This window comes from Electrona antarctica (genome assembly GCF_951216825.1).
Source record: "Electrona antarctica genome assembly, chromosome: 24".
Lineage (NCBI taxonomy): Eukaryota > Metazoa > Chordata > Actinopteri > Myctophiformes > Myctophidae > Electrona > Electrona antarctica.
The window spans coordinates 33,549,488-33,621,576 of record NC_136803.1 but is presented as its reverse complement, the minus strand read 5'-3'; positions in this window follow the sequence as shown (position 1 = coordinate 33,621,576).

Below are 72,089 nucleotides of genomic sequence, written 5' to 3'. Positions count from 1 at the left end.
AGGAAGGGGGTGTGGCTAGAGACAGGAAGTGGTGTGACTAGAGAAAGGAAGTGAGAGAGAGGAAGTGAGTGTGGATAGAGAGGAAGGGGTGTGACTACAGAGAGGAAGTGAGAGAGAGGAAGTGAGTGTGGATAGAGAGGAAGGGGTGTGACTACAGAGAGGAAGTGAGTGTGGATCAAAGATGGTCTATGTATGAAGATGGGCCATCTTCATTGGATCCACTAGAGGCTAAATGGTCTCCTAAATATAGTAGGCGTGGTTTGCTTCTCCCCGACCTCCACTCACCCCCCCCCCTGACAACAACACTGTTTACACACTCATCTAGTAGGTGGCGGTAATGCACCATTTAGGTTTGCCAACCGCCATGAAACCCGATAGAAGAAGAAGACAACAACACTGACAAGTCATTTAACAAAGTACATTGAAAACAACTGACAAGGTGTACTTTTGAAATAGTCGTTTTAGTTTCTCGAAGACCTCCAACCATATAAATTCACGATTCATTAAAAAGTCTCTCCCTAATAGAGTTGTAGAATGGACAATAAAAAACTAAATGCTTTTCATTTTCAATTTCCTTTAGATCACACAGACTACACATAATCTATCCTCCTCAACCGTGCCTACATATCTGCCTGTCTCAATATGCAGACCAAGTATGCCAGCTCTAATTTGGGCACATAAGGATCATTTCTAATCGTTTTAAATATGTCCATTCATTTCACATTATAATATTCACATATTATCATCTTAAATATGGGGTCAGAGCCCCCTATGTGTTGTCCGTGAAATTGCAGATGGACAGAGAGAGGCTTCCGGACTCATCTCAAATCTCGCGAGAGTTTGTTACTGGGATAAAGAAATCTCATTAACAAAGTAGATTTTCTCCTGATTTGTCTCGCTAAAAGAAGCCATTTTACTATGAATATCTTGTAAATATTGTGTGCCTTGTGATGATTTGGTCCAGTATTTAGTTCAGTGACCATGGAGTTAAGGAATGGTTCAGAAGCTGTGTTCACGTTCACTCTCCCATTGGAAATGAATAGACTCCAACATTCTTCCTGTCTCCTAATAATGTTACCGCCCACCTCACGCAGATACGGGAAGTAAGCAAAGTTGGCCTCTCTTGCTAATTCTCCTCTTGGGTGTGGATAGAGAGGAAGGGGTGTGACTACAGAGAGGAAGTGAGAGAGAGGAAGGGGGTGTGGCTAGAGAAAGGAAATGAGAGAGAGGAAGGGGGTGTGACTAGAGAGAGGAAGGGGGTGTGGCTAGAGAAAGGAAGTGAGAGAGAGAGGAAGGGGTGTGGCAGAGGAAAGGGGTGTGGCTAGAGAGAGGAAGGGGGTGTGGCTAGATAAAGGAAGTGAGAGAGAGGAAGGGGTGTGGCTAGAGAGAGGAAGGGGGTGTGGCTAGAGAGAGAGAGAGAGAGAGAGAGAGAGAGACTATGACACAGAACTAACATACTAGAGAAGAACGACACTAGAGAAGGAAGACACTAACATTCTAGAGAGAAGAAAGACACTAACATTCATAGAAAGTGTTTCATGTTCACTCATAGAAAGTGAGTTTCATAGTAAGTTAGAAATGTGTGTCGTAGACAGGTTTTTTGTATTTTTTTATACAGATTTACAGTTCAGCAAAAACAGTTAAATAGTACTTTAAGTGTATCCTTATACCAGGGTGACATATTTTTACATTTTTGTTTTTTGTATGCATAGCTTATCTCAACACATAACTTTTATTCCAGGGATAAGGTAGCATATCACAAGATCTACCATCAGTGTAGTAATCCTTCATGATTTTCATCATTTAAAAAAACCCAATACTATAGTTTGTCGTTTTGGAGGTGAAGACATACTATAGTATGTTGTTTATAACTTTTTAAATCCTCCAAAATCATGAAAAACAACATAGTATAATCATATCATCATGCTATAATTCACTCAATGTCTGAAAGAAAGAATGTAGCTCTTATAACTCTTGAACCGTAGGTCGATCGAATCAAAAATTCACTTTCCCTGCATTCCGTATGACCTGATCGAATCAAAAATTCACTTTCCCTGCATTCCGTATGACCTATCCGATTAAAACACACCACAGGCAGAAGTCTGTATATCTGTATATCGTTCAGCAGCATCCAAAGTTAGTGGGCCTGTATCACACAAATGTCCAATCCACCCCAAATTTCATTCACATGGTGGTTTAAACAATTCCATCCGTAGGGGGCGCCTATTGCAAAAGTCAACCCAGGAAAAAAAAAAGCAAAAGATTTAGTTACATAGACATAACAATTAACATCCCTAGCTGGAATACTGTAATTGTGAAAAAACATAGCAGTGGATTTAGGCATAATGCAGTTGTGTCTAGGTCTCCCTGTCTACTAATCCAATAGTTATGAAATAATCACTAAGAAAATGAGCTATTGCAGCCCTAGTTTCGCTTAATGTTCTCTCCTGCGTCACGACTATGTTGTGAAGTCCTCCAGGACCTCCAGAACTTTGAGTAGAACTCAGCTGTATGACACCTTCTTCCAGCTGCCGCCAGCACTATGAGTAGAACTTCCACTGTATGACACGCTAAGTCGATGACCGTGGCGCCGCCAGCACTATGAGTAGAACTTCCACTGTATGACAACTTGGTGCGGTACCTTGGTACTACACAGCATAGTGACTCTGTCAGTGACACGGACAGAACATTGGAGCAAAACTAGGTCTAGAATAGCTCATTTTCTTAGTGATTATTCCATAACTATTGGATTAGTAGACAGGGAGTCCCATGCTCGGCCTCAACACAACTACATTATGCCAGCTATAGACTCTGTCCACTGCTATGTGGTTCACAACTACATTATAACAGTAACTCTGTGAGGAGGACAGAACTCAGCTGTATGGCACCTTCAGGACTTTGGTAACTTACAGTCATGTCTCTAATGGCACCACCATTCCACAGCTGGTGTAGATGTCAGAGGCAACCCAGAAAAAATAAATAAAAGCAAAAGATACAGAAGTTACACAGACATAAGAATTAACATCCTTCAGGACTTTGGTAATTTACAGTATATAGGTCTCAGTGTCAGGTTTCATCCATGATTCTCACGGTTGCGTTTTTGGAAACAATGTGGTTGGGAGTTAGTGTGAGACTTTAGGCGCCAATAACAGCTTGATTTCACATTTCAATTACCTTTGAAGGACTTTATAGGAAAAAGAATCGGACCCGTCTGAAGTGAGTGGTGCTGTGCTGTACTGTACTGTACTCAGAGGCGGATTTACCGTTGGGCTAGGGTGGGCTGAAGCCCGGGGGCCCCCGACTAGGGGGGGCCCCAAAAAAAAATATATATATATATATATATATATATATATATATTTTTTTTTTTAATTATAAAATTGTAAAATGAAATCCAATTCAAGTGAAATGTGTGTATTGTTATTGTATTTAGTTGTATTATGGTTAAACCACTGAGAGCTTCTGCCTGCCTGCCTCTCTTTTTAGGGGCCTGGGTACCCCAAAATGAAAACAAAATAGCCCAAAAACATTTCGGCCTTGAAAATGAAAACTTTGAACCGGCATAAGTTATGCCGGTTCAAAGTTTTCATAACTCATGCCTCCACCCCCCAGACGCGCCGATGACTAGGGATGGAGCTCGTTAATTTTCCGTATCGAGCCCACTATCAAGCATTTTCTACATTTTATATTATTTTGTGGAAAGACGGGATAGTCCGGGAGCTAGGCCCAGCCCTCATACTATTTTTTGCTACCTTTTTTTCACTATTATATGTTAGCATATACCTTATCTCAAAATGAAGGGACCACCCCCAACCCGGGGCCGTTTGGTTTCAGGGGCCCCAAAACCCCTTTTTTTGTATGTCTCTGGCGAAATTGTGTAAAAGCAAATAGAAATTCACTAAAATTACATACATATACAAATGGAAGTGTGAAATTTGGCATGGAGTATCCTGACACATAGGGGTAAGTACCAGAAGTACCATTGAATTCTTAAATATGACCTACATCATCTCCAGAAACACAAAAATATATACTGTCCGCTTAACAAATAACAAAGATGTTTTTTTTCCAGCACATTATGGTGAATATCATTGCCTCCCTCACTTCCCATATCCTTAAGCTTCAATTTAAGCCCAAGATGACGTTTCTATCTTGAAAATTGCTTTCTGTAGCCAAGATTCTGCACTATACCTCAAAACGGTCAGTCAGTATACATTTGGAATAAATGAATGAACTCACTCCACATCATGGAATATTTCCTACTTGATTGAGCTGTTAAAAAGCTGGCAAAGTGTCCCATCTGTCATTTTTATCTAAATGAGTGCCGCAATTATATAAAAATCAGACCCATAGATAGATAGATAGATAGATAGATAGATAGATAGATAGATAGATAGATAGATAGATAGATAGATAGATAGATAGATACCTTTATTATCCCATCTGAAGTGAGTGGTGCTGTTGGGGTGTCTGACGATTGGTTGTCTGACTATTGGTTCCGTACATTGTTGTACTTACTTTGTAGTACTGTACTGTACTGTGTTGTGTGTTGTACTGTACTTTGTAGTACTGTACTGTACTGCAGAATTGCAGTCTTTCGGAGACTGTGGCACGCTCACATTTAGAGATAATCCAAAGATAGAGTTACCATTTGATTCTATACAACCTCAGGTTTCCAACCTTGTCATGCCACCTTGTCGGGAAAGGGGGGTGAATACATCTATAGCATCTATAGACCCCATACACTGGCCACTGTACTGTATCTATAGACTGCATCTCAACTCAACTCAACACAAAATGTATTTATAAAGCACATTTAAAATGACCAGGTCACCGAAAATGCTGTACAGGTTAAAATACAAATGAAATGGAAACAAACACAAAACATTAGCATCTGTAAAGGAAGATCATGAACTCAGCTGTCGCTAAAGACCACACAGAAGGAAGTCTTTAATACAGATTGACAAATATCAATTGACTGGCAAGCTATTTCACAGCCTGAGAGGCCGAGGCTCTAGAACAGCTTGCCCCCAGTGGGATGCAGTTGCTGCAAAGGCTCAGTAGATGCAGTACAGTGGTCTACATAATAGTACAGTGGTCTACAGAAGCACTACAGTGGTGTGTAAACCACTGAACTACATCTGTAGACCAATGACATGATCTGCAGACCACTGTAGTGCATCTGTAGACCACTGAGGTTGGTCTCATTGGAAACCTCAGTGGTCTACAGATTGGAAATTGTATCTCTATCTTTGATCTATCTCTAAATTTGAGCGTGCCACATTCTCTGAAAGACAGTCTCACCGGTGTTCCAGCCAGCAATTCTGCAGGTCTCAGAGGTAATAAAACATAAAAAACACGCTTTGGACCTTTCTTTCTCTTGGGATCATCAAAATCGGTATATTAGAGTTTGGCATATGGATGCCAAAAATCCAAACCAGAAAATAATAAAAATAAGGGGGTGCGCGTGGACTCCTCCTGGGGCCTCTACGAAACGTTTTCTGGTCATTTTTTGCTGAAAATAGAATCAAGATGTGTTTCAATCTTAATAAAAACCACTTTAATGAATTCCTTGGGTCCAAAATTTGTTTACTTCAAGAGTTATGGTATCTATTATCTCCATCTTATGGTCTGTTTCAGGATAGGTGTAAAAAAGGGTTAAAATGAACCCCTTTTGTGACAGCATTTTACCTGGGTAACAAGAAGACATCTTAACTAGACCTAAAAAGCATGTGGTAAAAATAATACACCTCAAACATTTTGTACAAAGAGAAGTAGGCCTATAGATATATCATTATTTTAATGTTTTCTGGTAATCTTTAGCTTTTTCTGTCCAGAAGATGTGCTTGAATCTTAAAATGAACCCCATGGCACATTAATTGACCAGGGAAACAAGACGAAATCTTATCTAGACACCATAAGGGTCCTACAAAACATGTGGTAGCCTATAAAAGAATACACCTCAAACATTTTGCTTTTTCTGTCCAGAAATAAAGTCCAGATGTGCTTGAATCTTAACTTTAATGAATTCCTTGGGTCCAAATTATATAGAAGAATTTGTTCATTTGTCTCTGTATCTTGAAACAAGAGGAACTAACCAGGTGCTCAATGGAGGTAGCAGGATGTGACAATGATAAAAAGGTGTTCACACTGATCAAAAAACGGGATCAATACATGATAAAAAGAGAAGGATCCGGGCACACAAAGTTAAAAAATGAGGAACGCCTTTATTGATTTTAATCTCTTTTTATCATGTCTCTGTATGTTGTTTAGTTCGAGAGTTATGGTATTTTGTGTTAGCTCCATTGTATGGTTAATTTTGGGGGTAGGTGTAAGAAAGGGTTAAAAATAACCCCCATGGGACATTATTTGATCCGGGCAACAAGAAGAAATCATAACTAGACACCATAAGGGTCCCAAAAAACCATGTTACGAAAACATGTCACTCGGGTGCTGTCGGAGCCTCTAAACTGCCCTACTATCTGTTCCTACCCGGAAGGAGGAGTGAAATCGCCTCATGCGCTTTTGAGCAACTTAATGCAAGTGGATGGGAAGAGAAATCCGGTGACGTCTCTATTAATATATACTCTAAGCTTAAAGTACATAAAAATCAATATAATATACCATAACCAGAAACACACAAATTAAACAAAAATAAAAAAAAAATAGATCAAAATAAATGACCAGACATAACTCATGACAAATTAAAACCAACACACATTAGACACAATCTAGCACAATCTCTTTCCTCTTATGTAGGGCTGAAGTGGTTAATGTATAATGTAAGTAAGAATCAAAATCTACAAAGTAACTAAAGTTTTGTAAAGTAAAAGTATTGTAAATACTCAAGTACAACACCGAGTACATCCTCAAGAAGGCGCAGCAGCGACTGTACTTTCTGAGGCGCCTTAAAAAGTTTGGCCTAAGTACAAAAGGACTTGTGAACTTTTATCGCTGTATAATTGAAAGTGTCTTAACTGGCTGTATCACAGTGTGGTACCGTAACGCGACCGCTCAGGACCGCAACAGGTTGCAGAGGACCGTTAAAACAGCAGCTAAAATCATCGGTAACACAGAACTACCCAGTCTCCACAACATCTACACCACTCGTTGTATGAAAAAAGCCCACAACATCATCAAAGACACAAGCCATCCCGCAAATACCCTGTTCAAACAACTCCCTTCCAAAAAACGCTACCAGAGCATCAAATCTCGCACCACCCGTCTCAGTAACAGTTTCTTCCCCCAGGCAGTCAGGCTGCTGAACAGCTGACCTTGAACTGTATTGTCACCCACTTGCACTTTTTTTGTGTTTTTGTCTTTTTCTTTGCACTATAGATGTTTGTCTATGTCCTGTGTATGTAAGACTGAGCAAAATAATTTTCATTGTATTTATACTTTGTATCATACATATGACAAATAAACCTAAACCTGAAACCTCAAAACTTTACTTAAGTAGGCTACAGTATGTAATTGTACTTAGTTACTTTACACCACTGACTACAACAATCCATAGTGTTTTAAGACACTCAAACAACTTGAAACAAGTGGTACTTAAGCCCCTCCAACTGATCCAAAATGCCGCAGCCCACTTGGTCTTCAACCAGCCAAAATTCTCACACGTCACCCCCCTTCTCCGCTCCCTCCATTGGCTCCCGGTCGCTGCCCGCACAGAATACAAAACTCTGATGCTGGCATTCAAAGCAACCAAAGGCATGGCCCCCCCATATCTCACAAGTATGATCGTACCCTACAAACCCTCCCGCGCACTCAGATCAGCCAACGCAGGGAAGCTGGAGGTACCTTCACTAAAAACGCCGGGACAACGCTCCACACGTCCCAAACTCTTCTCCCTTCTGGCTCCAAAACTATGGAATGCACTTTCCATGACAGTCAGAACTGCAGCCTCACTCCCAATCTTCCGCCGTAGTCTGAAAACCCACCTCTTCAGACTCCACCATGGCCCGTAGCACTTGCCCTAGCCTAGCCCCTTAGATAGTATTTTAAACAGACCTATAGCTTGTTACGTAGACAGCTCTAGAATTGCACTTTATGTAGTCATAGCACTTTATAGTACACATGTATAATATATTATATTGTATAGTATGTATAGTTAACATAGATACTCCACTGTTATGTTCTTAGTTTATGATTCATGATAACTACTTTTTATATATGTGATTAAGAGCGTCTGCTAAATGCCTAAATTGTAAATTGTGTTCATGTCAACAAAATGCTGTTGCTTCAGTAACCAAGGCTAGCTAAGCTTAGTGGTTAGTGTCAAACTTCATCATAAACATCACAACAATGTTACAGTGTTTCACTAAAGTATGATTAAAACACCAAGACAATGAATGTTTGTTTCTTTTTATGTATCTGGATTCAAACAAGCAAATAAAGTATGTTATGACATGGTTAGCATTAGCAACAGGCTTGGGGCCTAGTGTGGCCCCAAGCCACACTAAACTTGACTGAATTCTCTTTGCTTCAGAATCAGTCTGGACTCCAATAACAGAATGGCTCATTATCTCTTACGTGTTATGAAAATAATCAACAATAAACTATTATTCTGTTTTTTTTCCTTCATACCAGTAGTTGTTCACAGCTATTCCCAGCAGCAAGCACAAAATGCAAAATGACCTGGAAGGAAGTGACAATTACAGAACAGGAAGCAGTTCCTGACTATATACAGTGGATTGCGCCCTCCAGTGGGAACAATATGCAACTGCACCTCTAAATCACATGAGTATAGCCATCATTTTTGACTCACATGGTTTAAACATTTAGCAATGTGAAATTCACAATATAGAGCTTTACCTTAAACCAAATGATTTAACCAAAAATATTACTTTCAAGCAACCAAATGGATCCTTACAGGTCTTTAACTCTGAGAATGTACAAATGGAACCTACCAAATGGACCTACATGTCTGTAACTCTGCCAGTGGGGGACTGCCCATGACCTCCAGTTATTTGTACACTCTCAGAGTTAAATTAACATTGATTTTACAATATAAATTGGGGGTCCCAGAGATAGAAATGCCATTAGATGGGGGTCCGTAGACTAATGCATGTCAAACTGTGGGTCCACACACACACAAACATCTTCTCTTATGGAAGGTCCCTGGCATATATTTTCAAATGGGGGTCCGCGGGCTAATTGGTGTCAATTTGGGGGTCCTTGATGTGAAAAAGTTTGGGATCCACTGGTCTAGCCAACACCAACTCAGGACTCCTGGATCGCTTCCCTCCCCACAGTAGTGGGGATAGTGTTAAAGTAGTGGGGTAGTGGGGTAGTGTTCATCATCATTTTTTCACTGCGGTCGAGATCATGGATTTCACAATGCCACGCCAGACTTTCCGGTCCTTCATTGCCATCCTTCATTGCCATCCTCAGTTCCTGCTTACTGATGCATCCCTAGCGATGACATCAGGGAACGACAGTTTTCTACCTCTGGTCTGCTTTGAGGCAGGATTCCAGAGAAGAAGGGAAGATATAACCTCATTGTCAGCTCTGTAGCAGTGGCCGGCAAACTGTGTTCTTCTGGATCGGACTAGTGAAGAAACACACTGGAAGACTAGCTGACTAGTGTGTGGACCCCAGGAAGACTAGCTGACTAGTGTGTGGACCCCAGGAAGACTAGCTGACTGCCATGACATCAGCTAATGGGGATCCTTTTCAAATAAACAGATAAATAAAGTACATTTAAATACAACAAATGAATCAAGACAAATAAACATGAACCTAAACTGATTTAAACGCCAACCAATGTATAAATATGTTCATATAATATTAATACAATAATACAAATGTAGATCTGTACAACTCAAAGTTAGGTTTTAGTGATCTGATCTGAATGATTCAGTACACTGAAAAGAACAATAATGCACATCACTACTAGTTGTGTGAGCTTGTAGATCTGCTATTTTGCCGCGTGACACCGGTGTGTGCAACAAAGTATAACTCAAGCCTAATGAAGTTTTCATCTATGAAACATCTTCATCTCTCACACTCAATCACCAGTGTCTGCCTGGCTGGGAGGAGCTATGCTCATGGTGTCATGTCCTGAAGAGGGCGCTATTGGTCCATGATGTCTGTTCAGCCAATCTGAGACCTTGGCAGAAGGTGTGTCACCACTCACTGGAACACAAGACAACACAACACACCACCACACATTTACAATTCGAATAAAAACACTGTCACTGCAACACAAGACAACAAACACACAACCACACATTTACACTTAGAATAAAAACACAAACCCTCACATTTTGTTCTAAATGCTAAATTTTGGTCATGGGTGGTATGGCCGACTTACTGGTAGGCTTTCTCATGTCAGCCTATTATAACAGGCTTAAAAACACATCTTGCTGGAAAAGAGACAACGAGAGAGCTTTACAACAGAAAGCCAACTATTAGAGGACTGACTATTAATTATTGCATTTGAACACTGATGACTTCCATGTTACAATGTGGGACAGGGTCTCAGTTTGAACACTGATGCCTGCCAGTCCCAATGTGGGACAGGGTCTCAGTTTGAACACTGATGCCTGCCAGTCACAATGTGGGACAGGGTCTGTTTGAACACTGATGCCTGCCAGTCACAATGTGGGACAGGGTCTCAATTTCATCTCTGTTCATCTCAGAGCAGCCTACTTGCATCCAAAAATGCATCCAATCTTGTTATTTTATGAAATGCACAAACACACATTTTAGTAAGTAATGTATGTACACATAAGAGGACAACAGTAAGACTCACTACTTGGTTCTTGTGGCTCCGTCATCACAAACGTCAACATCGTCTCGATCAGCTCCTCCTCTCTCTTCTTCCATTCTTCTGCTGTTAGAGTTTTAACTCCTGTCAGTCTCTCAAACAGAGTCTTCGGTCGTGTCTCCTTGTCACAATATCAACAGGAAAGAGAGGGAACATTGTAATTAGTGAAAAAGCGCAAATATCATCCCGATATATCAGATAGATGGTATATCAATCATCATCACTTGAATCTGATTTATCTTCCTATATAAAAACAATGGAAAAATATGATCAGTTACATTTTAATTTGTAACCAAAGCTCTTAGTTATCAACAAAGTGTTATGCTATGTTGATTCATTGAATACATAGACCACAATGGAAACACTTACATAAGTCTCTGCCTGGCTTGAAACGACACTCATGGTGTCAAATCCTGAAGAGCGAGTTCCTCCACTCACTGGAACACAAGACAACAGACAGCAACACATTTACACTGACAATATAAACACACTCACTGGAACACAAGACAACAGACAGCAACACATTTACACTGACAATATAAACACACTCACTGGAACACAAGACAACAGACGGGAACACATTTACACTGACAATATAAACACACTCACTGGAACACAAGACAACATACAGCAACACATTTACACTGACAATATAAACACACTCACTGGAACACAAGACAACAGACAGCAACACATATACACTGACAATATAAACACACTCACTGGAACACAAGACAACAGACAGCAACACATTTACACTGACAATATAAACACACTCACTGGAACACAAGACAACATACAGCAACACATTTACACTGACAATATAAACACACTCACTGGAACACAAGACAACAGACAGCAACACATATACACTGACAATATAAACACACTCACTGGAACACAAGACAACAGACAGCAACACATTTACACTGACAATATAAACACACTCACTGGAACACAAGACAACAGACGGCAACACATTTGCACTGACAATATAAACACACTCACTGGAACACAAGACAACAGACAGCAACACATTTACACTGACAATATAAACACACCTGCTGGAACACAAGACAACAGACAGCAACACATTTACACTGACAATATAAACACACTCACTGGAACACAAGACAACAGACAGCAACACATTTGCACTGACAATATAAACACACTCACTGGAACACAAGACAACAGACAGCAACACATTTACACTGACAATATAAACACACCTGCTGGAACACAAGACAACAGACAGCAACACATTTACACTGACAATATAAACACACTCACTGGAACACAAGACAACAGACAGCAACACATTTACAATGACAACATGAACCATGATGTCATTTTGACCGGGACCTCAACTTCCACGCAAAAGTTCACTACAACAGTTCAGTAATTTTATACACATGAACACACATACATATATATATATATATATAATTATTATAATATATTATGCACACACACACACACACACACGCAGTGCTTCTGCCCGACAGCGATGATTTTGTAATCGCGTGTGCGTGTGTGTGTGCGTGCGTGCGTGTCACACGCACGCACGCACACACACACGCACACGCGATTACAAAATCATCGCTGTCGGGCAGAAGCCCTATCTCCATATTTAAGCTGTTTGTGCTTTTCCTAAATGAATGCTCTAAGTATAGTCTGGCTGCGTGTTTTATAACTATTTAACCAATAAAAAGTATTAACAACAGCTGTGACTAAATAATTACTACCCATTGAAACACAGCCTCTATTTATTTCCTGAAAAGTAACATTATTGGACATCATGATGTAAACAGGATATTGATACTCACTGCTTGGAGGAAAGCGAACTTAAATGTTTGATTAATGTCAGACTAAAGTTTCATCTATATGAAACATCTTCCTCTCTCACACTTACATCAGCATCAGTGAGGGTTCGAGCTCCACTGGCGGTGTCATATCCTGAAGAGCGAGTTCCTCCACTCACTGGAACACAAGACAACAGACAGCAACACATTTACACTGACAATATAAACACACTCACTGGAACACAAGACAACAGACAGCAACACATTTACACTGACAATATAAACACACTCACTGGAACACAAGACAACAGACAGCAACACATTTACACTGACAATATAAACACACTCACTGGAACACAAGACAACAGACAGCAACACATTTACACTGACAAGAAATTAAAAACACAACTGGATGTGAAAACCCTACATGACACTGTTCCTCCTGACCTATTACACCCAAAAGGTCATCACACACGCGTGCACGTGCGTGCACACACACGCGCATGCAAGCACACATGCAGGAACAATGCCAATATGCTGCAGACGTACTCGGAGGAAGTGGCTCCATGCTGTTCCTTCTCCTGACAGCTGGCAGGGTTGGTTCTTCTGGCTCCGTCGTCACAGACCTGCTCATCCTCTCTATCATCTCCTGCTCTCTCTTCTTCCATTGTTCTTCTGTTCTTCCTCTCAGTCTTTTAATGAGTGTCATCTGTCCAAAGTGTCCTCTGTCCCTCATCACCATGTCTTCTATTTTCTCCATCAGCTCTGTGACTTCTGAAATGACCACGTTGAAGGAGTTTAGAACATGGTACCTGTAGCCACATTTCTCCAGGATCCTCCTCAGAGGTTCTCCTTCAGCCTCGATGTACTCCTCAACACGTCTCCCTCCCAGCCTGACTCCCCGTGTGAACAGAACCAGAGCGCGTTTCCAGACTCTGTCCCCCAGCAGCTCCATGTGTTCCTCCACTGATCTCCTGTCAGCTTCACAGAAACTGGACCTGACATCGACAGTCACCAGGACAGCGTGGGGTCCAGGAGAACACAGAGTCACACCGTGTAGAAGGACGTATTTGGTCTTCTGTGATGGAGGTGTAGTCGACCAGTCTGGACAGTTCACCACACTCACTGTTCTGTCAGCAACTCGTCTCTGTTGTCCGACACATTCTGTCAGTTTAGTCTGGGTTTTAAACTCCTGGAATATGACGTTTACTGTATGTTAGTCATAATAATCAAAACATTCACTCTATTCTGTCCTCACTGGAGTTGCTCTTAAATCTTACCAGAAATTAACTCAATGAATGTATTATTCTCACTTACTTTGTCTAACAGTGACAGTAATATGGGATTAATATTGTTCATTAATCTGAAATCAAATCTCTAAAGGTTTAAACTCTGTTTTTGAAAGCTGTTAATTTGACATTCTATCTTCTCCACAGGATGTTCAGAGCAGTTTATTAACCCATTCATCCATTTAGACCCGACGTCCACATTTACAAAATGTCTTCTAAATCATGACAATTTTCTGAAAAACCTCATACAGTTTCTGTATCAGCAGTGCTCAATATTTATTGTCAAGGACCCCAAAGATTATATGTAATTGGCCGCTGACCTCCAACTCAAAATATGTTGTTGAAAATGTTCGCTCTGAAAGAATATATTTTCAAAGATTTGCGCCGCATTTTTGCGATTTAAGAAAATATAGCAGATCTACAAGCTACATAGCGCGGCACTCGGTGCCGCGCTATGAGCTTGTAGATCTGCTATTTTTCAACAGCTAAAGCATAACATAATGCTTGAAACACCAAAAGGGGTTCCCGCCCAGAATGGGTTAAGATGCTGATTCTACAAATGCCTTCTAAATTAGTAGTTGTAACATTTTGTTACATTTTGCGGCTCATCCTAGAGTTACGTAGCAGCGCAATATGGGGAGAAGGAAATTGCGGGAGTTGACAGACTCCACTTCATGTTTCAGCTGTGTGTTTATACCCAGTATTGTGTAGAAACAGATGGGTTATTAATTATTATTATGTGTTGTTGCTTGCCCGCACACACACACACTCACACTCACACACACACACACACACACACACACACACACACACAAATGTGTGAAAATAAATAATGCACGGAAGAACGTGGCATTGAGGCACGTGGTGTGTGTGTGGCTGGCTGGCCATCGACACGCACACCCTGGGTAAATAGTAGGTGTACTGCGTGCGCACGCGCACACACACACACACACACACACACACACACACACACACACACACACCAGGCGCGCCTGAGCCATGGAGCAAACGGAGCAGCTGCTCCACCATGTTAAAATGAACCGTCACATTGCGACCCCACCAATATCCCCCCCCGGCCGCCGCCGCCGCCGCCACGCTCGAAGCGCACGGTGCGCGACAGCGAGAGAGAGAGAGAGAGAGAGAGAGAGGAGGAGAGGGTGTTTGTCTATGTGTGTGTGAGCGCGGCACGCGCGGAGAGAGAGAGGGATGCTGCGTGTTAAAAAATAAATAGGCTACTAATTTGCGCATTGCTAATGCCCGGCTTGCCCACCTGTGTGAATGACTTACTATGTGATTGCTGCTAGTTTTCAGAAGAATTAATCCAATGTTTGTCATATTATGTTTTAAAGTAGGCATACAATGGTCAGTCAGTGTGTGCCGACTCAGAGAGAGAAGCAGCACTGCTCTGCTGATTAAATTGATATGACCTAGATATGTCATATGTGCATCAGCATCTGACTGGCAAGATAATTAGTTATTTGGCAACACCTGTGTGAAATACCAGAATAAGCTTTTTCTTTTTTTTGGTGGCCATCTACAGGCCGGCCATGACTGTACTACAGCTGGAAGTTTTTTCCACAGCTGTGGAATTGAGATCCTTTTTTTTTAAACTCATATAATCTGATTTCTTAAATTATTATTCATGACATGAATGTGCAGTAGTTTTTTGGGTTTTTTTTTTTATCATCGTCTCTGCTCTGCTTTTTTTCCCTGGAAATAAAAACGTCTGGGTTTCCGAGGCTACTGCTCTGCTGCTGACGCTATTTCCGGTTACCTTTACACACGGGGCGGAAGGGATTTGAATTTCTCCGGTCAGCCTGAATGTGTGTGTTGTTGTTGTCAACATGGCTCAGAAGAGAATGAGTGATTTATTTGGTGGGTCCAAGCCCAAATCAAGTCTAGTTCATGAACCCTTCATGAGCACCAGCAGCAGTGTTCAGCAGGGAACGAGTGCTAACGTTGAGTCCGTTGTCGTCGGAGGAGGACGACAATAATAAAAACAACAACAGCAGCAGCAGCACAAGCAGCAGTGTCCATCTCACGTAGCCTACATAATGACATTCTGGACACGTAACTCACGTTGGATATACAGTAAATGCCATGATGAGGGAATTAACCACCCCGGAGCGCAAGAGCACATTTGGGGTTTAAGGTAAAGCATTTACAATTTAACTATATTATTTCTCTAATAGTCACTATTGCAGTGAGAAATAATATAGTATTTACTAATTACTATGGCCGCCGTGCCAACTGAACTGCTGAATGCTGCTGCAATTTAATGTTAGATATTAGATTCTGACGGGGAGGGATCTATGATGAATGATGACGATACAACACCGGGGTCACCGAGCCCAGCTGCGCTGTCAGCTCGTCTGTTGTATAATAGGGCTATAATTTATGTTTTGTTTTGATATCGGCGCCTTGCCAATGTCATGTGTAGCCTAAATAGGCCTATGCCTTTTTATGATGCATTTTGTCAGTTTGTTCATATAACTTGCGTGTGGAGAGGGAAAGTAAAAGCCACTTTTCCGTGTGAAAATGCGCGTGCACGAGACACATGCACGCGCATTTTTGCATTTTTGATCTGTGCTCCCCCACCTGGAAACAAAGTTAGGCGCCCCTGGCATCTGTGTAACACACACGTTCGTGCTTTACTTCTTGGCGTCCTTTCCCATACAGAAGCATAACTGCTACCTTTTTAAACACATTTTAAATCTGAGGTTTTTTTGTATAGCCTACTGTTTTGAGGAGAGAAATGCTGCTATTTGTCCAAAAGCTACTATACAAATATATTATTATATATTCCTAAAAGCTTTATACTCATAAGCAATACATAACGACCCAATGTGACATAGCTGTTTTTATTGTATTATATAGTATTATATTTTTGACAGTTGCTTTGGCAATGTTAATATTTTTCACATGCCAATACAGCGCCTTAGAATTGAATCACTTGCGTCGCCTTGCAACTACAAGCGTCACCATGTGCTGACGTGCGACGGGACATATCATACCAGTGCGACAACGTTAACCCATTTAGACCCGAGGACGATTTTTAAGAAAGGCTTCTGAATTCTAACAGTTTTCTGAAAAACCCATGTTTCTATGTCAGTGGTTCTCAACCTTTCCATATCAAGGACACCTGGAATTATCTGTATTTGGCCACAGACACCAATCTGAAAATATGTTGTTCCAGGGACCTCCCAGAAGCAAAGATTTGAGTTAAAAACGCTCTGAAAGAATATATATTCAAAGATTTGCACCCACATTTTCACGATTTAAAAGATATAGCAGATCTACAAGCTCGTAGTGCAGCACTCGGTGCTGCGCTATGAGCTTGTAGATCTGCTATTTTTCAATAGCTAAAGCATAATGCTTAAAACACCAAAAGGGGTTCCCGTTCAGAATGGGCTTGGCCAATAAGATGGCGAATGTTCGATGCTAATAGGTAGCTAGTAGCCAAAAACCTCTGTTTCCGTATCATGGAGGAATAACTTCAGGAGGCACCTCCTAGCGGACAGGGGTTTTCCCTAATCCCTCAAATCACTGAATATAGCTTTAAATAATGACGATGATAGTTAAATAAAATCGTAACTGTGATGCATATGTGGCTTTGTTATGGTCCAAAGGTACATTATAAGATGTAACTGATCTACACAAACCCAGCAGCTTGTGAGCACAAGCTTATCAATGAACATAATTATTGCATGAATGCTAATGCATGACTTGTTAAATACTGACAAATGTGGACACACACTAATGCTCATATTGTACTACCAGTAACCTATGAGCTGGAGGGAATAATGCAAGATAAAATAAAAAATTCCATCATGTTGAATAGAAAATAACATCCATACACAAGATAAAAATTAAACTCCACAAGAAACTATTAATGGGTATTTTATTGTCATGTTGATAGTGTCAGATTACACATGTAATTCCTCTGCTTTTGCATAAATCATCCTGGATTAGACTGACTGATCATTATGTCTTAAACTAAAGGCTTTTAGCCTATGAGTCTTCATGTGTGTTTTTAGATGAACCGCCTGAGTAAAGCATGTACCACAAACTGTACAAGAGAATGGCCTTTCGCCTGTATGAATCCTCATGTGTGTTTTTAGATTACTAGTGTTACTACAGCCTTTACCACATACTGTACAAGAAAATGGATTTTCACCTGTATGAGTCATCATGTGTGTTTTTAGTTGACCCGTCCGAGTAAAGCCTCTACCACAAACTGTACAAGAGAATGGCTTTTCGCCTGTATGAATCCTCATGTGTTTTTTTAGATTACTAGTGTTACTACAGCCTTTACCACATACTGTACAAGAGAATGGCTTTTCACCTGTATGAATCATCATGTGTGTGTTTTTAGACTACCCGCCTGAGTAAAGCCTGTACCACAAACTGTACAAGAGAATGGCCTTTCGACTGTATGAATCCTCATGTGTGTTTTTAGATTACTTATGTCTACACAGCCTTTACAAGAGAATGGCTTTTCACCTGTATGAATCCTCATGTGTGTTTTTAGATTACTCACCTGAGTAAAGCCTGTACCACAAACTGTACAAGAGAATGGCTTTTCGCCTGTATGAATCCTCATGTGTTGTTTTAGATTACTAGTGTTACTACAGCCTTTACCACATACTGTACAAGAAAATGGCTTTTCACCTGTATGAATCATCATGTGTGTTTTTAGATTACCCGCCTGAGTAAAGCCTGTACCACAAACTGTACAAGAGAATGGCCTTTCGCCTGTATGAATCCTCATGTGTGTTTTTAGATTACTTATGTCCACACAGCCTTTACCACATACTATACAAGAGAATGGCTTTTCACCTGTATGAATCCTCATGTGTGTTTTTAGATTACTCACCTGAGTAAAGCCTGTACCACAAACTGTACAAGAGAATGGCCTTTCGCCTGTATGAATCCTCATGTGTTGTTTTAGATTACTAGTGTTACTACAGCCTTTACCACATACTGTACAAGAAAATGGCTTTTCACCTGTATGAATCATCATGTGTGTTTTTAGATGAACCGCCTGAGCAAAGCCTGTACCACATACTGTACAAGAAAATGACCTTTCGCCTGTATGAGTCATCATGTGTGATTTTAGATTACCCACCCGAGTAAAGCCTGTACCACATACTGTACAATAAAATGGCTTTTCACCTGTATGAATCATCATGTGTGTTTTTAGATGAACCGCCTGAGCAAAGCCTGTACCACATACTGTACAAGAAAATGACCTTTCGCCTGTATGAGTCATCATGTGTGATTTTAGATTACCCACCCGAGTAAAGCCTGTACCACATTCTGTACAAGAAAATGGCTTTTCACCTGTATGAATCATCATGTGTGTTTTTAGATGAACCGCCTGAGCAAAGCCTGTACCACATACTGTACAAGAAAATGACCTTTCGCCTGTATGAGTCATCATGTGTGATTTTAGATTACCCACCCGAGTAAAGCCTGTACCACATTCTGTACAAGAGAATGGCTTTTCACCTGTATGAATCATCATGTGTGTTTTTAGATTACTCACCTGAGTAAAGCCTGTACCACAAACTGTACAAGAGAATGGCTTTTCGCCTGTATGAATCATCATGTGTTTTTTTAGATTACTAGTGTTACTACAGCCTTTACCACATACTGTACAAGATAATGGCTTTTCGCCTGTATGAATCATCATGTGTTTTTTTAGATTACTAGTGTTACTACAGCCTTTACCACATACTGTACAAGAAAATGGCCTTTCGCCTGTATGAGTCATCATGTGTGATTTTAGATGACCCACCCGAGTAAAGCCTGTACCACATTCTGTACAAGAGAATGGCTTTTCACCTGTATGAATCATCATGTGTGTTTTTAGATTAACCGCCTTAGTAAAGCATGTACCACATTCTGTACAAGAGAATGGCTTTTCACCTGTATGAATCTTCATGTGTGTTTTTAGATTTCCCTTGAGATTAAACATTTTGCCACACTCTGTACAGCTAAAAGGTTTCTTCCCTGTGTGACTCCTCATGGAGTCCGTTTGTTTCGATGATTTCAGGTCCTTGGACAGCTTGCGCTGTCCTCCCACATTTTGTGTGTTTTGTGATTTCAGTGTGTTTAAAGCTGACTGATCTCCCCTAGTCTCCTCCCACTCATCAATGTCTTCAGTGTCACAATCAGAACAGTGTGAAGAGAGGAGCTGGTTGTCAATGGTTGATTGTGATGTTCCACAGTCCTCTACATGAGCTTGTGTTTTCATGTGTACAGTTGAGGTGCCGGCTACAGGCTCTGTCTCTCTGTTTTCATCATCTTCTGCACTTTTCACTGCTAGTAATGTCAACGCTGCTCCACCAGCCTCTTCTGGTCTTTGAAGTAAGTCCTCTTGTTCCTCTTTCATCTCTGGAGCTTGTGGTTCCTCCTGGACCAGACTGGAGCTCCTCTCCTCTTCAGGTGGAACCTCCTCTTTACACACAGGAACGTGCAATAAGTCTACAAAAAAACAAATACAATGTGTTATGACCCTTATGGTCTAGGAGCAAAGGCCCTGCAAAATATTCAAAAAGAAGGACAACCAGATTAGCTTGTAGAGTGGCTATTTTCGGTGTGGGACCCCGTGATATGACAAAGGATATATTTGGCTTTACATTTCAGGCTTATTTTGTCTTATGGCAGCATTGCTCGCTGAAAGTATCTGACCTACAAGCAAGCTCACAGTGCATTGTGATGAGACATGCTGTGGACTTTATCTTTCGGCAGAGTGACACTGTCGTCAGAACTTCTTTGGTACCGTCATGACGAGGTAAGGCAACAAAGGTGTAAGAACGAGACGCCATATTATTGATTGTAGCATATTTGTCATTTACACTTAAATGCCTCATTTTGAATGATGTTGATATGGCGATGCACTAGTATAGCCTTTGTGTTATTGACATGTTTGAGGTCTGGCGGCTGGGGTTTTGTGAGGCGTGTTACCTTGCATGACTTGGATGTTTCCACAAACACTGCTTGCAAATTATGACTCATTAATTCACACCTGATTGCGTTCCTTTAAGTAGCCTACCACACCCGGGGTGAGCATGTTTTTTAGGGGCTTGCGTTCTTGTATTCTTGCGTTCTTGTTATCGGACCCTACAAACTCTCCTGCGTGCTCAGATCAGCGGGAAGCGGGAAGTACATTCACTATTAACGCCGGGACAACTCACAAAATGTTACAATATAGCCTGCTATAGGCTACAGCTAAACTGTAGTGGGAGTTTAAAGATGAGAATACTACACTCCCTTAACACTAGCACGTCGGAGCGGTCTGGCTGACCGATTTTGAAATTTTTAAGTGGATTTTCTTGGCCCATGAAGTCCTGAGAAAGTTCCCCTTGCATGACTTTTTCTAAATGTTCGATTCAAACCATCTGTTTTTTTTTCCATCTGAAACGTTTTGGAAAAATGATTTTAGACATAATTCTACTACTGAGTCTGCTCTTTTTCGGTCCGTGGGACCGCTCTGACTCCTCACCCTTTCTCCCCCGCAAGCAGTGCTGTTCACACCTCCCTCCTGGCTGGAGACGGGCATTGTTCAAGCTAATGTGACATTTGCATTCCAACTGCCACATGTAGGCAAACTTACATTATGAATGTACTCACAGCATAGACTAAATGTTGTTTAATAATAAAGTTTATAGCATGGTCTGTTTGACCCGACCGACATTTCCTTTCCTTGGAGCGAGAATGCTTGCCGATGCGCGATTCCAAATAAAAATGAAAATGTGTTTGAAATCAGTCCAACCCGATAGACGTCCCGAACCTCTAAATGTTTTGTCAGTGAAAAGATAAAAGTTCTGTCCGTCCTTCTTTGTCTGTAAACTTTTCTGCACGCGAGCAGTGGAACTGATTTTCATGCATCACGTCTCTCTTTTTTTTCTCTCTCCCCGCAGAGAGAATATGTTCATGGATCCAAGCAACTGCCGGTGAGGTATGCGGAAGTGCATTTTAGATAACGCTGTAGCACTATTTGTGGCGGTGATGCGTCACATGACTTGATCTATCCTATGGTGTATATATAAACCGTGCTGCTATAAACCTTCTGCTACGGACCTCTCTGCTGGCACAATCAATAAAAAATATATAAATTACATCGATCATAGGCAGCGGGTCTGTAAGGCTAGGCTTCTTACCCAAGACCCATGTTTGACCATGTCTACTGACCACTGACCACACCTCCGATGTATTCTCTGCTCTGTCATTGTGTATAAGAGAGAGAAATGTAAAGGGCTCAGGAGGCTTGCATCCGTGCAAGTTTCCCTGGGCTGGTACAGACCACTCCTTGTAATAAATGTGACATTGTTTCAGTCCACTCTACCTCGATTATTTCTCAAAGACTATATGAGTTATTAATAATCCACAACAAAATGCAGCAACTCACTGTATATATTTATATATTATATTTTTTGTACTTGATTGGGTTTCGACTATAGTGCAATTAGAAAAGCCTCCTGTAGATAGGTGCTGAAAAATAGCACTCGTGCAATATACACTTTAAGCAATAATAATAATAATCTGGTTCGTCTAATGTGATTGTGATGTCCATGTCAAATTAACGAACAGAACATAACAGCAATTCCTACATTGCAGCTAATTGCAATGTGTTGTGAGCTTGTGGATTGACTATTTCAGGCAACTGTTCCCCCCACAATATACTGTAGGTATACTAGGGTTCAAATGGTTAAACCTCAAATGAAGAAGCTGATTAAAAGATAGTCAGAGATCTGTCATCTTACACAGTTCAGACTCACAGAGCCATTTCTAGACACCTCGTCTCCTACAGAGACACACCATGAAAATCTGTTTGAGACCTACTTACTGTAAAGAAAATCACATGGAGAACTTATATTGTCAAGTTTACTTTCTCATTGCATTTGTGAAAAATATGATGTTGCTTTTGTTTATGGTAATAAGAAAATAATCTTTCTAAATGAAATTTGAGAGATATTTTTCATATTGGCATATTATCAGTGTCCTGATATGTTTTGCCATTGTTATTGTAGTGAAAATAACTTTAAATAAGACATTGTGGCAGCCCGACAGAACAGAAAATAGGAGGAGAAAAAGGAAGAGCAAATTAAACTTACTGAGGTGTTGGTGGTCTTCAGGTTCCTGTTTAATAGAAATGTCTTCAGGTTCCTGTTTAATAGAAATGTCTTCAGGTTCCTGTTTAATAGAAATGTCTTCAGGTTCCTGTTTAATAGAAATGTCTTCAGGTTCCTGTTTAATAGAAATGTCTTCAGGTTCCTGTTTAATAGAAACGTCTTCAGGTTCCTGTTTAATAGAAACGTCCGTGGCTGAGTCTGGAGAGTTCATCTTCACCTGCAGTCTGGACTCCACACACTGGTCTGAAATGCAGCAAGTGAATAAGGACTTTAATAACTGGAGACCTAATAATAATTATTATTGTTATTAGTATTATCCACTAGGTCTCCAGTAACCTCGCCTCACCAGGCTTTCCACCACCTTGGAGGAAAGCCTGGTCTCTGTTTCAAAAATCTGTATGATCCGGTCGGGAGCGGATGATATTGTTACGTCATGTAAAGTCAGGAACAATCTAACGGAACTTTTATTGAGAAAAATCGGTTTGAGGGAAAAGGAAGTTGCCACCCCGTTGTTCCTGCCTGTCGACTACAAAAGAATACTACAACATGACGTAACAATATCATCCGCTCCCAACAGGATCATATATACTAAATGAAATGGTGCACAGGCTAGGTCTCCAGTGAGAATAAAACTGGCCTGCCATCCACTCCCATGTTAGAGAAATTTCTAGAACACTCATATTGGAACACCCCTTTCCTGTATCGTTCCACTTCACCCGAGACCACCATTCAATTTTCAATGGACTTTAACTATTGAACTGATCGGTGGATTTACAAGCAGTTTCGGTTGCAGCAGCAGCTGTTGTTATGTGACAATGAACAACACCTTGAAGCTGGAAAAGAGAGAGACTTACTGAGGTCTGGCTGCTCTTCAGGTTCCTCCTGTTTCACTGAAACAGGTCTGGCTGGGTCTGGAGAATTCATCTGAGCCTGCTGTCTGGACTCCTCTGAGTCTGGAAAGAAACCATTGAAATCCCAGAGGAGTTTAGGATTAACTAAGACCAGAAACTCCTCTGAACTTGAATAATACATAATTTATTTATGTCGTGGATGTACGTAATGTATATTTATAAATCTCATAACGCTGAACGCTGATGTTCACTTCCGGTTCATTTCCGCAGGGGCGTAACTAGCAAGCAACTGCGTTGGGGCCCAGAAGCAAGAGGGCGACACACGGCCGCCCAACTGTGCTGTCGGTAAAATACAATTATAAATACAGACAGAGATGCAATAACAGTTGAGTTGACCAACGTTTGGCAGAGCCTGGTGGTGGCTGCTGCTAGCACACAGCCACACACCATAGGCCCACACGTGCCTCGCCTCCCAACAGCTCTGGTGGAGAATAACGTGAAGGAAGTCAGAAGTGGCGAGTGTGCAGTGGGCTCTCCCGAGTCCAGACTGGATTCTGCGGCTCTGTTCACAAATCCCAACTACTGAACAGTGCCCCACTGTTTATAAACCAAAACGCAGACCACGCGAGGGGGGGTGGTGTCTGGCGCTGACCAGCCTGCGTAGGGGCCTACTGACGTCTAGTTACGCTGCTGCATTTCCGGTTGTATCTGTCGCTTAGCAACCTAAAGCCATTGACACGTTAGCGAAGAGCGCCATCTATGGTAAACCACTGAAAAGAACATTGAATGTAAAGCACCGTCTTTGGCAGTTAAGAGTTGGAAACGCGTTGGAAACGCTTAACTGCATAAATAAATATAAATAGCCGTTGTTGGCAGTCAATGTTTGTGCAGCCACCCAGATGTAAAATAGACATGGGCCGTGAGAGATTTCGGCAGATTGTCGCTATGGAAGCGATTAAATGTACAATAGCTCATGGCTCACATGTTTAACTAGCTATAAATAAAACAGTACATACCCATCCTGTACAACTTTACTACAGCTTGCAACTTTACATGAAACAGTCCCTGGTCCACTGACCGTGCTGAATATCTTTTGGAAGCCATCTCTCCTGATGGCGTGAGATCTCCTTCTGTGGTGCTCTGTGGAAATCACCAACAGAAAATAATGTTTTAGTTATCATTCAGCTTCATCTTATAGCTGTTTTAACATTTAGAGTTCAATTTAAAACAAAATGAATTCAATATATTTTAACATTTCTTATCAAATTCATCTGCACTACAAAAATGAGAAAGACTATACTAAATGAATAATCACACATTCACTCAGCAAACTAAAGGCTCACTTCTGCCTCAATTAAAATGGCTGCTTAGGGACAATTTGATATTTTACATATTACACGTGAGCTTGTAGAACGGCTATTTTAGGTTTGGGAGTCCATATATTAGGTTTGGTGGTCCAAGTATAAAGGGTTTAGTGGTTAAACTGAAGTGACATTGAGACATTCCAAATATTAAAGTATTCTGCAGCACCACTGGACTTGTGTCTCCCTTATGATGAATTCCTGTTCTGTTCTTTGACTATATAGAAGTGTCTATTTGTACGTCTCTAAATGTTTTGATGAATTTAACAAGGTGGACCCTCTTGTAAACAGTGTAATGCTTGATTGGGTCGTCCACTCACAGTTAACAGTCTTTGTATTGAGTTTGTGCTTGAAATGTACTGTAATTCTGCAAACTGTTAATAAATATTTCAATCAAATCAATCAATGTCACGGCACCACACTGGACTAGTCACTGTAGGTTCATAATTCATATAATACGTACACATATGTTTCATTAAATAAAATAACCAATTGACCAGCCTCTAAGCTGCATGTGCGACATGATGTCGTTAAAATATTTGCTCCGCTAGTTAAAAAAATCACACCCATGTGAAGTGAGTGGTGCAACTCCGTGTGGGGGTCCCCGGAACATCCAGACCCCCAGGAACACGGCCAGGGTGCCGGCCCAATTCCGGCGAGCCGCCCGCGTCCGAAATGGTTGAGAAATTACCGTGTAGTGGTCCCTCTACTCTACTGTAGCCTACTGTAACACCCCAAATCATCATATTAAAGAGAGTGTGTGTGTGCGTGTTAGCCAGCCAGGGACAGACCCAGGGACCCAGATAGCTGTCTATAGGAGTGGTTGCACCACTCAAAAATCCACAGCACACCACTGTTTGCACTTTGAACCTCGTTGCAGAGGAGTTTAGGATTAACTAAGACCAGAAACTCCTCTGAGCTTAATAATAATAACATAATTTATTTTTGTCGTGGATGTACGTAATGTATATTTATAATCTGATCCGGTTCATTTCCGCAGGGGCGTAGCTAGCGTGACGCAGACAAAGCAACTGCGTTGGGGCTCAGTAGCAAGGAGGGCGACACACGGTCGCCCAACCGTGCTGTCGGTAAAATAAAAAATACAAGCTCGGGTCAAGTTGTGACGTGTTGTGAGCTTGTAGATCGGCTATTTTAGGTTTGGTGGTCCAAGTATAAAGGGTTTAGTGGTTAAACTGAAGTGACATTGATACATTCCAAATATTAAAGTATTCTGCAGCACCACTGGACTTGTGTCACGGCACCACACTGGACTAGTCACTGTAGGTTCATAATTCATATTTTTCATTCAATACGTACACGTTTCATTAAATAAAATAACCAATTGACCAGCCTCTAAGCTGCATCTGCACGTGCACGTGATGTCGTTAAAACATAGCAGCTCTGCTGCCGGTTCCGGCGAGCCGCCCCGCATCCAAAACGGTCGAGAAATGACAGTTACCATGTAAGGGGTCCCTGGGGGTCCCCGGAACATCCAGACCCCCAGGAACTTACTGTAGCCGAGTGATACTCAAACTCTGGCCTGCGGGCCACTTCCGGCGCAATGTTGACTGGCCCACCAATCCAATGTGCTTAATGTCCTGATTGTCACGTATCCAACACACTTTAAACTGAGCAAATTGGACCTCCCTTTCCAGAGATAATGGCCAAAACGTATTGGCCATTTCTTGGCCTTTCTCTAGAAAGACTGCAGTAGCACCATGAAATATCTGGGTTGACAAACACGCCTCTGTTTAACGTTGGGAGCGTTCGGAAATACCGCACCGGAGTGCGGCTGCGCAACAGTGACACTTGGTTGTGAAAACCAACCAAAAGCTATTTTTGTGCTCAGACACAGCCAGCCAGGGACAGACCCAGGGACCCAGATAGCTGTCTAAAATCAACAGCACACCACTGTTTTCACTTTGAACCTCGTTGCTTTATAGCAAATATGCAAAGCCATGTTGACGTGCCATTCACAGGCATGTCCATTACGTGGCGCGACCCTCCCATAGACATGCAAATGCAACGCCTTTGTGTTCAAGGAGAGCCAGGGGGTGGGGTTCAGTGGGAGAAGGTGACTGGTGAAGGTATTTAATTTGATGCGTGCTCAGCCGTTTCGCCAGTGAGTGTACATTACCTCTTAAGGGCACGAATTACACCGCATGTACTGTTGAACGTCTGTTTTCTATTGTACAAAGAGTAAAAAGTGCACACAAAACTACAATGACAACATCTCGCCTAAATAGTCTGTGTCTCCTAGCGTTTGAGAGAGATTTAACTGAAGGTCTGAATAATAATTGCCAATATATAATAATATAATTAAGTAACGCCAGCCAGCGGGTAAATTGAACCACGCCCTTTATCTAGAAAACTAGAAAATTGTGTTGCCATGTGACCTTAAATCTAGTAAGCATCCATCATTTACACCTGGCTGTGAAGTTGGGAAGCACATGGGGAAAGTAGAAAACAATCTTTTGCACAAAAAACTGTTTTTTCTCGGTCAAAGTAAAATTTAGACATCATGTAAAATGACTGTTACAAAGCAAACTGTACCTAGGTCTAGAATGTAATATCATACACGTTGATGATTTGCCAATAGATAGAACCATGTGAATCATTTAGCAAATAAATTGTCTGAAGTAGCTTATTCTAGTCATTGTTTTCTAAAATGGTGGATGTGGGGGAAAATTAACCAATGTCTGGGGGTAAATTGAGTCAATGGGAATCACTATTCATATATTAAGTCTTTGCTAATCAAATTATACTGAATGACCTTTAATTTTAATGTACACTCATTTAAGAGAAGTTTACAATATTGCAAATATAAGGTTCTGAATAACACATTATATTTAATTGTCTTAATATTGTTTAAATAATAAATAAACAAATAAGGCTATTTGCAAAAGGGAAAACTGTTATATTATTATCGATAAGTGAATACATTATCTGTTCAAGTTTAAGCTTTTAACATTAAAATATCATGTGGTTCAACTTAACCCTCGACTTGGTTCAACTTACCCCTTACCTGGGGCAAATTGAGCCACATGACCATTTTTTTAGGTCATATTTTCATGGCCCTTTGTCATAGATGCTTACTCATCATTTCAATTGATAGAAGACATCATGAAATATGGGCAGATCATTGGATTTTACTGCCATCTCATATTGCCTTGCTTCCAGGACAATTTAAGCAAAAAGTGGTTCATCTTACCCCGTTCTCCCCTAACTAGTTAACCAGGGAGAAAGGAGAAGAAAATACCTGTTTTTTTACTGGGGTAACTACTGGTCGTTTATGATCACATTTACAAGCAAGCAGAGAAATACGATTGATGTTCCATCTTAAAAGACGAGTCAAAGACAAACGGATGAAGCACAACGTGAATAGTTTACCTGCTGTGTATCCGTGGTCGAGCTGCTAACAAACGTCCTCCTGCTGCTTAACGACCACACTGTTTTGAAACGACACGTTTTTCCTTTTCTTTGTTTGTTAAAGTGTCAACAGCAGGTCCCCCACTTCCCGAAATGTAAAAGTGTGCATCAAAATGCCACCGCGCAGTCAACACACCGCCATGTTGTTTTCACAACTGCATTGTGGGTAACGGTGTTCTTCTTCTTCTTCTTTTTTTGGATTTCCGGCTGTGTGGACGCCGCGAGGCGTATTACTAAGGTATTACTGCCCTCCACAGGTTGGGAATATAATGTCTCCTTTGGCATCCTCAGTGAATCATTACAGTGCCCACCCGAACTTTCCCCTTACTGATATTTCGGTTCTATTTTTCAGCCGTATTTGGTTGAGTCAGGGTAAACCCCTCTCTCAATGTGTTGTCCAGTTCTTCAGCACTTCCACATTCAAAAACATCCTTGCTGCACCATCTTTATGTAACCCCTAGAGCAACGACGTAGAGTCTGTGGGGGCCGGGGGGCCAGGGCCCCCATGAGGAATTGGACCTGGGATCTCGGCCCCCATGAGGAATTGGACCTGAATATATATTCGCCTCGGTTCGTCCCGTTTGTACCGCAGCGAAAAAGTCCGTTGTGGAGAAAAGGAACTATAGTCTATGCACTCCTCACACAGTGATTAGACTACTAATGAGTGACAGGTGATGCCACTTTTGGAGCGTGGCTGAGGATGTGGCAGCGTGGCAGCGGTGGCAGCGGTGGCCGAACGGATAGCGGCGCGGTCTTGATACCGGAAGGTTCCTAGTTCCTAGTTCGAATCAGCCGTCCGACACGTTCAAATTACCACCGCTGAAGTGCCCTTGAACAAGGCATTGAACCACTACGATGAAATGTGTTCTATGAGCAGGGCCTGGCTGGAAACAAGTTCTTGAGCTTAGCCCAGATACCCTGGGTAAATATAGATTTCATTTCATTTCATTTCATGTCTGTTGGAGAGAGTGTGAGTGAGACAGAACCTGCCAAGGCGGACAGGACTATAGCCTGCAATCATGGCATTTAAACATGCTCTTCTGTTTATAAACTAAACACTGTGACGTTTAAAAAGTGTTACAAATAAGTGTTTAGAACCTAAACGCGGGGGGGGGGGGGGGGGGTGCGGGGAGGCGGGGCGGCACGGGGCACGAGGATTATGAAAACTATTCGTCCCTGCCCTAGAGGGAGGCAGAGATTAAGTGACAGGGGTATTTAAAGCCTTTCTGAGCAGGCAGGTAGCAGGTCCGAAAGCTGTGGGGCCTCACAACACTGCCGGTAGCGCGTATATAGGGCATAGAGTATATAAAGGATAGAGACCGAACTGGAGCACTAGCCCCGCCCCCAAGCTATTCATTTCGATGAAGTTGCTCAGTGGCGTTTTGAAGCACCCGGAAGACTGCCGGAAGTACCTCCTCCGGACCTCAAATTTGAGGTCCGGGGTGACGTATGGGTGACGTAGGGAGTGATGGTCCTACGTGCCTGTGGCTTTGCTGACCTCTGCTGGTCTAAAGTGCATCACCTGTCAATCACCTGAGATTGGCTGCCACACCCTTAGTCAGCTGTTCTTGATTAGTTGCAGGCTATATAAGTGGACCTGTGGCCAGCAGCTCATTGTCTCCCAAACACCCAAACTGAACAGTTGTGTTCCCTTTTTGTTGCTGTTATTAGTTAAGTTTCAGATGGGCTGGTCGTAAGTATTCTTGTCAATCAGTCCTTGTTTTGCAATGCAGGATTTTAAATAAATGTGTAATATCTTTGTAAACTTTTGAACTGACTTTGTGTCCTTTTATGTTAGCCCTTGGTTGAGCCAAGTTTAAAGGGCAAGGGGCCAGTGAGGCTTTCCAACGTTGAAGCAGCCCTACTGGTCAAGTTTGGGACTGCAGGCGGGTGGAATTCATGCACGAGCACAAGAGAGCGCGCCGCTGGTTTGCTTTGTGGACGCGCACAGGGCAGTTTGTGTTTACATTATGTTTTCTGAAGGATAAAGCAGCTTTTTTGTTAACCACGAGTGCTCGCATCATGTACAACATCTCAAAACATAACTGATTTATTATATTACAGATAAGAAGCCCACCGTAAACCGACGGAGTTTGGTTTGGTTTACCATACTAATTTTAACTAAAATTGACACGTTACATGCTGTGTTGTGGGAGCTCGTGTTTTTCTGACTCTCGTCATGAATAATGATGCAATTAAGGCTATAGTTCTATAATCTATACATTCCTTTTTATATTATGTTCTTAATTGTAACTGCTGTAATATGTGCGTCTTCCAAATTACTGACGTTACAGACGTTTTAAATAGTAGCAACAGTAAACTTAACCATTTTATATGGTTCTCTGGTAGGATATTGACTACTAAAATGTCTGTAAAGCGACTTTGGGTACCCAGAAAAGCACTATATAAATCCTATGTATTATTATTGAATAATCACGACCCCAATGGAAACAATAAGCCATATACCGGTAGTCCTTTCTTGGGTTCAATCCTTTTTAGCATTGTATTTGTATTAAACTGTACTTTCTGTGCTTTAATTTACTCTGCAAACTGTTAATAAAGTATACAATCGTCAAGTATGAAATTGTCAACCCACCTGGTATTGTCAGTTTATGAAACAGCTGGCGATACAGAGAGACCCCTGTAGGCTGTTACTGAACACTGTATGGCAATTATTACTGTCGGTAGACCTTGAACATTTTCACAAAGCCTTTTTGTTAAACAAAAAAATCTATACCATGATCACCTTGTAAAACAGAATTTAAGATGAACAAACATGGACACTAGGGGGCGTCCTTAGTTAGAATATACAGAGCACATTCCCTTTACTTTAGCCTATAATAAAGATTGCTGACTGAGCTTTTTCACATTGATTTACATGTCAAAATGAATTCGTTTTGTCATTTACCAGACAGAAAAGCTAGTTTTACTCCGTCATTTTCCATATTTGAAGAAGGGGTACTTATACATTGTTCACAGCAGGTGCTTAGTGAGTTAATCAGCTTTGTGATCACTGGACTAAGTGTGAGGATTATACAAAGACATAAACTATACATGTAGGCTATTTATTCTGTTTGTGTGCAAACACAATTGGGATCTGAAGACAGAATTTTAAGTCAACACACTGACATCTGCAAAACTCTCAAAATGTCTGAACAATATGAATTGGTTCAGGAACCACCATCACTACACTGTGATATCTTGCTTTATCTGTCAAGATAAAGCATTACAAAATATTGCCAGTTGCCAGAACACTTTGATGGAGATAGAATACAGTCTAAACCAGTCTAAACTAACAACTTTATCTAAAATATTTGAATGGGTAAAACTGCATTAATGAAAAGACACCAGATGCTGTAGATATTTCAATAACCACTTGATACGTTAAATAACAAAAATGGAAAGGTCACTTGCTGAACTTGTGCTACTGTAGATCTGCTGTGTACACCAGCTGTTTGCCATTTTATGTTACTCTCAGTGGTGGAGAAAGGGTGATGAGAGAGGGGATGAAATTGTGTGCATCTGATGCAAGTTGTCCCTGTTGAGCACTGACGAAACCTTTTAAATTCTGCTGGCTGAAGCGCAGGACTTCTCTTGGGCAGGACTACTCTTTACTGGGATGAAATTGGTGTGTGTATGTGTGTTGGGGGGGGGGGGGGGGGGGGGTGATTAGCAATATTGGACATTTCTTGCAAGTGTGTAATTGCAAAGACTCAATTACGCACAAAAAAGATCATAAAGATGGATAAACGTTTGATATGTGGTATCAATAATATTATGAGAACAAAATGAGAAATAGAAGAAAAGAAAAACTAAATTGATGTCAAACTGTGTGAATACATGTTGTGATGAGAGATATATCTACTAGCTATAATGTAAACTTTAGCTTGAAGGTCACAGGTGTCCAGCTCAAACCAAACCAGAAGTCATCACAGCACAGCAGCCATACCAAACCTTAATGCATGGAGGAAAGTTATGTGTATTAAAGAAGAAAAGAAAAATCACAGACACACAGTATCATGGCATAAACTCTTGAAGTGAGCTTAAGTGTGTTTAAGTGTTTGTTTTCTTGTCACCGTCTGACCATAAACATTACACTAAATATATCATGAAGTAAATAATACAAATTATATCACAAAATACTAAAGGTCATGCAATACCATGACTGTTGTCGCTGATAACCTCCAATAAACTAATCCGCTGGCAGACTAAGCCTGGGAGATAAATAAACTGTATGACGCACAAATCAAACATCATAGCCAAACGTAAGCTCAAGTTCAAAAAATGTTTACTTATAGATCAAAATATTACAATATTTCAAAGAAATAGCTGTAATACATATGTGTAGAAGTGAGGCGACAATGCAGTGCCTACCCTACATCCATCACCAATCACCAATCAGTGTGAAATAACTAACATTTGGCTCCTACAATGACATTGGTACAGCAGTTTTCTAAATATATTGTTGTTCAACCTATTTAGACCTGTTGCAACCGGATGCTACCTCTGCGTCTCATTATATGTTGCTATAAATGTAGCAACATTTTGTTATTATTATTTTAAATGTGAATTTTAAGGTTTTTGGGACACCTCATGTTAAGCTTTAGAAGGCGTTTTTAGAATCGGCCTCATCGGTCTAAATCAAGGTCTAAATGGGTTAAATGGCCTGGCTTAGTTTAAAGCCCACTCACCACGGCAAGGTGCAGGCCGAGAGTGGGGACAGAGGACAGACACATGGGGTGGGGGGGGGTCAACTCATCCAAAAAGCCTGTCAATCAACGGTAGTAGTGTCAGGAGCATCGGCTCAACGGAGTCACTAGTGAGATGACAGCAACAATCCAAAGGTGCGAGTGTGTGTGTGTGTGTGTGTGTGTGTGTGTCAATTACACCAGTAGTGTCAGGAGCATCGGCTCAACTGTGTCACTAGTGGGATGACAGCAACAATCCAACAGCAGGTGTGTGTGTGTGTGTGTGTGTGTGTGTGTGTGTGTGTGTGTGTGTGTGTGTGTGTGTGTGTGTGTGTGTGTGTGTGTGTGCCTGTCAATTACACCAGTAGTGTCCAGGAGCATCGGCTCAACTGTGTCACTAGTGGGATGACAGCAACAATCCAAAGGCGTGTGTGTGTGTGTGTGTGTGTGTGTGTTTGTGTGTGTGTGTGTGTGTGTGTGTGTGTGTGTGTGTGTGTGTGTGTGTGTGTGTGTGTGTGTGTGTGTGTGTGTGTGTGTGTGTGTGTGTGTGTGTGTGTGTGTGTGTGTGTGTGCCTGTCAATCAACGCCAGTAGTGTCAGGAGCATCGGCTCAACTGATTCACTAGTGGGATGACAGCAACAATTTGGCATTAGACAGACTCATGTTCATTGAAGACTTGTGCACCGTTAAGATTGCTCCAAGCTTTACAATAAACACTGTCTTATTGCAAATGTAACGGCAAAGATTGCCCATCTCCCAGCGGACCCCAAGAACTATGACAACTTCACTAAGTTTGTGCACCAGGCAGCCCGGAAGAACATCCCAAGAGGCTGCCGCACTCAATATATACCTGGACTCGATGCTCAAAGCAGCGAACTATATGAGCAATACCAACAGCTCTATGAATCTGACCCCTTTGCAGAAAGCACCATCGAAGTATGTGAGAGCCTCATGACCTCCCTATCAGAATGTCGCCAACGGAAATGGCAAAATCTACTGGAGACAACTGATATGGCGAAAAACAGCAAAAGCATGGAGCCTAATCCGAAAAATCAGCAACCACCCGTCAACTCCAACACAGCAACAATACACCACCACTGCCAACCAAGTTGCATATCAGCTGCTGCTCAATGGGAAATCCACCACCAAACAGCCAAGACCAAAGGTAGACAGACTCCAGCACTCCCAAACCACCGGACTGACTGAGCCGTTTTCCATTGAAGAGCTCAATATCAGCATCAATGCCCTTAAGACTGGTAAAGCCATTGGCCTGGATAACATCTTCCCTGAAGAGATCAAACACTTTAAACCTCTGACACAAAAATGGATCCTCGAGCTGATGAACAACTGCATGCTGACAAGAAACATCCCAAAGATCTGGAGAAAACCCAGAATCATTGCTCTCCTCAAACCGAGTAAAGATCCAGCATATGCAAAGAGCTTCCGCCCGATCTCCCTGCTATGCCACCCGTATAAGTTGTTTGAGCGCCTGATCCTCAACAGGTTGGCCCCAATTGCTGAACCAGCCATCATCCCCCAACAAGCTGGATTCCGACCTGGCAAATCCACAACAAGCCAACTTCTGAACCTCACTCAGCACATTGAAGATGGGTTTCAGAAAGGACTGGTAACAGGTGCCGTCTTTGTTGATCTGTCTGCCGCGTACGCCACTGTCAACCACCACATATGTACAATAGGCAATACACAACAAATCAAACTTAGAAAACACAAATAATTACTTTTCTACTTGAACAATCCTGTTGAACAATCCTTGAACAAACATGTACTGTAGCTACTGGTGAAGTTGATGAATCAATTTGGTGAGTTTATGTCCTGATCGTCTGATGATCGTTCAGCTCCGGGAACCAGGTCTCATCAGCACTGCGTTCAGCACTCCGTTTCAGTACTTCTTGGACAACCTGTGATGTTATACCTTTTCCTTTTGGGAGCTTTCCAGAGTTAATAGCCAAAATCATTTGAAAACAACGCTCTGATTCTAGGCACACAGCTACTATTCCCTTAGATGCTTTCTGCAAACCTCCACGATCTTTTAAGAAGACCAAGCGATGTTCAGTGGTATCAGATGTCAGAGCATCTCTGCAAGTCATACAGTTATGTTTTTCCTTTATCTGCTTTACCACAAAGCCAGCCATGTAGCCGATTGCCTCCCGCTTGAACTCAGACAGAATCAGCATTTGGAATGTAATTGTGGTCAAACGGGTCAGGCTCAACAGGGTTCAGGTCAAACCTACGTGCGGTGTTAGCTGACGCAGATGTCACTTCCAAGACCTTGGTATTGTCTAGGACGAGACAATTACCTGTGTGTGTTTTCACCTGATGCTTAACCAGAAGACGTTTGTATGCAGCAGTGAACTGTCTTGCAGTTGGATTGTTGTTAAATCCACCACGTGCTCTGATCGCAGAAAAGAATAGCTCAAGGTGATCTTGACTAAGCTTATATGTGAGGAGGTACTTGCATTGGGAATTGGGCTTCTCCACAAGCTCTTGGAAGATACTGTGGTGGGAACTTAATACTCATAACAGAGACTTTAAGAAATAATCGAGGTAGAGAGTGAACTGAACCAATGTCACGTTTATTACAAGGAACATGGTCTGTACCAGTCCAGGGAGGTGCATGGATGCCAGCCTCCCTAGCTGTAGACATGAGTCTCTCTTATACACAGTGAAGAAACACAAATACATTTGAGGTGTGGTCAGTGGTCAGTGGACATGGTTTAAACATGGGTCTTGGGTAAGAATAGGTCATCTTGACAGACGATCAACAGGTGGAAGCCTTGCTCCAGGCAGTGTAGTATTTTCTCCCACTACAGTCCGCCATTTCAAATATGTAAATTAAATTTCTAATATTAATTTATACCAAGGAACATGAGATACTATACTGTATGCAAATTTACTACAAAAAGATGACTTATATATGGACTATCTCCTAGAGTAAGAAAGGTTTACATTCAAGTGTATTCAATGTCCACCCACATGATAATTTTCTTTTTATTACACACAACTTCTGACGGCTCTGTCACTGGGGGGTGACTGCGGGGATTGCATGCGTGTGGGCCTTGTAGGGACGTCTGGAGTCTCTGGACGGACATGATGATGTGGCTTGGCTCTCATTGGTGTCACTGGCCCATGTGACATATTTATATGTCTGTCAGGTTTCTTAGAGGGAGAACAACTTGCAGGTAATTTTGTTCACTTGAATTATTTCCACCGTGGTTAAAAAGGTGGTTATACAAAATTCATTTCAATATTATTATTATTATTATTATTATTTTACATTAATTGTCTTCAGCTTCAGCTTGTTATGTAGACAGCTCTAGAATTGCACTTTATGTAGTCATAGCACTTTATAGTACACATGTATAATATATTATATAGTATAGTATGTATAGTTTACATAGATACTCCAATGTTACGTTCTTAGTTTACGCATGATTCATGATAACTACTTTTTATACATGTGATGTATGCCATGCTTTTTGTTATTGCTTAATGTAAATCGCTCTGGATTAAGAGCGTCTGCTAAATGCCTAAATTGTAATTCATATAACACTAGACTGACGTCAATGTATGTGTGTATATTTACCCATCATACAAACCCAAATCCTTTCAGTGCTTTCTCCGGTTGTCTTCATTTGTTTGTTTGTTTTTTCCTTGTTTAAACACATCTCCTGATATGTTTCTCCTAATTTATTGGATTTCAGAGCTGGAAAAAACAAAACAGCACACTGCACCCTATTCTAAAACATTTGTTCTATCCTTTTCCCCAGATGATAATACATAATTAGGAATTTATTAAGATCTATCTTGATCACAGTTGATCACAATCTTTCACAGTCTGATTTATGGTTAACTCCCTCTCTTATGGTTATTAGCTACATTGACAGGTTACACATTATTGCATCTTTACACTGTATTTCATCACTACTAGTATCCTCCTGTCAATACAAATATTTCAATAATGTATGAGATCGTGTGGGAGTGAGTGGGTTCTTACCTTGTCGATGTAATGTCTATAGATACTACTTTTTCCCTTTGTCCTTCCTCCTGTAATTGCATTGTATCACAACACTCTTCCTAGACGAGTTATTCTAAGTTTTTAGTGAGTTAGTCAATATCGCCATATTAACCATGCCATGCACACTGGGAAAGGAAGATATTCATTAAATTGTCAACACATTTAGACCATCTCATTGATTCACCATCCAGTCCTGGAAAGTAGGAAAGAACAATTTTCATTAGAATGACTTCACCTAAAAATAACACTGTTGTACACAGTGATACCTTAAAACATTTTACTTACTTATAGGCCTACTCGATAAACATCACATTCCACACATACCCGGGCCATTCATTCTCCACACTTGCCACTGCGTAGGTCTTCATTCTACTTCTTTCCATATCACACCAAATCTGTGTAGTGGCCTAACCCATAGGTCGCCACTTGACCCCCGGCTCGGTCATAGACTCCATAAATGGGAATCATTACAACGCTATAAACTGACTCAGCAAAGATCAATTTGTCACTGACCCCAGAGGGCCCCACCTGTCTGAATGTACCCTAATAACTTGACAGGAGACCCAGCTTACTTTTAGCTGAAGTTGCCTGCAGAAGTGGCCAGGTACCACCGACACCAACAGGGTACAAAGATCAACTTGGTTGGTAGGGTGCTTCCTTTTACATGTGTCACAGACACTCTTGTCGCTGATAACCTCCAATAAACTAATCCGCTGGCAGACTAAGCCTGGGAGATAAATAAACTGTATGACGCACAAATCAAACATCATAGCCAAACGTAAGCTCAAGTTCAAAAAATGTTTACTTATAGATCAAAATATTACAATATTTCAAAGAAATAGCTGTAATACATATGTGTAGAAGTGAGGCGACAATGCAGTGCCTACCCTACATCCATCACCAATCACCAATCAGTGTGAAATAACTAACATTTGGCTCCTACAATGACATTGGTACAGCAGTTTTGCAACAGGTCTAAATAAGTTTGTGCACCAGGCAGCCCGGAAGAACATCCCAAGAGGCTGCCGCACTCAATATATACCTGGACTCGATGCTCAAAGCAGCGAACTATATGAGCAATACCAACAGCTCTATGAATCTGACCCCTTTGCAGAAAGCACCATCGAAGTATGTGAGAGCCTCATGACCTCCCTATCAGAATGTCGCCAACGGAAATGGCAAAATCTACTGGAGACAACTGATATGGCGAAAAACAGCAAAAGCATGGAGCCTAATCCGAAAAATCAGCAACCACCCGTCAACTCCAACACAGCAACAATACACCACCACTGCCAACCAAGTTGCATATCAGCTGCTGCTCAATGGGAAATCCACCACCAAACAGCCAAGACCAAAGGTAGACAGACTCCAGCACTCCCAAACCACCGGACTGACTGAGCCGTTTTCCATTGAAGAGCTCAATATCAGCATCAATGCCCTTAAGACTGGTAAAGCCATTGGCCTGGATAACATCTTCCCTGAAGAGATCAAACACTTTAAACCTCTGACACAAAAATGGATCCTCGAGCTGATGAACAACTGCATGCTGACAAGAAACATCCCAAAGATCTGGAGAAAACCCAGAATCATTGCTCTCCTCAAACCGAGTAAAGATCCAGCATATGCAAAGAGCTTCCGCCCGATCTCCCTGCTATGCCACCCGTATAAGTTGTTTGAGCGCCTGATCCTCAACAGGTTGGCCCCAATTGCTGAACCAGCCATCATCCCCCAACAAGCTGGATTCCGACCTGGCAAATCCACAACAAGCCAACTTCTGAACCTCACTCAGCACATTGAAGATGGGTTTCAGAAAGGACTGGTAACAGGTGCCGTCTTTGTTGATCTGTCTGCCGCGTACGCCACTGTCAACCACCACATATGTACAATAGGCAATACACAACAAATCAAACTTAGAAAACACAAATAATTACTTTTCTACTTGAACAATCCTGTTGAACAATCCTTGAACAAACATGTACTGTAGCTACTGGTGAAGTTGATGAATCAATTTGGTGAGTTTATGTCCTGATCGTCTGATGATCGTTCAGCTCCGGGAACCAGGTCTCATCAGCACTGCGTTCAGCACTCCGTTTCAGTACTTCTTGGACAACCTGTGATGTTATACCTTTTCCTTTTGGGAGCTTTCCAGAGTTAATAGCCAAAATCATTTGAAAACAACGCTCTGATTCTAGGCACACAGCTACTATTCCCTTAGATGCTTTCTGCAAACCTCCACGATCTTTTAAGAAGACCAAGCGATGTTCAGTGGTATCAGATGTCAGAGCATCTCTGCAAGTCATACAGTTATGTTTTTCCTTTATCTGCTTTACCACAAAGCCAGCCATGTAGCCGATTGCCTCCCGCTTGAACTCAGACAGAATCAGCATTTGGAATGTAATTGTGGTCAAACGGGTCAGGCTCAACAGGGTTCAGGTCAAACCTACGTGCGGTGTTAGCTGACGCAGATGTCACTTCCAAGACCTTGGTATTGTCTAGGACGAGACAATTACCTGTGTGTGTTTTCACCTGATGCTTAACCAGAAGACGTTTGTATGCAGCAGTGAACTGTCTTGCAGTTGGATTGTTGTTAAATCCACCACGTGCTCTGATCGCAGAAAAGAATAGCTCAAGGTGATCTTGACTAAGCTTATATGTGAGGAGGTACTTGCATTGGGAATTGGGCTTCTCCACAAGCTCTTGGAAGATACTGTGGTGGGAACTTAATACTCATAACAGAGACTTTAAGAAATAATCGAGGTAGAGAGTGAACTGAACCAATGTCACGTTTATTACAAGGAACATGGTCTGTACCAGTCCAGGGAGGTGCATGGATGCCAGCCTCCCTAGCTGTAGACATGAGTCTCTCTTATACACAGTGAAGAAACACAAATACATTTGAGGTGTGGTCAGTGGTCAGTGGACATGGTTTAAACATGGGTCTTGGGTAAGAATAGGTCATCTTGACAGACGATCAACAGGTGGAAGCCTTGCTCCAGGCAGTGTAGTATTTTCTCCCACTACAGTCCGCCATTTCAAATATGTAAATTAAATTTCTAATATTAATTTATACCAAGGAACATGAGATACTATACTGTATGCAAATTTACTACAAAAAGATGACTTATATATGGACTATCTCCTAGAGTAAGAAAGGTTTACATTCAAGTGTATTCAATGTCCACCCACATGATAATTTTCTTTTTATTACACACAACTTCTGACGGCTCTGTCACTGGGGGGTGACTGCGGGGATTGCATGCGTGTGGGCCTTGTAGGGACGTCTGGAGTCTCTGGACGGACATGATGATGTGGCTTGGCTCTCATTGGTGTCACTGGCCCATGTGACATATTTATATGTCTGTCAGGTTTCTTAGAGGGAGAACAACTTGCAGGTAATTTTGTTCACTTGAATTATTTCCACCGTGGTTAAAAAGGTGGTTATACAAAATTCATTTCAATATTATTATTATTATTATTATTATTTTACATTAATTGTCTTCAGCTTCAGCTTGTTATGTAGACAGCTCTAGAATTGCACTTTATGTAGTCATAGCACTTTATAGTACACATGTATAATATATTATATAGTATAGTATGTATAGTTTACATAGATACTCCAATGTTACGTTCTTAGTTTACGCATGATTCATGATAACTACTTTTTATACATGTGATGTATGCCATGCTTTTTGTTATTGCTTAATGTAAATCGCTCTGGATTAAGAGCGTCTGCTAAATGCCTAAATTGTAATTCATATAACACTAGACTGACGTCAATGTATGTGTGTATATTTACCCATCATACAAACCCAAATCCTTTCAGTGCTTTCTCCGGTTGTCTTCATTTGTTTGTTTGTTTTTTCCTTGTTTAAACACATCTCCTGATATGTTTCTCCTAATTTATTGGATTTCAGAGCTGGAAAAAACAAAACAGCACACTGCACCCTATTCTAAAACATTTGTTCTATCCTTTTCCCCAGATGATAATACATAATTAGGAATTTATTAAGATCTATCTTGATCACAGTTGATCACAATCTTTCACAGTCTGATTTATGGTTAACTCCCTCTCTTATGGTTATTAGCTACATTGACAGGTTACACATTATTGCATCTTTACACTGTATTTCATCACTACTAGTATCCTCCTGTCAATACAAATATTTCAATAATGTATGAGATCGTGTGGGAGTGAGTGGGTTCTTACCTTGTCGATGTAATGTCTATAGATACTACTTTTTCCCTTTGTCCTTCCTCCTGTAATTGCATTGTATCACAACACTCTTCCTAGACGAGTTATTCTAAGTTTTTAGTGAGTTAGTCAATATCGCCATATTAACCATGCCATGCACACTGGGAAAGGAAGATATTCATTAAATTGTCAACACATTTAGACCATCTCATTGATTCACCATCCAGTCCTGGAAAGTAGGAAAGAACAATTTTCATTAGAATGACTTCACCTAAAAATAACACTGTTGTACACAGTGATACCTTAAAACATTTTACTTACTTATAGGCCTACTCGATAAACATCACATTCCACACATACCCGGGCCATTCATTCTCCACACTTGCCACTGCGTAGGTCTTCATTCTACTTCTTTCCATATCACACCAAATCTGTGTAGTGGCCTAACCCATAGGTCGCCACTTGACCCCCGGCTCGGTCATAGACTCCATAAATGGGAATCATTACAACGCTATAAACTGACTCAGCAAAGATCAATTTGTCACTGACCCCAGAGGGCCCCACCTGTCTGAATGTACCCTAATAACTTGACAGGAGACCCAGCTTACTTTTAGCTGAAGTTGCCTGCAGAAGTGGCCAGGTACCACCGACACCAACAGGGTACAAAGATCAACTTGGTTGGTAGGGTGCTTCCTTTTACATGTGTCACAGACACTCTTGTTGTCACTTTTTTTTTTTTTTTTTTTAGACTGGTGACCTGATTTCATGCCCCCCATGAAGACAAGTTAATGTTACCTAGTTAGGTTGACATGACAACCCTAGGACCCGTAATTGCTAGGACCCTTAATTGGCTCAAACCTCCCCTGTCAGCCCATATGAGACCTTCTTGCATCAAGATGCTCCCCCTAAATGGAACTAATAATGCACACAGCTATATACTAAGAAAAACTGACTGTTACACTCATGTGCAAAGCTATACCATCCTATGCCCTCACTACAAATAGATCATACATGATGAATTATTTTGATCAATAACTTTAGTTACTTAAATACAGTATATGCTATCCTTTTCTCGCTAATCACTCAACTAACACTTACAAATACTTAAAATAAATTAAATTAAAATGTTCCAATTCTTAAAATGAATTTAAGTATGTTCCAATGCTTAAAATGAATTTGAATTAAATTATGTTCAACTTAAACTATACTTCTTAAACTATACACTTCTTAAACTATACATGTCCCCCCTCTGAGCACTTCTTTCGGATATAGAAAGGATTTATCCAAAGAACTGCTCACATCGCTCACATTCTTAGGCACTCACTGATCACTTTTTACCATCGTCTTATTTTAAACATTTTAATATTACCTAAGCTATTTACCAGCATCAACATCCTATTAACACTATTTGTCGCTTTACTTTAAACATTTTTAATATTACCTAAGCTATTTAACAGCATCAACATCCTATTAACACTATTTGTCACATTTCTCCTGCCAGTACAACGTGCCTATATAATACTAGGTATGTGTTGTGCACGCAGATCTGCTATTTTTAAAAATCATTTTCTATCTTTCGGTACATTTTTTTTTTTTAACTTCAAATAAAATGATCTCACATCTATAAAGAAATAAACTAAGGATAACCTAGAAATACTTAAATTTGGAAAGAAACACATCTAGGAATACATTTTGAAAAAACACACACTAACAATAAACTTTCTCCGGTAAGTAGGAAGGCCGATTTAAGATTTGTGACCTTTTATAGTTAATCAAAATATAAAACATATTACAACAGTTAAATGGTTTTTAACTGTTAAATCTTGTTCATTGAAAATAGCTGATCCGCGGGTTCACTCAACTGATTTCTACTAGTATTTACATGACTCGTAACTTAAAATAGTATCTACATAATGTTATCATTGTTTAAAATAGTATTTACATGACTCTGCTGTAGTAGCCTGGTTAATAAACCAGACCGAATCAGCCGTTGGCAAAAAAAAGTTGCCTACCAGCGGATTTCGGTCTGGCGAGGCTCAGTAGCACGCCTCTTTCCTACAATCGAGAACAGGTCGGACCAATCGGGACACGGTATGCAATATGGGCGGGCTTTGGTACAGTGACGTTCAATGCTTGAGACTTTTGACTGACAGTAGCTCTGACCAATTGCGTCAAAGAGAAAATGTTTGAACCCGCCCCCCGGGAAATGAAATCCAAGTGGAGCCAGCCCAGACTGATATACCGCGACAGTGTTGTGTGATATTAGTCTGGCTTATTAGCCAGGCTACTGCTGTAGGTTCTCATTGTTAAAATAGTATGTACATGACTCTGCTGTAGATGGTTTACACTATTATTGATATATTTATTGATATATAAATAAACACCATGATCAACTAGACATTCAAATTGAACCTCATAGCTTATCATACAAATGTGTATGCGTCTTAATTAATTGACCAGTATGCTTGCTGCTTGATTGTTTGATGGAAAGTCCAGACAATAAAAATCCTTCCTTCTAAAGTCCTCCTCCGGCACATAATTGCATGGACAGGTCCCTGTCTGACATAAGGATGCCGGCTGGAAGCGACAACTGTTTATGCCCCTTTTTGGGATATTACAAGCCATATTCTATGTACAAAGATGAAGCTCGCACTTTCAACACTGGTAGTGTTACTAACAGTAATGAAAACACAATCGGATTCAGAAATCCGGTTGCACAGGTATCTGACCATTGTTCATACAAATAGGAAAAAGACTGACTACAATGCAACAGCAGCTGTAACCATGCACCGTCAGTGACAGTGCATGTGTGTATTACGCTATGTTACTGAACTGTGGAGTATGCTGCACTTTGTAAAAATGGCAAAATATAACTCCTAACGTTGTTGACATGGGACTGATAGATCCCCCTGACTTATTTACAAAATCATTCCTGCATCCCAGGACTCATTACATTGATAATCTATTTACATCACTGCTTGGAATCAAGAATATAGTTAAGTGAAATGCCTGACCACGATCTTTAGCTGAATAAAGTGAGGTAGGAGAGGTATTAGGTAAATGTTGACTACAAAAATGAGCCAACAGGGCATTTGCCATGAGTGTGAATTATCCAGAATAATAATCATCACCAGTCCTCGTGGAGGACAAAGGTTCACATTGGTCTAAATTCTAATTTACCTCCCAACACATCTTGCTGTCCAGAGACAATGTTTTATGACAGAGACCTATTAGGGGACCTTCTCTTGCCCCCCCCCCCCCCCCCCCAAACACTGATGCCTGTCAATCACACTGCTACTCTGAAATGAGGGGTGCAAATGGACACCTGGTTGGCGTAAGTGACATGTCATGCTGTGAAACTCTCCTTAAATTAGAAAAACTCAACTGAACTGAAACTGACCAATATGAGCCCCCACTGTTATTTTAACAGCTGTGATCGGGCTATTTCTGCGGACAAGTTTACATTTTGCGTGTCCCACACATTACTTATGTAACTGAAAATGCCTATGCTATTTTGCCTTAGGCGTTGGGGGGGCTGGTGAACTAGTCAAGCCCAATGATTTAGGTACCCCTTGATATGTGAGTCTTACTTACAATATGAGATACTCAGTAGTATGAGGTATCTATCTGCCTGTGTTATATATAAATTACCTATTTTATTTAAAGGTGCTACAGTAGTATTTACGCATTTTAAATCTACATAATTAGTCAATGTATAAAGTCGAAACTTGTGTGCTACATAATGTATCTGAGTGGCAATTGACCACTCTGCATTAAACATTACATAGGGAATCATCCCCTATTTGGCTGTGGGTTTGTCTGATTTGACCTATTTGTTCATTAATATTACGTTTGAATCAAGACCAATTTACTACAAAATGAGTGAGTCCTTAAACTCCCCTCATTCAATTGTCTGATAGATTATTGACTATAGGACAGTTGTATGATCATATCGACAAGCCATTCCTTATCCAAATCAAATCACCAGTATCTCATCTAAAACAAATATGACATGTCAGCTAGCAATAGGCATAGTGCTGGTTCACGTAAATACTATACTGCATGTCATCTCAACTCATAAAGGACAGTGTCCTGTTACCCACGTCGCAAAACTGCTTCTTTTAGGCACCAACAATGTCAACGCCGTCACCATGCACCAACGGAGGTGACGAAATCAACACCATGAATGACGCCAAGAGACTGTGGCCCAGGGGAGCCCTGGGTTGCTGCTCACCACAATAAAGTTGAATTGAAGTGATCAGCTTATCCATAATGCTGACAAGAAATAGCACTTAGGCTCATATGCCACTTTACTCACCCAGTCACTGTGAGACCACCAACGCAAACCACCATCACAATCGCACACCGCCCCAAGAGATGCCCAGTGTTCAATCACATGAAAGGAAAAAGAACAATCATTAGTTCATCAAGCCTGGAATGTTTCCTTTTTCACATAGCCTCCAATGTTCCTCTGTCCGAGTGCCTGCTGTCACTCACATGTCCATGTCCTCAAAATATCATTCGGAAAAATAGTCCTTCCCCGCCTGTGTTGGGCCCCAATCCAACACATGCATATATCGTTCAAACATCAGAGTGCGGAAGCAGTCTACTGACTGTACATGTGACTTATTGACCTCTCTTTTAGCAATCGTGCGATGTGATAAGTGGTGCACTCAATGGTCCAGCAGTACCCAGGTTACGCAAAACACAGTACTACTCATTTCTATGTCTGGTGAATCAACTTGGCCAATAATCTCATGAGGGAATTGCGCTTGTCCATATGATCAACTCAACACAACTCCAAACCATGTCTTCCCTAATGGATGACCTGTCCGTATATGGGACCGTAATACTCATACGCATGTAGTTGAATACTGTAATTACTGGTTACTGTGTAGATTATGGTTATTACAAATCATACATTAACCACTCTAGCCCTGTATACATTTTTTCCATGTTGCAAATAACTAATTTACAAGAACAACACATTGTGAGCTCGTAGATCTGCTTATTTTACAGTTATTTTATAATTCAAAATGAGACATTCTGCTAAATTGACAGAGTTTCTTAAATACAGCCATAGCTAACACTAATTTACTCAAGTAAGCCTACATTTGAATTCTGGACATTTACTTGTTACAGAGTATTTCTATATCGTGTATGTATAAGTAACACATTTCAGAACCTTTCTCCACCACTCATAATACTGTAATAATAGACTTATTTACACTCACCAGACTCCATGTGTAGCCACTCAGGGCAGCTGCTGTCAATGGTAGGGGAGAAGAACGGGCTACTTTCTGAACTGCCTGTCCTGAAAAATGTCCCTTACTTGAATCTGATCTTAAGTTCCCTGAGGACCTCTCTAATCTTTCCACAAAAAATGCCATATTCTGTATAGCGACAAAAACGAAAGGTTCCTAGGAAAAACACAAACAGGGGTTCCTGTCTTGACTGGGTAAAAATACGATGACAGTTACAAACATTACCTATTTTAAGGAGTTACTTATTACCTATACATTTCATGCTTTGAGTATAATTTTGCCTATCTATTTAGTCCAAATATAGAAAGTGACAAAGCACAATTACACTCAACTTGCCGTGACTCTGGGAAATTGTTATATTGTCATTATATTTATAATAAGACGTAATAAGATAATATATATGACCATGATGATCAGCTAACCACGTTACTGTTTGTTAATATCTAGCCTGCTATACTGCCAACAAGACAGCATTTACTGGGATGTGCGTACCGGTAGACCTGCTATTTTCTGAGACTGTATGTCTGCCTGAGTCTGCCTCTGACAACTGCTAACTGCTGTTCACTAACCATGGGTGGTGACACTAAACTGAAATACCAGGACTACATTCTTCATACTTACTTGTTCACAATGCCACATTTATACTAGGAAATCACCATTTTACTTTTTACACACTTCCATATTCCATACTCAACATTCCACATTACACATTCATACCTGCTGCTCGAGTCTTACGCGTTACCAGAACCTATGAATTAATCTCATATACAATTCGCTGTTTCACCATTCTCTTTTAATCTTCCCTGTGGGCTGTTTGGTCCCACCAGGAGAGAAAAAAAAGAAAATAACGGTGGACGCTGTCTGTATGATTTCCTATGCTATTCCCTATCCTACTGATATAGGCTATAGTTTCTCTATCTATACCAGTGAAATTTTGATGAGGGACTGTCACCACTCGGAGTATTTACCATAAACTTCTGTAACGCTTCTATACCTTGACCATAGGTAGCGCCCTGTGTTCATATTTAATTCCCAACTCCAAAATAAACCACAAAAGTATTTCCTCAAAATTGTCTGGCAATTTAATGAACTAGAGGAAAAATGAGATATTGAGGGGTAAGAACCATAAGCAAAATAAAAATAAAAGGTTGTAGAAATTAAAATGTAGCAGTCAAAAATGTACTTCAAGGGCCTTTGACCCTTTAGGAAACACAAATACCAAAAAACAATATGCAAAAATAAGATGTTCACACAACAAATACAAAATGTCCTTTCAAAGTGTAAACCTTTTAGAATAACCTTTAACCTAAATTACTTTGTGGGCCCACCACACACACATACACACACGTCACACACACCCCCGTTGCAGGCCTGGTCGATGCTGGGGAGCGTTGGAGTACTCACAATATCAGAGTTCAAGTCACAGGGTCTGTAGGTGTACCCCACAAGCTGGGTGGAGTAACTGGAGCTGGTGACTAACTACTAGGGGGACTGGAAGGCCAAATCTTCTTTCTCCCTCATTGCCAGAGGAACTACCCGGTATCCTGGGAGCCGGGAGCGCAGGTCTGGGAAGTCTTGAAGATCTCTCTAGGCCAATTAGCCAAGCTGGCTAACTGGAGAAGCTATCTGTTTAGACTGAATGGCTAGGCTAACTGGAGAGGCTACTGTAGCTAACTTCATACACAATGTCAACAAACTGTGTTGATAGCTGCCCTTCTCACAGTATCTGTGGACAGTCACATAAAGTCACTCATGAATTGTAGTCTTCCTTATACTCTAATATTGTACAGCATTGAAAACTTGTACATCACATTTATTTCCACATGAGGTTTCTCTCCTTCTCTCTGCAGAACCCCCTTCTTTCTTCTGGCCACTCTCTCAACTCCTTCTCCCCCTCTCTCCTTGTCCCGCCTCCCTCTCCTTCAACAGCAAATCACCATGCAGTAAAAGTGACATGACTCTTAAACAACCAATTACATTTCACCAAAATACTCAACATAGGTTGTACTCTTATCTGCACAGTTCAGCACCTGTAGAAAACTTATTTAAAGTGACAGGACAATGTTGTATTGAAGTGAACAAGTTAATACATTCCTAAGTGCACTCTGAACAAAACAATATATATTCAATATATTTAGTGGCCTAGGGCTATTTAGTAGCCTAGGGCTACACCCTCCCCCTTCAAAAAGTCTAGATGTCCTCATTAGACCTGTTAGGTTAGCAACTGTTTAAGCTACCTTCAAACACTAAGTGGCAATAGTGCACAATCATCTTTAGTTTCTGGTTCATAGCTAATCTGAATTACCATGCCTCTGTAAACTATAGTCACAGGTCTGTCAGTAGGCTCTCCAGGTTGGTCATAACTGAGGCGCAGGACAGGTTTCAATGTCCTCCTTGGTCTGAGTTCTTGGGGAGAGTCTGCACCCACAGCCGAAGTGCCAGAGGTTGAGGCCCCCACCTCTTCTAGCTCTGTGTCTGCCACAAAGTCTCTGTGAGGGTGTTGAGGTTCTCCAAACTGCTCGTCTGCTGCTGGCAGTTCCTCCGCTTGTCCTTCCTCTTCAGGGGAATCACAATCCTCTCCAGGTGAGTCCTGATCCTCTCCAGGTGAGTCCTGATCCTCTCCAGGAGAGTCCTGATCCTCTTCAGGTGAGTCATGATCATTAGAATTAGCACCAACTGTTTCATATGAGACCAGGACATCTCCGGGCTCAGCTGCCGGACCTTCGTTTTTGTGACCGCCCCCAAAGTTTAAATGAGGCAAGTTATAATAACCTTCCTCTTCAGATTCGGAGGTCCAGTCTCCTTGGCTCCTGTGCTCTGGGCTTGGTCTCTGACTTTCCTTCCTTGCTTTCTGTGCCCTCGTCAGTGGCTTATTTGGGGGTGCTTTCCCGTCTGATGGTACAGGCATCCGCACCAAGTAACCGATAGGCAGCAAGTGGTCCCTATGTAGTGTTTTCACCACACCAGTTCCCCTCTCTGGTTTTACACGATACACCGGGAGATTGGGTAACTTGGCAACCACTTCATACGGTAGCGAATTCCATTTGTCCTGCAATTTGTGTTTCCCCGTGATGGCAAGATTGCGAACTAGTACTCGGTCACCTTCTCCCAGTTCCTGGTTCCTGACTCTTGCATCATACAGTCTTTTGTTCCGTGCATGATTCTTGGAAGCTGCATCAACTGCTAGCTGGTAGGCTTTCTGTAGCTCTTTTTTCATGTTGGCCACATACTGGTGATGCTTTAGGCCATCCTCCTCATCTGATCCAATGCCGAAACACAGATCCACTGGAAGCCGCGCCTCCCTGCCAAACATTAGCAGATATGGCGAGTACCCTGTGGCGTCGTTTCTTGTGCTATTGTAAGCATGCACTAGCTGACTTATATGCTGGCTCCATTTTGGCTTTTGGGCAGGATCGAGAGTACCAAGCATGGACAGAAGGGTGCGATTGAATCGCTCCGGTTGTGGGTCACCCTGAGGGTGGTATGGGGTAGTCCTTGATTTGCGAATGCCAAGCATATTCAGGAGCTCTTTTATGATCTTGCTCTCAAAATCACGTCCCTGATCCGAGTGGATGCGGGCTGGCAGCCCGTAATGTACAAAGAACTTCTCAAAGAGGACTTTGGCGACAGTCAGGGCTTTCTGATCTTTAGTTGGGTATGCTTGAGCATACCTGGTAAAATGATCTGTAACAATCAGTACATTGGCTATGCCTTTGGAGTCAGGTTCAATGGAAAGAAAATCTATGCACACTAAGTCCAGAGGACCATTACTTGTGATCTGTCGTAATGGGGCAGCTCTTTGTGGGAGCGTCTTCCTTGCTATGCACCTTCCACAGTTCTGAATGTACCTCACAATTTCAGGGGCCATTCTGGGCCAGTAAAACCGGTCCTTGATGAGGTCTGTTGTTCGTTCTATGCCAAGGTGGCCAGTATCATCATGCAATGATTTCAATACCATTGGCCGGTATTGAGCAGGTAAGACAAGCTGACTCACGTCTCTCCCAGAGGGTCTTCTGGTGACTCTGTGCAGGAGGCCATGCTTTATTGTAAGTTTGGAGCTCTCTCGCTGGAGCAGTCTAACATCAGGATTTGCATGCTTATGAGCCGCGACACTTTGACCCATCTTAACTTGCTGCAGCACCAGTCCGATGACTGGGTCTGACTTTTGAGCTGCTATTAACTCTTTAGGACTCAGTTGCTCCAGTGGACTCACGCCTATCTGGGTGAAGTAGGCATAGACATCAGGAACGGCATCAGGAGGAACACCCAGTTGGTCAACCAATCGGGTAATGACTTTGTAGGAGCCAATTGCAGTAATCTTACTACAAAGAGCTTTTACCCCAGAGGGTGGAACATCCATCCATCCATCTTCTGTCTCCGGCAGATTTCTGGACAGCAGATCAGCATCAATGTTTTCCCGGCCGGGCTTATACTGAAGGCTGAACTCATAAGTGGAGAGTGCAGCTAGCCACCTGTGGCCTACAGCATTAAGCTTGGCCGTTGTCAAGACATAGGTGAGTGGGTTATTATCCGTTCTCACCGTGAACCTGGCGCCATATAAGTAGTCGTGGAACTTATCCACTACCGCCCATTTTAACGCTAGAAATTCCAGCTGGTGGATATGATAGTTTCGCTCTGCCTGGTTTAACTTGCGGCTGGCAAAAGCAACTGGACGTAACCCCTCAGGATATTCTTGATTCAGTACAGCTCCCAATCCGTTCAGACTTGCATCGACATGCAGGATGTAAGGCCTTGTAGGGTCAGCAAAAGCCAATACTGGTGCATGTGTGAGCTTGTAGATGATGTGATGGAAGGCGTCGTCACAAGCTGAAGTCCAACGCTCGCCGAAAGGTTCTGATACCTTATAATAGCTCTCTTTTTTTTCTTTTATGATGTCTTTCTGTTTGCACTGAGCAGGGGGGTACCCCTTAGTTAGTTCTGTCAAAGGGCGAACAATAGCAGAATAGTTCTCAATGAAACGCCTGTAGTATCCACTAAATCCCAGAAACGACCTCAGGGACTTCAGATCAGCAGGTTTCTTCCAGTGGTTTACTGCACTCACTTTCTCAGGATCAGTGGCGACACCAGATGCAGAGACTATGTGCCCCAAGAACTTCACTTGTGATTGGCAAAGTTGGCATTTGTCGATGGATACTTTGAGACCACATTCTTCCAGTCGGTCCAAAACTTTTAGGAGACGGTCCTCATGCTCCTCTAGTGTCTTTCCAAACACTATAACATCATCAAGGTACACAAGGACCTGCATCAGATGCATGTCCCCGATGGCTTTCTCCATTAACCTTTGAAAGGTTGCAGGAGCACCAGTGATCCCTTGAGGCATCCTCTCGAACTGGAAAAACCCGAGGGGACAAATGAAGGCAGTCTTTTCCTTGTCTGTCTCAGACATTTCCACTTGGTAATACCCACTTCTCAGATCCAGCACAGAAAACCATCTGCTCCCTGCCAGACTGTCAAGCACATCGTCTATGCGCGGCATGGTGTACTGGTCTGGAATAGTTCGAGAATTCAGTAAACGATAGTCAATACACATCCTTACCTTGCCATTTTTCTTCCTCACTATGACAATTGGGGATGCATAGGGACTACGGGACTCTTTGATTATTCCAGCTGCCAAGAGTTCTTGGATGTGGCGCCGAACATCCTCAATGTCGGCTGGTGCAATTCTGCGAGATCTCTCTCTGAAAGGTCTAGAGTCTCTTAGTCTTATTTGATGTGTCACGCCTCTTGCTAGGCCGACATCCCATTCTTCCAATGAGAACACATTCGTTCTCTGTGCTAACTTTGTAGCTAGCCTGGATTTCCACTCTTCAGGGATGGATGAATCCCCAAACTTGAACAGACTGGGGTCAATGGACTTTGTTGGGGCATAGCTTTTTCTTAACTCTGTAACAGTGTCCACAGGATATAATTGGGCCACCACTGTGCCAGGAGGGAGCGCAGTCTCTTTTTGGGTTTCATTTCTCAACAGAACTGTGAGACTATTGGCATCCATGGCCGAAGGTGGTAGAACAACTGGTGGAACCAGTATGCCGGCAGGGAGGTTGGTATCTCCATCAGCCTCCAATATCAGGATACTTTGGTGCGCATGCTGCTGCTGTTCCACTTGGCAGGTAGCGTAGTGTGCACTTCCTGGTGAGATCGTGAGAAGCCCAGGGCCTTGCCACTTCACTTGGCCTATGGCATCCATTTGGGGGCTGAACTGTACTGGAGAGAGTTTTTGAAAAAGGGTAGAGATTCTTAGAGCATGAATGTCATTGTCACTTTCAAGGTCCTCACAGTGTTTTAGCAGGGACCGCAGTTTCTTTGAGTTTGTGCCGATAATGGCAGGAACTGGGTCAGGGCTCTTTGAATCGGGGCATACTAGAGCCAACACAGAGACTGTCTCTTCCACTCCTTTGTTGTTAGCGGGAAGCCCCAACTCAATGGCTACATATCCCTTATAGGGGTAGTTGGAGTCACTCAAGCCCCAAATGGCAAGGTCTGTGAGTGGGAGAATAGGCACATGGGAGAGGAAACGGGAGTACCAGCTCTCAAATATGATGGTGACTCTGGAGCCGCTGTCTAAAAGGACTCTACAAGGTTGTCCTTCTAGTTTAACAGTGGACATCATGGAGGGACCAATCAGCCCTTCTGGCAAACCACATGGCTTAGGGGTGTGGACTGAACCTTGCCTACAGCCAACATTGGATTCCGACTCAGCTGAGCTTCTAGGTACCCCTTGCTCCTCCTTACTCTTGCGAAGAGCACCAAGTAACTTCTGGATCACTTTTCCAGGGTTTTCAGGAGCCATGCAGCATGTGGCAATGTGGCCATTTTCTCCACATCTGTAACAGAAATAGCTTTCAGAGTCTTTTGCAATATTGGGATTTGCAGTTCTGCTGGGTCTGGCTTTCGCATCTCTCTTTTTAGGCTCTGCCATGGCTGAGCTGTGTGATATGGCCATTACGGTTAGCTGTTGTTGTAACTGTTGCACCTGCTGCCTTAAGTTCTGGATCTCACCTTCTGTCGCTGTATCCGTGTTTCTCTTGGTTGATTTTGCCTCTGGCTCGGTGTGGGCATCTTGCCGCTTGTTCATTAATTCAGTAAGTTCAGTGCGCAATTCTTGGATTTCTGCTTTAAGCTCTTGAACTTCTGTAGTCTTGGCTTTGGTTTCTTCACTGACTTTTACTTGTCTTACTGTGGTGTTTAATTTGCGCCGTGCTGTCTCGTATTCTTCTTCCTCACGTATCTCATTTAGTAGTTTTAAGAATGTGGGAGGTTTATCTCTTCTTTCTCTCAGCCTCAAGTGTAACAACATCATATCAGACTGAGTAGCACCTCTTATGAGTTGATCGATTCGCGCACGATCGGCTCTGTGGCTAGGGAGGCCCCCCTTTTTCACTGCTTTTGTCAGGGAGCGCTCTAACCTTCTCAAGAAGTCAGACAGCTTTTCACCTGTCTGTTGGTGTAAACTCCTGAAGGCAAAATACAAGTCTTCACCAGATTCAGGGGTTCCAAAGGCACTTTCCAGGGCCTCAATATAGCAATCAGGTGTAGCATCTGGGTCATTAAGCCGTACAGCCTGAGCTATTTCCAATGCAGGGCCCTTTAGACTCTCTACTATTCTCTTTCGCTTCTCTCGCCCAGAGCAGTCACACTCTTCAATCATTAGGCAGGCTTGCTCCAGCCATTGTCCAAGGCTCTCCTCACCTGCAGGAGTGGGCATATTACCAGAGAACATCCGTAGGCGTCGAAAGGCGTTGTTCTCATTGGTAGGTCTCATGGTTTGTCCTAGCAGGTCACCGACTGCTCTGATGATCGACTCAGGTGAGGTCCCCTGGGGAACGGTTGTAGGTAGCAGGGAATGAACATCCTTTGCTGTTTTTCCTGCTTCTGACATTAATTTGTTGAGCTTGGTTAAGAAGTCATCAGCAGAATTTGCAGGTTCATCACAGAGAGATATTTTCCATGCTGGGTCTCCATTCAGTGGATGCAGGTAGAGAGGGAAATTGTCTGTGTCTACCTTTTCAGTGCATTCACAAAACACTGTGCTCTTGCCGGTCTGAGAGTCACTTTGAACTTCTCTCACTTTTAGTCTTCCAAATGCCTTCACTGCATGAGCAGCCTCCTCAATGATTGAATTGTCAATGTCAGCGGGAACGTCAGTCAGTGCAAAGGCATGTTTTGGATCTATTATTTCTAAATTGCACCAGCTATGTAGCTCTGCTGCTATATGAGAAACGTTCTGAGTAGACATACTGTCACAGCTGTTATGATGCTCGTTTTTTTTTCTTTCGTTTACGGGTCAAACATTAAAGGATAGAGTGGGAATGATTCATCTCAGCAGTGCCTCCATTTTATGTAACGCTTCTATACCTTGACCATAGGTAGCGCCCTGTGTTCATATTTAATTCCCAACTCCAAAATAAACCACAAAAGTATTTCCTCAAAATTGTCTGGCAATTTAATGAACTAGAGGAAAAATGAGATATTGAGGGGTAAGAACCATAAGCAAAATAAAAATAAAAGGTTGTAGAAATTAAAATGTAGCAGTCAAAAATGTACTTCAAGGGCCTTTGACCCTTTAGGAAACACAAATGCCAAAAAACAATATGCAAAAATAAGATGTTCACACAACAAATACAAAATGTCCTTTCAAAGTGTAAACCTTTTAGAATAACCTTTAACCTAAATTACTTTGTGGGCCCACCACACACACATACACACACGTCACACACACCCCCGTTGCAGGCCTGGTCGATGCTGGGGAGCGTTGGAGTACTCACAATATCAGAGTTCAAGTCACAGGGTCTGTAGGTGTACCCCACACGCTGGGTGGAGTAACTGGAGCTGGTGACTAACTACTAGGGGGACTGGAAGGCCAAATCTTCTTTCTCCCTCATTGCCAGAGGAACTACCCGGTATCCTGGGAGCCGGGAGCGCAGGTCTGGGAAGTCTTGAAGATCTCTCTAGGCCAATTAGCCAAGCTGGCTAACTGGAGAAGCTATCTGTTTAGACTGAATGGCTAGGCTAACTGGAGAGGCTACTGTAGCTAACTTCATACACAATGTCAACAAACTGTGTTGATAGCTGCCCTTCTCACAGTATCTGTGGACAGTCACATAAAGTCACTCATGAATTGTAGTCTTCCTTATACTCTAATATTGTACAGCATTGAAAACTTGTACATCACATTTATTTCCACATGAGGTTTCTCTCCTTCTCTCTGCAGAACCCCCTTCTTTCTTCTGGCCACTCTCTCAACTCCTTCTCCCCCTCTCTCCTTGTCCCGCCTCCCTCTCCTTCAACAGCAAATCACCATGCAGTAAAAGTGACATGACTCTTAAACAACCAATTACATTTCACCAAAATACTCAACATAGGTTGTACTCTTATCTGCACAGTTCAGCACCTGTAGAAAACGTATTTAAAGTGACAGGACAATGTTGTATTGAAGTGAACAAGTTAATACATTCCTAAGTGCACTCTGAACAAAACAATATATATTCAATATATTTAGTGGCCTAGGGCTATTTAGTAGCCTAGGGCTACACTTCTAAATATCAATGAGGGACTGTCACCACTCGGAGTATTTACCATAAACTTCTAAATATCAATGAGGGACTGTCACAACTCGGAACATTTACCATATACTTTTAAATATCAATGAGGGACTGTCACCACTCGGAACATTTACATTAATCCTAGTACTTTGTACGGCTGTATCTTTAACGACACAGCCTCAAAATACAAAATGTTGTACATTGAGTCAAAACACTCTTACCCCAAAGTTCGTTTAGGTGTTGTCCCTGTCGGACCAGCATCTCAGATCCATATGCACAGCGCTATCATCTGAAAAAGAGAATGCTGACGGACAGTAGAAACACCCTGCTCACAGCGCCATAATTGTGGTGGGAACTTAATACTCATAACAGAGACTTTAAGAAATAATCGAGGTAGAGAGTGAACTGAACCAATGTCACGTTTATTACAAGGAACATGGTCTGTACCAGTCCAGGGAGGTGCACGGATGCCAGCCTCCCTAGCTGTAGACATGAGTCTCTCTTATACACAGTGAAGAAACACAAATACATTTGAGGTGTGGTCAGTGGTCAGTGGACATGGTTTAAACATGGGTCTTGGGTAAGAATAGGTCATCTTGACAGACGATCAACAGGTGGAAGCCTTGCTCCAGGCAGTGTAGTATTTTCTCCCACTACAATACTTCTTACACTTCTGGAACTGGCTATGAAGCCAATTACACAAGTTTTTCTCTTCCCAGAATGCAACTCTTTGCCTTTGTCATCCTTGAGTTCAAAAAGTGTTTTCTCTGCCTTTAGCAGGATTTCTACTGCACGCTCTTTGTTGGCTGTTCTCATTGGTGCTTTGTTTCCCTTTCCCAGGGGGTTCCTGCTGTTGAGAACATCAAAAGCGGCATCAATGGTTCTCAAGAAGTCCACAGTTGCCTCACATCCACTAAACTGTGGTTGAACTGGGTCATTGAGTTGCCTGCAGCACTCTAGAGCGGCAGCTACACTACTGCTGAAAACCTGAGCTGCAAGTTTAACCTTCATTTTCTGTCTATCCCACTGTAGGTGCGCCTTCTTCAGTTTGTTTGCAAGAAACAGCCCTTCCTCATCTTGAATTTTAACTAAGTCTACAATGTATTGCCATTTTATTTTGCCTGTTGGGCTTTGAAATTCACCCATGTCTGCCAGTGCATTCCTTAGCAGCTTTAGCATGTGACACACATCCAAAACAACATGTACTTGTTGTTTCTCTTCATCCTCTTGTTTGTTTTTATCTGCAGGGTGAATGAATGAGGGTCTCATGTTATGGACATTTAAGTCTGCACCAAGGGCTCTCAACATGGCAAAATGGCATGATGGGCCATCGCACGTCAAGGAGACTGTATGAACTCCAATGGTACGGAGTCTCAGAAGGCATTCTGTGACGATGTTGTCATCGACTACGCCAGAGCCATGGTCCACATATCCATGGAATTTTCCAGTTGCATATTCCACATGCTTTTTAATGGCTATTTCATCCATCATGAGAGCACATAAGGTGTCTTTACCCTCTTGTTTCCTTTCCTTCACATGAGCCTCGAGAGCATTAAATGCAGGTGTTGTAAAACCTGGATCTGCAAAAATGTTGGTGTACCAGGTCCGGATAGTGTCCAGGCAAGGCAAAGCATCATCAAAACAGCGACGTACATATTCATAAGCCCTTGGAGAATAAAAGTGCAGAGTCATGGCAAATGATTTTAAACTATCTGACACTTTAGACCTTTTCCTTGTCTTCATTCTATCAATGACTTCCTTTATCACACCACTGTGTGTTGCCTCCAGCATGTCTGCACAACTTGTGGAAATTAGCACTTGCTGCTTCAGCTCATGGAGGACACCAGACAGGGTGGATAATTTGGTTTTAAGTCGTCTGGTCCTCTGTTTCTCCACTTTCCTTTTCTTTTCACAAACCTCTAGTCTGTCCTCCGTTTTAAGCCAACAACGCTTGACTGATTTTGGAGAGAAAAAAACAGTGTAGCTGTGTTCTTTATCAATCAACGGATCGCGCTCAATCACGTTTTCTACCTCGTCGTCGCTCTCAAAATCATCTGTTGCTGAATCGTGAGGATCGCACGCTGGCTCTATTGCATCTTCTAACCCCTGGTCTGTGTTGCTACCAAAATGATCTGCTGAACCTGAACCACTGGGATCACACTCTGGTTCTATCACGTCTTGCAGGAAAACATCAGACACAAAATCTTTGTCATCTTTGTTTTCCTGCCGTACAAGGCTGTCACTCTGAAGATTATCTGAGACAACTTCCGCATTTACCCAATCATCAACAGCTCCTTTGTCAACAATGATGTGAAGATAGCTGTGATCATGTAATACAACAGGAGTAAATGTATCACATACCTCTGTTGCACTTACCTTGGATGTTGTTAGTGCGTTGTCATGGAAGAAGCGTGTTGGGACAGCTGATGGTGTGAGGCGTGTCCGAGACTCTCCGCGTATTAAACACTCAAAGTGTAGATCACATAGCCTGGCATTTTCAGTTGGTTCCCAACCCTCACGTCCGACATTGTACACCCAAAGACGGTGTCTTTCCTGGTCACGCACAGGAAATCTGTGAACATAGATAATAGTCTGTGAGCCAGGACCCCAAATCTGGGGTCATCTGTACCAAAGGGCCGAATAAGTCTCATAGTCAATTGATTGGTTAACAAACTGCCCTCCCACTCTTGGCTCTTTGGTGTAGAGCACATTACAACCTTCTACAGAAACCTAGGTGTTTGTAAAGACAATTTTAAACTAGTTATGGTAACAACTGATGAGGTAATTAAGAAACTGAGTGCCCTCCAACCCCACAAGGCCACAGGCCATGACAATATTCCCTCCAAATTTCTCAGAGACCCAGCCATCTCTATAGCTCCAATCATCACCCACATAGTTGTTACTCAATAAGACAACTAGTTTCTCAGCACAACTTTATTGTCGGCACCACGCCATACCAACTTCACAACAGCCACACAGTATCACAACATCCGGTTTGCCCCCTTCCGGTCCCCCCTTCATAAACGTCCCCTGTTGCCTCACAGTGCAACACATGCAATTTACACTGGTCATAGAGAACAGGAAACAGACAGTATTAAGTTAACAAACTCACTGTCTTTCAAAAAAAAAGAAAAAATTGCATTGCAACAAATTCCCAAACAGCTTGTAACTGTAGAACATAAAAAATTGAATAATTAGTCTTGTGATTTACACCTTGTGTGCAAAAGAGTTTTGTGTTAAAGTCAGTTGCTTTTGTACTGAGTCTCTTTTCAATGACTGACATTGTGGACTTCATGTTCCTCGTGTCCAATATGGGATGCAGATCTGAGCTGTGGTATCACTGTTGTGGAGAAATGTTGTGTGCCTCCCCATGTGAAGTCATCCACATGGCAGGCTATAGAACCCCAGTCACAGCACAGTCCTTATCTAGCCAGTAGAAAAAGGATGGATCAATTTTGGAAATCTTTCCTCCTGTTGTCAACACCATATCCTTCACTCTGTTGTACCAGTGGAGAGAAGCAACTTCCAGACCATTTATCTCAACATGTTTTTCTAAGTCAAGTGATACATCTTTTGTTTCAAACACATCCTCACAAAAATATGTGACATTTGTTAAAGGTACATCAGTTAATCCATCATCACATACATTTGGCACATAATTTGTTACCACCTCAAAATGATCAACTTTCGACATGTTAGCTGCATCTGTGGTGCCTGCAACATTAGTGGGTTCAATATAAAGAAAATTATACCAGTCTTTGTATTTGCCCATAGCTTTTCCTGCACGCCCCAAAACCTTAGCTGTGTATAAAACACCTCTGTCTTTGTATTTCACAATTTGTCCTGCTTTCAGACTCACATCTGTCCTCAGACTGACACCTGCTCTCTGCTCTGTACCATGTGTATCTGTAGTGTCAGCCGTGTGTTCTGTCTCATTTTGTATTCCATTTGCCATTTGTGTTGGCTCCGATTGTGGTTCCGTTTGTCTCAGTCCCTGTATGACCTCAAGGTCACTGTCAGCCATGTCCTGTCCTTGCTCCACGTTTGTTGTGTCATTTTCTGAATGAGCTTTCGTAACCCATTGATCCATATTTTCTGTGTTCACTTTCCTCAATCTGAGCCGATGCACTTCAATGCATGTTCCTTCATGTCTGACAAAAATCACCGCTCCGTCCTGACCGATGACAACTCCTGGACCTTTCCACTCTGGACAATCCACTCTCTTGTAATATACACAATCTCCACTTTCATATTGTTCATCAGTGTGGCACATTTGTTTCTGCAGGGCTCTCTGTATTTTTACTGAGCATTCTGCTTCTGTAAAATCCCTTCTTGCTGCATGCAAAGCAGTGTTGTGTCTTGTCACAGATTCACCTTTTGTTGTTCCATCTATTATTTTTACACAATAATGACCAGAGCTTGTAAAGTCAAGTTTTACAGGTTTGTTGAACATCACCGCCCTGTAATTTTCCATGTCCAGTAGTGTCCCTGCTCTTTTCATGGAGGCTTTGCTTAAAAGCAGTGGAACCTCAGCTGAAACTACCTCCGTTTCAATGCGACACCTGGTCTGTCCAATTGTTGCAGGAATTTTCAAACTTTTTGTGGAATACAACACTTTTCCATCACCAAACTTGAATGGTTTATGGCTGCGTTTTTCAGTTTTTCTCAAATCACTCAACTCTTTCTGGCTCAGTTCAGTTATGTAGCCATCTAGCCACCCCTGTCCACATACAGTCCGTGTACATGCAGTGTCTATTATTGCTGAACCAAAACACTCTGTCATAACTATTCCATTTGACATTTGTACTCCATTGGAGGTCTCTTTAGTGTACAGAGTAATGTTGCACTCCTCTACTGTATCTGTATAACTTTCCTCATTATGCGGACAGTCTTTGGCCCAATGAAATGTTGATTGACAGACCGCACACTTTGATCTTCGACCGTACCTGTCCAAAGGATTTGTGCCAAGCACAGGCGTCTTGTGTTGATCCTGTTGAGGCCACATGCCCTTCTGTTGTCTCTGCTCCGTCGTTACAAACGTTTCTTGGTTGATTCCCATGCTGGGAGCTGACGTATTTCCTCCGAATATCCTCTTCAATGCGGACTTCATGGACGCAAAAGTCAGATCTGTACATGCTGTGAGGGCTAACTGACGGTCTTTCATGTCCAAGCATGCAGTATCCAATAGTTTGAAAGCCAACACTGCGTCGGGGAGTTCCATTTTGTACTTTCGTATACGAGAATAACGTTGCTCAAAATCAATGATATAGTCCGCCATGGACACACTGCCGTCTCTCGTTATCCGATCAAAGCTTGAGTAAGCTTCATAGACTTGATCTTTCTCTTCTTTAAGAAACAAATTGTCAAGCTTTGCAATCAAAGTGATCATACCGTCAACTTTATTTAAGTCATCAACGGGTATTTCCATCGCCGTTTCTCTCGCACATCCAGATAGCGCCAAAACCACCGCAAGGGCTTGTATCTTTTTTGTAAGTTCCGTAACTCTGCTCCAGATTTCGATTTCATTCTTCCAAGTTTCATATGGCTTCCCTTCGTCGAAGCCTGGTGGGACTTTATAGTTTCCAACCATCCTCTGCTACCAATGTTACTCAATAAGACAACTAGTTTCTCAGCACAACTTTATTACCAACTTCACAACAGCCACACAGTATCACAACATCCGGTTTGCCCCCTCCCGGTCCCCCCTTCATAAACGTCCCCCGTTGCCTCACAGTGCAACACATGCCATTTACACTGGTCATAGAGAACAGGTAACAGACAGTATTAAGTTAACATAGTAAACCTCTCCATCAAACAGGGACAGGTCCCCCAAGATTTCAAACTGGCCAAAGTAACCCCCTTGCACAAGAAAGGGAGTAAATTAGACCCCGGCAACTACCGCCCTATTTCTATTCTAAGCTCCATCTCGAAAGTGATGGAAAAAATAGGTTGAAAAGTATCTTGCCACTAATAAATTAATGTACGAGTTCCAATCTGGCTTCAGAACGTCCCACTCCACTGACACATGAATTCTCTATTTGAGCGACCACATCAAACATGAGGTGGATGCTGGCAAATACTGCGGCATGGTCATGCTGGACCTCCAAAAGGCTTTTGACACCGTGAACCACTCCATACTGGTTAACAAGCTAAAAGCAATTGGTTTCGATAGCACATCAGTGAGCTGGATGCAATCCTACCTGGAGGGGAGAGAACAGATGGTGGAGGTGAATGGAACACTGTCCCCCCCCCTCCCAGTGAGCTGTGGCGTTCCACAAGGGAGCATACTAGGGCCTTTACTGTTCCTAATATATGTTAACGACATGACTTCAGCTTGTGACTGCAACTTGTTCCTGTTCGCAGATGACTCGGCACTGCTAGTCTCGGACAGGAACAAACTGCAGCCCTCAGCTCGGAACTCGGTAGAATCTGCACCTGGCTCGCTGATAACAAACTATCTTTACACCTGGGAAAACCTTTGGGTCTAATAGTAATCTCAGCAAGGCAAATGGCTTCTTGGTTAGAGTGGGTGACAATGTTATCACACGTAAAGATGAAATTACCTACCTAGGTTCCATCCTGGAGGCTAATCTTTCCGGTGATAAAATGGCCACCAACGTAATCAAAAAGGTCAACCATAGAACAAGATTCCTTTACAGGATCTCCTCACTGGTCGACAAAAACACCTTGAAGACCTTAACAGGAGCCCTTGTACAGGGTTTCTTTGACTATGCATGCACCTCCTGGTACCACAGCACCTCAAAGGCCCTTAAAACCAGGCTCCAGACTTCCCAAAACAAACTGGTCAGGCTCCTACTTGACCTCGCCCCCCGAACCCACCTCACCCCTGCCCACTTCGACAGGCTGGAATGGCTTAGGGTCGACGACAGAGTACAGCATCTTGCAATGGGTCTGGTCCACAAGATTCGATACACCACCAAGATACCCATGTACCTGTCTAGATACTTCCTTAATGTTAACGAAGTCCACACCCACAACACCAGAGGGAGTGCAACGAACCATGTACAACCCAGATTCGGCACAAACAAGGGACTAAATTCTTTTCGCTCCTATGCCACCAAAATGTGGAACGCCCTACCAACAGTCATTAAGACATGCGAATCCCTTGACTCCTTCAAAACCGCTCTCAAAGGGCACCTATGGACGGCTGCAATTCGAAACTGGCCCCTGTAAAATCGGAATCCCTCAAACACGGACGCAAGGACAACACAAGAGACGGTCGCGGCCACACAGCCAACTCAAGGTATGGCCACTGAGCCGACTTGGGGACCCAACACAAGGACAACACAAGAGATGGTCACGGCCACACAGCCAACTCAAGGTACGGCCACTGAGCCGACTTGGGGACCCAACACAAGGACAACACAAGAGATGGTCACGGCCACACAGCCAACTCAAGGTACGGCCACGGAGCCGACTTGGGGACCCAACGCAGCTCCTCCAAGGAAAACAAACAAATGAACGGAGCTGAACGTGAATCCCCCCCACCGCCCACCCCTTTTTTTTCCCTCACTGTATATGTTTCTTTTCCCTTTTTACCTCCTTTATGATGAATTCCTGTTCTGTCCTTTGTCTATATAGAAGTGTCTATTTGTACGTCTCTAAATGTTTTTGATGAATTGAACATTGTGGACCCTATTGGAAACAAGTGTAATGCTTAATTGGGTCGTCCACTCACAGTTAACAGCCTTTGTATTGAGTTTGTGCTTGAAATGTACTGTAATTCTGCAAACTGTTAATACATTTTTCAATCAATCAATCAATCAATCAAGACAGTCACTTTAGACTAGAGTACTGCAGAGGGGGTGGGTGGGGCTGTGTGTGTGTGTGTGTGTGTGTGTGTGTGTGTGTGTGTGTGTGTGTGTGTGTGTGTGTGTGTGTGTGTGTGTGTGTGTGTGTTGCTCATTGAAGGTTGTTAATGTCAAGGCAATTATATTTATGCACTGTCAAATAGGTCTACATATATTCTAAACTAGCATATAGCTCAATAGCTGTATAGACATCCTGCTCATTACTGTGCACAAATGTATACATCTTTGTGTTTGAGCACAAAATGTATTTTGAGAACCCCCACATTTTCAGTAAAGCGTGCACGCTGTGCGGCCCCCCACACACCATCATTCTACAGTTCAATGTAGTTGAATACCCCTGCTGTAGGTTACAACAACAAACAGCTGCATATCAATGGTAAGGTGAATACTGTGCATGTCAACCAGTGACCATACTGTATCTGCTATGCTCGGACACACCTGCTTATGAGATAGACATTGACCTGACCTTTAGCACATGAGATTAACAGCAATTAATTATATCGGATATCGATATCGGCCAAAATGTCTCATCGGCACATCCCTATAATTAACTGATCACTTTCACTGATTCAGCCACATTCCTTTAGCCCTAAAACCCCAAATAATGATGAATTAGTATTAGTTATAGCCATTTTAAGCTCCTGGCAGCCATATTGGACGCCATCTTGAAAATGACCCCTTTCCGGAACATATATTTTCCTAGATTTTCAGTATATTCTTAAAGGGATAGTTCAGATTTTTTGAACTTAAGTTGTATGAAATACTTGCCATTAATATAGTGGTTGCAACTGTATTAATTGATTGCCCGAGTCCTGTGGTGGGAGTTCTGCTCTGGTTTTGGTGAAAGTAGTTCCGGTCATTTTGTGGGGGGCACTGGGGGCCACGCAGTAAAAGTAAATTAATCCACAAAACTAACGTCATTTGTATTGTTGACCTATTTCTAAAATATGAGTGCAACTTCCGTTCTTTTTTTACCCCTCTATCACACAGAACTATGTTTTTTGTGTCCATATCACTACGCCCAAAAAATAGTTCCATGTGATAGAGGGGTCAAAGTTGAACGAAAGTCTCGCTAATATTTTAGAAATAGGTCAACAATACAAATCGCGTTCGTTTTGTGGATTAATTTACTTTTACTGCGTGGCCCCAGTGCCCCCCACAAAATGACCGGAACTACTTAATATTGACCAAAACCAGAGCAGAACTCCCACCATGGGACTCGGGCAATCAATTAATACAGTTGCAACCACTATATTAATGGCAAGTATTTCATACAACTTAAGTTCAAAAAATCTGAACTATCCCTTTAAGCATGCCTAGAGGTACCAGAACCAATTGGAAAAACCTTTTCTATCATTTTTGGGGGGTGTATTACTATGTTTTTTCATATTGATCCATGCAATTTTCGCCTAGTGTTATAAAATAAAATGCATGATAGCACTCATAAAGCTACCACTGGTGCAATGCTATCACATATTTTCTAACTCTAATAATAATAATAAAAATAATAAAACTTTATTTGTATAGCACCTTTCATGACATGAAATGCAGCTCAAAGTGCTTTACACAAAAAAGAAAAGAAAGGCAGGGCATAAACAATACAGTGAGGACATGAATAATTTTTTTTTTAAAAAGACAGATAAATCAATTAAAAGCAAGGGTGTAAAAGTGGGTCTTGAGCTGAGCTTTAAAAATGTCTACAGAGGCTGCCTGTCGAAGGTACAGTGGGAGTTTGTTCCACGCCGTCGGCCCGTAGAAGCAAAAAGCTGCTTCCCCGTATTTTTTAGTTGCCATTTTTTTAGGCAAAGCGAGCAGGCCAGCAGTGGAAGACCTTAGGGGGCGGTCATGTAGGTAGGAAGGTGCGAGACCATTGAGAGCTTTATAAACAAGTAAAATAATTTTAAAATCAATCCTAAAAACAACCGGAAGCCAGTGCAATGAGGCCAAGACTGGAGTAATAGGTTCTCTCATCTTAGTTCTAGTTAAGACTCTGGCTGCTGCATTTTGGACAAGTTGTAATCTGTCAGTTGATTTCTTAGGCAATCCAGAAAAAAGTGCATTGCAGTAATCAAGCCGATTTCTAGACATGTATACCTTCACAAAAATCACTATGAGCCTTATTCACCCAGATGGTACAGACCAACCCCCCTGGCTCACGGTCTTATAAAGCAAATGCATTGCTGGTGTTTGCATTTTGACTTTTATATAAAGAAATCAAAGATTAAAAAACATATCAATAAAGAAATCGCTGTAAACCTTTGTAAAAATATATACATATTTAGCACCATGCTCGAATGCCCTGTCAAAAACAGCAAAAATCCCTAAAACAAAAGAAAGCAGCAAATGAAAAAAAAACCCTCAAAAACTTTCTCGAATAACAACCTAAAACATGAACCTTGGTTGAAAAAAACTAAAGTTGCCCTTTAAATACTCCACATTGAGGCTGGAAAGGTGGGGTGAATTGTACCATATATGGACCACAAGCCACTTGTAGTATTCAATCAATCAATCAAAAACCATTGCAGATGCATGCAATAAGTGATTTTTTAAACCAGCAATTGCTGTAGAGTATTATTATTAGTAGTAGTAGTAACTGTCTCTCCAGATGTTAGAAAATGCATGTTCAGGTCAGGACACCAATTTAATCCAACAGGAGAGAGAACTCATGCAGTATACTGGATAAATAAGAGAAAATGCAAGTTATTACATAAATAAGCAAGCAGACAAAATTGGAACTGGAACACTATGTTTAAGCTGAAACAAACTCTTTCCTGACATTATGTACTACAGATGTATGGCTTAAGTCTAAAAATATTACACAACCAGATTGTGTTATAGGCTAAAGGATTTACTGCTGTCAATGTAATTCAGCCATATCACTAAAGCAATTGCAATATTGTGTTGATGGCTTGTACATCGGATATTTTCTTTGCGCGACACCTATGCTCAACGAAGTAGAACTGAGATGTCCAATTTGTCCGAACTAATTTTCGTGGGAAAACCACACCCACTGATCAATCGTTGCGGTGTACGTGATCTACAAACCATTATGCCTTGAATTACAATGTGTTGTTCGCTTGCAGATCGGATATTTTCTTTGGACGACACCAACGCACAATGAAGTACAACTGAGAAAGACAGCAAGCCAAACTTGTATGTCCTGCACACATTTGCAATTTTGTTCTCTCTGCAAACTGCATGCCCTGCACATACATTGCGTTTTATTGCACATTTACATCTTTGCCTTGCACTGTTGCACACATTTGCTGACACTTGTCTGGATTTGAAAGGTAGGCTACGTTCGATTTGATTTCACTTTTAAAACTGAACTTGATTCATAGAAATTCCACAATTGCACTTATGATAACGAGTCGTGTGACTTCTTCTGTCCAGCTAAAATATATTGTCTACCTACAGCTGTATTACTATTAGGCGTAGTCATATATATAGCCTACTTGCATCACATATGTTAATCTGGTAGGATTTAATATATGTGTAGCCTACTTTACATGACATTTTTGTAATACAATCTTTCATTACCTATTCACCTTCTAGAATCTGCATGAGATGGCTGCTGTTTGTGCTGCTCCAAGCTTGGACAGACCCTGTGAGAGTAAGTCTATGACTACAACTGTAAATTACCATGACAGATATTTCATAATAAGTAATAACATAAGACCGACAAAAACTACACAAACATAGGTTCCACTGTGGCGTGAATCACATTTTACATTACTTGAAAATTAAACAGTTTATAATGAAGGTCCCACTTGATGTACATCAATTTACATATTGGGTCTAGAAAAGTGTCTAAAAAACAACTAATGTTGCATGGGTTTTATTTTTATCTTCAGTTCAAGCAACATAACCCTCAGAGCTAAAGATGCGCTCTATGAATTAACAACATAAGACAATTAACAACATAAGATTTGCTATATGGTTTACATGATACTATAGTCCAATTTAGGTTGACACATCGCTTGTTGTTTTTTTATATTGCATCTTTAAATATGCTTTCTACTGTTGGCCAGCTGGCTGTAAGTTGTTGATTTGCTATGTTGCATCTATTTAATTGTGTTCGATTTTCCTGCTTTTTTAGTGAATTTGTTGTACAGCACTTTGTGACTTTGTTCAGAAACGTGCTATATAAATAAAGTTATTATTATTTATTAAAATGCATTTATATGTATATTTTTTCTTTTTTTAACAACAAATAATTAATCATATCACCTGTCACCATGTCTATTTTTTCATAATCATAGCTGTTGAACACCCTTTACGTCTGTGTGTTGGTTAAAAAAAACCATTGAATTAATGAAAAGTATTAACACTTTGATTGCTGGAAGATCTCAACAGGCCTATTTGGATGTTGCTGCCATTTAACATTGCACAAAGGCCTTGTTCGGTGGCCCACAGTAAAATGTTCTCTTATAGCGAGAATCACACGCCTACATCAAAAGAAAGCTGAACTTGTCCACTTCAATTAAAAAAATACATTTTGATTTTACCATGTTCCATTCTGGAGATATTGACCTTTTTGCAACACCTGCATTTGCCTGGAAGTGGTTATCTTGAACAGCGAGCAGAGTTATGGATGGTTTAAAGTCAGAGACATTGACAGGCAGATATAAAATTGAACCCAATAAATATCCTATACATCCTATACACCGAATGAAAGCCCTGAATGTGTACTTTTACGAGGAAAACAGTAAACATTGATCCCATCTACAGTTAGACAGTAATTGGTTATTGAATGCAGCTTGTGCCCACCAGATAACTTCAGAGAAGACATGGACGTGAACTCCTCAATATTCACAAAATAAGGCCTATAGCGACATATAAATACTATATACCGTATGAAACAGAAGACTCTCTGCTTTCATAAGAAAAAAACTTCTACTGTAGTAATAATAAAAATCACACCCCTGTGAAGTGAGCGGTGCAACTCTGTCCCATATTGCACCACTCACTTCACATGGGTGTGATTTTTATTATTACTACAGTAGAAGTTTTTTTCTTATGAAAGCAGAGAGTCTTCTGTTTCATACGGTATATAGTATTTATATGTCGCTATAGGCCTTATTTTGTGAATATTGAGTTCAGGTCCATGTCTTCTCTGCAGTTATATCTGGTGGGCGCAATGTGCATCCACCCAGTATCCAATTTATGACAAACTGTACATGGGATCAATGTTTACTCTTTAACTCGTAAAAGTACACATTCAGGGCTTTCATTCGATGTATAGGATGTATAGCATATTTATTGTGTTTATTGTTATATCTGCCTGTCAATGTCTGACTATAAACCTTCATAACTATGCTTTCTTTTTGATGATGATTGCCGCCTCGCCTAATCTATCTCACTGCTTTCATTGTTTTGATCGCAGTAACATTGGGGGGGGGGGGGGGTCATGGGCACATTGGGCAGCAAAAGTCTTGATCCGTACGGCTATAAAAAGTCCCATTTCACCGTTCGGTTCAGAACTATAGTATAACGGTGAGACGCGTTGTCATCATCAGCTGATTTTGTTTTTCAAGCTAGTGAAGTATATTTACTAACAAGAGAACATGCCTGGGCATGCAGGTTGGAGGCGATGGAGGAAAAAAAAAGATTCCCCCGGCTGTGATGTCAACGACAACGGATCACAACACCACGGTTTAGGACGCGGAAAAGTTCGTTATACATTACACCCGGGTCGATTACGTCCCCGATGCGTTCATTGCGGTCTTATCACTACAATTATAATGAATAAAAAAGCGTTACAATCACACGTCCGAGCGATCTCCGATTATGACGGTTCTGCATGGCGATACGTGATCCACCAACGGCACACTGTCTTGTCGTGGCGGCCCGTCGATACTGTGGTTAGTTCGTAGTATTGTAGGCTCGGGGATCGTTTGGTCGCTACAGTATGAAGAAGGAAACATGCATCTGTCCATGTGTGTTGCAGACGCAATGCAATGCCGATCGGTTGTTTTTTTCCGAGAGACAGAGCCAGCCAGGACAGAGCCCCCATCTCGCAGGCTCCTCCTGCAGGAGAAACAGGAGGGGAGGGGGGAATCGAGTAGTATAGTGTTGTGTGAAAGCCAATAGCTGGAGGAAAGCCTGGTGAGGCGAGGTTAGGTTAAATTTGATTCTTTTCATACACCGACTGGATCATTCCATGGGCGCGTCCATTTTAGACTGGCTTAGTGGCTTCTACACGTAAAGCGGCCCGCCCTCCTGTTTTCAGGATGGGAGGGGTTTTTTTTTTTTTTGGTTTTTTTTCTGATCACGTGAGCGGGACTAAGCAACAATGATAGGGCGATGGTTCTTCATTGTCCGGGTGGGTAAAAAGATGAATGAAAGTATGCTATAAAAAAGTGATTGAAACGTATTGATACGTGATCCGCACCCGACGTTTGATTAATTGATAACGTATTGATACGCGATCCGCGTTGGGAGTGTTAAAAGACAAAAACTGTTTCTGTACTTTACAGATCCTACAATATGGCTCATAGGAAGTAGCTACATCCGGCGTGGGGAAGAGAGAGCCAGGAAAACCATCGGCACCCATCTTGGGCTCAATGCCCAGGTGTACTGGTTTGGCTGTGGTGGCCTGAGATGGGAGAAGTTGGTCCCCTTCTTCTACAAATGCCTGAAAGGAGGAAGAGCCCCGGATGTCATCTTGGTCCACTGTGGTGGGAACGACCTGGCGAAGGTGAAGAGTGTAGATCTCGTGAATCAGATGAAGAAGGACCTGCAGCACCTTCACAACACCTTCCCACAGATGACCATCATCTTTTCGGAGCTCACCCAGAGATGCCAGTGGCGGGGTGCTGCAAGGCCTGGCAAAATCAACAAGGCCAGAAAATGGGTGAACAGTGTGATGGCTACTTTTGTTAGGGAATTGGGTGGGAGCATTGTGGCTCATCCTCACATAAAGTTTGACTGCCCTGGCCTCTTTCTGAGTGATGGAGTTCATTATACCGCTTTGGGTAATGATATTTTTATAGACAGTATGGTTAAATCCCTTAAAGCAATGATCTAGAGTGGGTAAAACTGCCTCTTAAACTTGTGATGCAAGTTCATTTTTGACTACTTACAGAGCTCCAAGCATAATTGGCTAGATCATAGCTTTCAATAGGTTTTTGTTAAAAACAAACAAAAAAAACACACACACACAAACTGGCCAGGGCATATTTCTTTATGTGAGGATGTATTTCTTTTTAATTGGGGGGGGGGTATCAATTTGTAGTCATCACACTGTTCACTCATACTCTGTTTGTCCTCCCTTCATCTTTCTCTTCCTCATGTCGGATGTAGCAAAATACTTCATTAATGTCAACAAAGTCCCATGATCACAACACCAGAGGGAGTTCCACAAGCCACGTTCAATCCAGATTTGGTTCAGACAAGGGATTAAATGTATTTCGCTCCTATGCCACTAAAATGTGGAATGCCCTACCAAAGATATGTGAATCCCTAGACTCCTTCAAAACCACTTTCAAAGAGCACTTACAGGCAGCTGCAATTCGAAACTGGCCCCTGTAAAGTCATTTTATATTGTATTTGTATATTGTAACCATGCACCTCATGTATATATTTATAATAAGACATGTTTTACACCTTTAATGTGACAATAAAGTTGAATGTTCAGTTGTAGCTTTTAGTCAACCTTTTCTGGAGTAACTATATGCCATAGTCACAAAGTAAAAGAGACCATGGCATGTGAAATGTATGAAAATGTTGTGGGAATATACAGTATATAATACAACACTGGATATACATCTGCTCTTATATTGACCACCAAAAGCTTGTATCTAAAGCAATACACATGAAACAATATAGACATTTGCCAAATATACGATTTATTGTTTATTTCAATT